The 65,830-nt window shown below is 44.2% G+C and overlaps 1 protein-coding gene, 1 long non-coding RNA gene and 2 pseudogenes across 2 annotated transcripts; 2 read left to right on the plus strand and 2 right to left on the minus strand.

Annotated features, from left to right (window-relative positions):
- Window positions 1-4,906: 4,906 nt before the first annotated feature.
- LOC119875937 lies at window positions 4,907-5,487 on the minus strand. Its single transcript, XR_005353074.1, has 2 exons — window positions 5,396-5,487; window positions 4,907-5,250 (listed from the first exon to the last, which is right to left on the minus strand). It is a non-coding gene; the product is annotated as an uncharacterized LOC119875937 (long non-coding RNA).
- Window positions 5,488-18,945: 13,458 nt separating this feature from the next.
- On the plus strand, window positions 18,946-19,625 carry LOC119875902 (UL16-binding protein 2-like). Its single transcript, XM_038525484.1, has 2 exons — window positions 18,946-19,294; window positions 19,531-19,625. The coding sequence occupies exons 1-2, from the start codon at window positions 18,961-18,963 to the stop codon at window positions 19,623-19,625; spliced, it is 429 nt and encodes a 142-aa protein (XP_038381412.1). The 5' UTR covers window positions 18,946-18,960.
- An 11,327-nt stretch (window positions 19,626-30,952) lies between these two features.
- Window positions 30,953-31,052, plus strand: LOC119876026 (annotated as a pseudogene).
- A 5,606-nt stretch (window positions 31,053-36,658) lies between these two features.
- LOC119875903 lies at window positions 36,659-38,269 on the minus strand (annotated as a pseudogene).
- Between the last annotated feature and the right edge of the window lie 27,561 nt (window positions 38,270-65,830).

Here is a 65,830-nt window from a genome sequence, read left to right on the forward strand (position 1 = left end):
TGGACCATCTAGAAGAAATGGATAAATTCTAGAAACACACTCTTCCAAGACTGAATCATGAAGCACTAGAAAATCTGAATAGACCAATTATGATCAAAGAGATTAAATAAATAATCAAAACACTTCCAACAAACAAAAGACCAGGACCAAATTGCTTTCAGTTGTGAATTCTACCAAACATTCAAAGATTTAATACCTATCTTTTTCAAAACTATTCCAAAAACTGAAAAGGAGAGAACACATGCAAATAATTTTATGAGGCAGGCATTACCCTGATACCAAAAAAAAATGTCTATTGCTACCCAGAGCAATCTATATATTCAATGCAATCCCTATCAAAATACCATCAACTTTTTTTCACAGAGCTGGAACAAATAATCCTAAAATTTGTATGGAACCAACAAAGATCCCAAATAGCCAAAACAATGTTGCCAGAGAAAACCAAAGCAGAAGGCATCACAATTCCAGACTTCAAGCTGGATCACAAAGTTGTAATCATCAAGACAGTATGGAACTGGCACGAAAACAGATGCATAGATCAATGAACCAGAATAGAGAACCCAGAACTAGACTCTCAACTCTATGGTCAACTAATTTTTGACGAAGTAGGAAAGAATATCCAATGGAAAAAAGACAGTCTCTTCAACAAATGGCTTTGGGAAAATAGGACAGCCACATGCAGAAGAATGAAACCGAGCCATTTTCTTATACCCTACACAAAAATAGACTCAAAATGGATGAAAGACCTAAATGTCAGGAATCCATCTAAATCCTAGAGGAGGAGGCAGCCCTGGTGGCTCAGTGGTTTAGCACCGCCTTCAGCCCAGGGCCTGATCCTGGAGACCTGGAATCGAGTCCCATGTTGGGCTCCCTGCGTGGAGCCTGCTTCTCCCTCTGCCTGTGTCTCTGCATCCCTCTCTCTTTCTTTATGTCTCTCATGAATAAATAAATACAATCTTTTAAACAAATAAATAAATAAATAAATAAATCCTAGAGGAGAATGCAGGCAGCAACTTCTATGACCTCGGCCACTCCTACTCCTTGCTCTACACATCTCCAAAGCCAAGGGAAACAGAGGCGTAAATGAACAATTGGGACTTGATCGGGATAAAAAACTTTTGCACAGCAAGGAAAACAGTCAACACAATTAAAAGGCTACCTATGGAATGGGAGAAGATATTTGCAAAGTCTTATCAGATAAAGGGCTAGCATCCAAAATCTCTAAGACACTTACCAAACGCAACACCCAAAGAACAAATAATCCAAACAAGAAATGGGCAGAAGACATGAACGGACATTTCTCCAAAGAAGACATACAAATGGCTAATAGACACATGAAAAAATTGTTGAACATCACTCAGCATCAGGGAACTACAAGTCAAAACCCCAATGAGATACTGCCTCACAGCAGTAGTCAGAATGGCTAAAATTAACAAGTCAGGAAATGACAGATGTTGGCAAGGATGCAGAGAGGGGAGCCCTCTTCCACTGTTGGTGGGAATGCAGGGTGGTGCAGCTACTCAGGAAAATAGTATGGAGGTTCCTCAAAAAGTTGAAAACAGAGCTACCCTATAACCTAGCAATTGCACTACTGAGTATTTACCCCAAAGATACAAATGTAGTGATCCGAAGGGGCACCTGCACCCTAATGGTTATGGCAGCCATGTCCACAATAGCCAAACTATGGACAGAGCTCAGATGTCCATCGACTGATGAGTGGCTAAAGAAGAGGTGGTATATATACACAATGGAATATTACTCAGCCATCAAAAAATGAATCCTGCCATTTGCAAGGATGTGGATGGAACTAGAGGGTATTATGCTAAGTGAAAGAAGTCAGTCAGAGAAGCCAATTATCACATGATTTCACTCAAATGTGGAATTTAAGAAAAAAAACCAGAGGATCATAGGGGAATGGAGGGAAAAATAAAACAAGATGAAATCAGAGAGGGAGGCAAACTATAAGACTTATGGTGTTTCTTAATTAGGAAATAAACTGAAGATTGCTGGAGGGGAGGGGTTGGAGGAATGAGGTAACTGGGTGATAGACATTAAGCAAGGCACTTGATATACTGATCACTGGGTGTTATGCAAGTGATGAATCACTGAACTCTACCTCTGAAACTAGTAATACACTATACTTTAATTAATTGAATTTAAGTAAAGGGGAAAAAAGACCCTGAGTTCCCTCCATCCTTCTACAATGTGAAGGCACAGTAGAAGATAGCTGACTAGGAACCATGTAGCAGCCCTCAGCAGACACCTGCCAGAGCCTTGATTTGGACTTCCCAGACTCCAGAACTGTGGGAAAAGTTTTCTGTTATTTATAAGCCACCCAGTCTGTGGTAGTTCCTCAGAGCAGTATCATCCAACTAAGACAGGGAAGAAGGGAGTTATCAGAATCCTAGAGCTTGTCATACCAGGTACCATTGTTCTGGAAGCCAGGACTGGGGAGGGTGAAGAGGAGGTGTCCTCTCTCCCAGTGTTTACTGATGTCTCCCTTGAACCATCTGATTTTTCTGTAAGTTACACGAAGGAGCATGCCTGGCCCCTACTGAGGACTTTCCCAGTGTACACACTGATTCTAGCACAGTCGATGTAAGAAATATTTGGGAAGCATCAACTATGTTGGGAGAATAGTGCAGGAAAGGGTACAACAATGTCTGATGCCAACCTAATCTTTAGCAGTTACTAAAAATTAAGCAGCAAAGTACACAAATATTATAAATGCTAAGGACCCGGGAGTTGCCTGGTTTCCGGCCAAGAAGAACATTTGGGAGACCTAGGAGGACAGCCCTGAGGTGCCCGGAGGGTGGACTGGAGTGGGGATGGGGTGCCCGTGGGGAGCCGCTCTGCGATTTCCTGGAGCGGGGCTGCGGCAGCGCTGGGTTTGTTTGTTTGTTTTCCTTAAAGATTTTATTATTCATGAGAGGCACACGGAGAGAGGCAGAAACAAGGCAGAGGGAGAAGCAGGCTGGCTGCGGGGAGCCGGATGGGGGACGGGATGCCGGGTCCCGGGATCACGCCCTGGGCCCGAGGCAGACGCCCAAGCACTGAGCCACCCCGGCGCCCCGAGGGCTGGGTAACGAGCCTCCGCAGCCCGTGCGCCCAGCACAGCCGCCAGCCAGCGGGGGCCCAGGGTCCGGAATCCTGTTCTCCGTCCACGCGGCCGCGGCTGCTGCTCCCCGACGGCGCCCCGCCAGGGTGGAGGGACCCCGGGTGGGGGCGTCCAAGGGGTGGGGGCGGCGGGTGGGCAGCCCGTCCCGCTCGGGTTTCTCCAGCCGCGGCGGCCCCGAGGACCGACGGGGGACGCGGAGGCGACCTGCGCAAATCTGGGGAGGAGGGGGAAAGTGGAGAGGGCGAGGGCTGGGGCTGGGGAGCAGGGCGAGCGGAATTGGAAGGAGATGCGGAGGGAGAACAAGACGTCTCCCCAGGAAAGTGGGGGAACAGCGGTGGGGAGACGGCCCTGGGGAGCGGCGAGGGGCTGGATGCTGCCCCCGCCCCCGCAGTGGAGGGCTCCCGCAGGCACCTCTGACCGCCCTCCTCCCTTCCAGCACCTGCTTTCTCCCGGCTCTTTCCTCCCCTGCCTCCCCACTTCCTGTCTACTGGCCTCCCCCAGCCCCTCTCCACCCCATTTCCGCACTCTCCTCTCCTCACACACTCTACTTTCTAGTGAGGGTGGAGGTGGGTTTCTTCTGCTCGTTTTAGGATGGAGACGATTGAAGGGACTGATCGCTCAGGTAACAGGCAAGACTCTCTGAGGAGCCGACGCTAGGAGGGAGGACAAACCCGTTCTCTCCCTGCGCTCCCTCGGATGGGACCTAATGCGTAAGATAAGAGCAAACGCTAGGAAACCATAGCAACTGCGACGTCAGTGGTTGGGTGAGGTTTCTTGAGTCAAGCCAAACCACAACCACCCTCCCTGCCACCCAAAACCTCACAGACACACAAAATGAAACCAAAAAGGAAAAAAGGAATGTCACCACACACCCAATTTCTTAGCTGTCCCCCCCCCCCCCAATTTTGGTTCCATTGCAATTTCATGGTAAAACCATTGTAGGTTGTTGACAATCAAGGCAGGACAAATCAGAGGGAGCAGACCACTGTCCATGCCTCTTTAGTAGCGTTCCTTATGCACTAATTGTCATACATAATGAGCCTACCTTTCCCACATTGACACCTCCATTGTCAGACATGCATGCACCCTGACATCACAGCATTTCACACTATTGCCCACCCTCCAACCTGTCCATCTCCATACAGTCTGCTCCCCAACACTCTTCAAATAAACTCATCCCCCCACATAGTCTTCCTGTTTGTTACTCATCCTCCTTCCACATACATACATACAAGTCACCCCTCACCATGCTTTCTGTACAGAAGGTCCTAACACCCCCTCCACCACTGGGCACACACATCCCCTCACCACATATCCTTTCTCCCCTACTCTCAAGCCTGCTTGCCTGACACACACATGCACTCTCTGCAAAGACACACTGGTTGCCCCCTCCACTCATACCTTTGCTTTCTCACACTCTACACACACTCCTTCTACACAAAGTCCTGCCCACCTTCTTTGAAATTCTTCCGCACAAAATATCCCAACTTACTTTTACGGCAATCTCCAGAAACATTCCTGTTATAGACATTTCCCTGACACTTCCTCTTACATACATGGTCTGGCCCAGTGCATCCCACTTCCTCATTCTACAGACACATACTACCCCTTCCCCTTCTTCCACCCCATGCTGACCTGTTCAGGGGAGATACAATTATCTCTGAAGACACCTCGGGGAAACACAAAACACACACACATACACACACACACACCAAAACTCGCCAAAGTTCTCTCACACAAGGTGTACTTGCCCCACTACACACCCATATCAACCTTATGAGAAACCAGTTGGTGAAACAAGTTTATTCAGGAATAGGAGAGGAATTGCAGTTTGGATAAGCATAGTATGGCAAAGCATAGGGAAGTTGAAAAAAAGCTGGGAAGGTCAGCTTTTATTAGGGTTTAGGAGGAATTTGGGGCGGGCTATTTTGAACAAAGCTTCATTGGAAAAGAGCAAGAGTTTGAGGGTGTGGAGATTTCTCATTGGCTGCAAGTGGTGGTTAGTGGGCTGTTGCTGAGACAGGGGGAGACCTCCCTTCTTTTTCTTCACAGCAGGAGATAAATCCATTGTGAAGGCGTCTTCCCTGGTTAGGGTGAGAATGATCTTCCTTGCCCCCTTCTGGTCCTGCAGCCTGCAAGGAATGATGTATGCATGAGAGTGCTCCCTTCAGGGCTTCTCACTCCATTTTAAGTGAGAGTCTTTTGTTTTGTTTTGTTTTACTCCTTTTCACACCCAAACCCTTCTCCCCAGTGTTCCCTCACTCTCCTCACACTCACCTTTCCTCTGCCACAAATAAATTTGTGTCACTGTCACAGGAGAGCAGCGCGGCCGGCCGGACTGCCTTAGGGTGGAGTCCGCAGGGCCCAGGAGGCGGGGGGAGGGCGGAGGGGGGGGAGGGGCAGGGGAGGGGCCCGGGAGCCAGAGGCCGGGGGGCCCTGGGCGCCTCGGGTCCGGGCCCAGCTCCGCCACAGACCTTCATCGGAAGGAAGTGCTCTCCTGCAGCTTCTCGGTTTCCGTGGTTCTTTCTTCCTCCTTGACAGTCTCGTGCAGGGCTCGAAAACGCGGCGTCCCCGGCGGGTCGCGGGAGCCCGAAGCAGCCTTCGAGGACACCTGGGAGGGCCCCGGGGGTGGGGGGCCCCTAGTGACGCGGGGGGCCGCGGGGCCCCTTGCTTCTGTCCGGCTCCGAGGGGGCCTGGCGCCCCGGACCGAGAGCCACCCCCCCACCCCCGCCCGTCGCCTCAAGCCACCTGCTCTGTGCAACACCCACCCTCCCTCCACACCCTGTAACCCCCTGCACAGTTCAAGCCCCAAGTTGGGCTTAGCCTAAGGTCCAAGTTTCCCCTGTAAACCTTTGGCTGCTGGAAACAGAGCAACTTGTTAGATGAATGGCTTCATTTCTAATACTCATAGTATTTGATGAGTAAAATGCTTCCAGGGGAAATATCATCCAGCATATCATATCTTTATATGATATCCATTTGTGTGTCTCAGGAGGCTAGGGCTTTTGATAAAAACACTGGCAAAACTCAGGCACTTTTATCTTCTTATAGGTTCATATATAATTGAGTAATTATTAGTCTTTCTTTTTTAAACATATATTTTATTTATTTAAAAATACATTTTTTAGGCAGGCTCCACAAATAAGGTGAGGCTTGAACTCACTACCCTAGACCAAGGGGCAGATGCTCTACCAACTGAGCCAGCCAGGTGCCCCAATTGCTGGTCTTTCAAAGTGGGACCAGTGGCTGTGGGAACTCCTGGATGTTGCACACAAAGGTCCAGAGCCACAGTATGCATTGCAATGTTTACATATCCTATGCTACCTGCTTGAAAATGTGGATACGGAAAGTGAACATGGTTTGGAAAGTATGGAGCTGAGCTTAGTCTAAGGGAAATTATTTTAATCATTAATTGATTCTAGTTGCACCTCTCCTCACAGCCTAAAGGTATGTGACTAGTGTTCTATTGCTGTGTGACAGATTACTACCATTCGTCTGTTTCAAGGGCACTCAGTCATTAGCTCAGAGATCTGTAGGTCAAAAGTCTGGCATGACTTCCTTGTTGGTTTTTCTGCTCAGGGTCCCAGAGGGTGTCATTAAAGGTATCAGTCAGGTATCAAGTAATTCCTAGAAAGAAGAGAGTTGAATAGGGGCACCTGGGGGCTCAGTCAGTTGAGTGTCTGCCTCTGGCTCAGATGATGATCCTGGGGTCCTGGTTTTGAGCCCCTCATCAGGCTCCCTGCTCAACAGAGAGCCTGCTTCTCTGTCTCCCTCTGCCCCTTCTCCCCTGCTCATGGTCTCTCTCTCTCTCTCTCTAAGAAATAAACAAAATCTAGGGCAGCCCGGGTGGCTCAGCAGTTTAGCGCTGCCTTCAGTCCTGGGTGTGATCCTGGAGACCTGGGATCGAGTCCCACATTCGGCTCCCTGCATGGAGCCTGCTTCTTTCTCCCTCTGCCTGTGTCTCTGCCTCTCTCTCTGTGCCTGTCATGAATAAATAAATAAAATCTTTAAAAAGAAATAAAATCTGAAAGAAAAGAGTTGAAAAGGAGAACCTTGCCAATTCAGATGCATCAAGAAGCCAAATTTTGTGGCTTTTTTCACAAACCCATGAAATGTATTCAGTGGGCATCCAGGGTTAGAAATGCTCCCAGTTAGATCATCCCCCAGCAGAAAGCTCTACCGTGGAGAAGTATAGTTCAGCAGGAACATGCAGTGGGCTCACATGGGTCTGTTTGTTTTGTTCAGGCCAATAAGGTTGCAAAGTGGGAGGCAAGTCACAGAAGAGCCTCAGGGGTGTTTTGGTGGCAACATCCACTGGCAGCTAAGGTCAGTGTTTTCACAGGCATCCTCCTGAAAGAGCTTAGAGTAGCCAGTTCTGGCTGCTGATTTGATGAGCACTTGGCAAGTCTTTGCCCTTGATTTCTTCACCTGTGAGGTAGAATCCTAGGAAGGACTGGCTTTTACTTTAGGAGAAGATCCTGCAAGTCCTGAAAATCTACACTACACCCAAGCTTTGTCCCAAACTCTCACGCCTCCCATCTGTCCTTCTAGGGCCCTGGTCATCTTTCCTAAAAATCATTTATTCACTCTCCTCTAAGAGGCCTATATCCCTGCTTCCCTTTCTCTCTGAAGATGGAATTTAAGGCAGTTCTAAACTGCCTTGGGAGTTATTTTTTCCCCCTGGGCCTCTCCCATCTGTATATGAGATACCTATATTAATAAATTTACATTTCTTTTTCTCTCATTAATCTGTCCTTATTTCAGGCATCTCAGCCTGTAACTCCAAAGGGTAGAGGGAAATTTTTTTTTCTCCCCTACAATACTAATATTTTAGAAAAATACATCATCCTTTCCCAAGCTGAGGGTTTATGTGGCTTGTGCTGTGCTGGCTGGAGAACTACAGAGTGCTCACTAGACCACGGGTCCCAGGCTATGCTCTCAAGTGCATTGCTGTGGAGGAGCCAAGGCCACTCTCCCTAGGGCTGCTCCCAGCCACTGACAGAGCCTACTAAGACAGGCCTCTTCCTGGGAGACCTGGGACTCCTCTGATGGCCCACTTTTATTTAAGGACTCTCCTGAGACCTTGTGGTACTTTCCCTAGACAGGTTGGAGGTGAATGATGCCACCATTCAAACTCTGCCTCTCCTTCACTTGGGGTCTGAACTACTTTGATGTGAAAGATCTCCTAGATGCCCCCAGGCTTCATTCTCTTTTCTCATGGGGGCTTCCTCCATTGAAATCACTGTAGGTTAATCCCATCCTGCTTTCTGCTTCTCAGGACTATCACATGGATTTATAGGTTGAAGTCCTATTTTGTGATATTTCATGTTCTGATAACAACTACCATTCTGCATTGCCTGCAATACAGCAAAAGTGGTAAGTGATGTTCCTTGGTCATTTGGGTCCTTCCCTTAAATTCTGTAAATTCAGATCTTTGAGTTTTTTTTTTCATTCCATATAGGCAATTTGGGCAATGCCCTAAAATGAGGCATTTTGTTCGGTCATAGCTCACTAAAATAGAGATTGCATCAAAATATTATTCACTTCTCAAATCTTGAAAAAATGTCACAACTTGAGGGTAATTCTGATGCTTTGTTTCAGTTGGCACAGTAATTCATAAAAAGGTATAAAGCACCAAGTCTGATTTGAAAGGTGGTAGGGAAGTAAAACTATCCAGAAGGCAAAGGTAAAGCTTCTTTTGTAGACCTGTTCTTATGTAAATTTGTCAGTGAACACAGAAGATAGTCCTGAGCTTCCTGCTTCTCCAGAGCTCCCTGAGGTCTTCCTAGTGGATGTGGTCTATCCCAAAGCAGCTGAATAGCTACTCACCATCTTTTGCCTCCAGGCCCCAGGTGCTCATGTGTACTAGGTCCCACCTGAAGGTCCAGCCCCAAATTTGATGTAATATACTGGGATACTTATTTCCAACACCAACTAAGAAGTAGATTTGCAGGGCAGCCCCGGTGGTCCAGTGGTTTAGCACCACCTTTGGCCTGGGGCATGACCCTGGAGACCCAGGATCCATCCCACTTCGGCTCCCTGCATGGAGCCTGCTTCTCTCTCTCTGTGTCTCTGCCTCTCTCTCTCTCTCTCTCCCTCTCTGTCTCTCACAAATAAGTAAATAAAATCTTACAAAAAAAAAAAAGTAGATTTGCAAAACCAAAATTGAACCTAAAACAAATCATAGGTCTCTGGACTTAACAGCTGGTTTATAGAAAATATTGTCAGCCAAACAACATAAACAGGCAGAAGGATGCAATTGGCCAAGTCCAAAATATGAAAATTCTATTGGAAAATTCTCTTTCTGTGAAGAAGGCAGGACTTAGCAACAGAAGGTGTGAAGAAGAATGGGAGGATTCGAAGGAGTCCTAAATCAAGGCCCTGTATTCCAGCACATCCAGAGTTGAGGGGAGCAGTGCAAGGAAGGATTGCCACCTTGGGGTGATAAGAGTCAAAAGTAGGGAGTAGGCTAGGCTCTCCAGGAACTGAGAGGGAATAGCATTCCTGGTCAGTGTCATGTTAATACACAAGCCTCACTAAAACACGTGTGGAAGACAGAGGACAGACAGACAGACAGACATGCCTGAACAAAGAAAGAGGCAAAACCCTAAGCTTCTGGCTCACAAGATTTAGGAAATGATGAAAAGGACCTGCCTTTCTGTTAGGTTTTTTCCAAAATGAACGGTGGAGAAATTAAAAAAAAAACAGCAGAGCCAGGCAGTAGGTTCGAGAGTGCTCTAATGGGCAAGGTTAGGTGACTCGGAGAGGTGGCCCGAGTCAGGGAAGTCGCGCTGGGAGAGAATTGGCAATGTTCTTTTATTGAGTTGGGGTGGAGTCTTGGCTTGTGCCCCCAAAAGGTGAGGTATATGGTGATAGGTGAGTATGTGCGGGAGAAGGTGTGTCGGATCACCTCAAGGCAGGAGTATGAGTTCATATACGGTGAGGTATGCGGTGTTCAGGGGGCACGGGGCGGCGAGTAGGTGATTGGCACTTCCCAACTGGGAGGTTCCCGGATGGAGAGTATGGGTCTTCTGGTGGTGACGTGGAGGTCCGTTGTGAGAGTGGCGGGAAAGTTCTCCATCTTGGTGCCCTAACTTCCCAGCTGGCCCATCACGTTCTTCCTTCTCCAATACAGAAACTTTCAGTCCGGGTCAGACAAGGAGCAGTGCTGCAGGACAATGATGGATTCAGTGAGAGAAAAGAGACTGCGCCTTCAAAGAAGCATCCCAAGGCGATGCTTGCAAGCTGAAGCAATAGCAAGAATGCTATCATCCGGGGGCACCAGGATGGCTCAGTGGGTTAAGCATGTGCCTCTAGATATCAGCTTGGGTCTTGATCTTAGAGTTGTGAGCTCAAGCCCTGCTGTAGGGACCTACTTAAACAAACCAACAAAAAAGGATTGTCATTTAGGTGTCAGAGGGAGGAGGCATTGTGTGAGGCTAGGCCTGAAGCCATTACCCTCTCTTGGACTTCAAGTTCTTGCTCCTCCTTGGGGACTTGGTGGGACCCCTAGAGCAGCAGAAGCAGGCAAAAAGAGGGATTCTGGGCTTGGGACTCAGCCCAGTTATGTTTTGGAGTAGCACAGGTTGTTTGGACTCAGCTGGTGACACTAGGGACTGGAAATGTAATGGCTCCTGATGGCAAAGGCACACCCCCCTGGAGTGGGCACATGAGGTCTGGTGAAATGTTTCTGGGTGGTTCGGTACTCCAGGATTGTAGTTTCTGTGTTGGCCTACAGGATGCAAGGGTCATGAACCTTTCTCTAAAGGATTCTCAACTGCCAAAAAGGTAAATGCCTATTGAAAAGTCAACAGGAGGGGTATCTGTGTGGCACAGTCTGTTGAGTGTCTGCCTTTCGACTTGGGCCATGGTCCTGGGATGGAGCCCCAGTGGTGGTCCCTGCTCAGCTGGGAGTATTCTCTCCCTCTCCATCTGCTGCTCCGGATTTGTGCTCTCTCTGTCGTAAATAAATTAAATCCTAAAAAAAAAAAGTCAATAGGAACACAAAGAAAGTTCATCCTTGCTCACCCATTGCTCTCTTCTCTCCCTCTCCAAGGGCCACCTCTTTACCCAATGTGGTGTATATCCCACAGAACTTTGTTTTCCATTTAATATGTGCATAGAGGGCTATCCTGCTATTCAACACTTTGGTTCACTCATCGCTGAATCAAGGATATCCTTCCCTGTCCCACACATGTCTATTTTGTCTCTTTAATGGTTGTGTAGAACATCCTATGGTCTGCACTCAACACTTTGGAAATGCTTCCTTAAGGAGATGGATACCCTTTCTACCTGAATTTATCAATTAAATTAATTGGCAAAAAAGCCTGGTTCGTAGGCAGTAGGTGCTGAAGATAGCATGTCCTTGGTGTTAGGGACTTGACAAAAGCATTCACTGTATGTCTTTCAGGCCTATAATGCACAGCCCTAACCCTGTTCTGTTCTCCTGAGCCTTCCCCTTGCCCTTCCTTACTGAATTTCCTCTTGATCTATGAATAACAAGGTATATAAGAGCTCCTGCTCTTTCTTATGAATTTCCATGTCTTGGACCCCCTTGGCTCTGAGGTGGGTAGAAGAGCCCTAGTATTTCACTTTTCCTTGGAGCCCTTCCTGGCAGCGTCCTCAGATGCCATGAGGCTCCTCTGGCAGTTTCTCTAAAGTTCTGCAGGCTTTCTCCTACTCTTATGTCAATGTCCTCCCAGCTTCCACCTACTGCTCCTTCCAAAACCATCCACACTGTTTATAAATTAATTTTTTGATTTTGAGATAACTGTACATTATGTGGACAAATTCATATATAGTTATTAGAAATAGTATTGAGAAGTCCCAGTATTCTTTTTCAAGTTTCTTCCAAAGGTAAAAAATTACAAACACTATGGTGCAATATCACAACCAGGATATTGACATTGCTACCATGCACATGTTATTCCAATTCAACATGGTATTTGGAGGCTCTGGCAGCCTCCCTAGGTAGGTCACAGCGTTGGCCCTTTAGGATTTGGAGCAAGGCCCTGCCATTAACCACACATAACTAACTACTCTCCTTTGAAAAACAAATCTTGGTCTTCAGGAAGCCTTATTGGGCCTGAAAGCTTGACAGTGGGCCACCTAGTCACCATGAGACCTGAGCCGCCCATCATGAGGTGGGTGTTTTCTGAGTCATAGAGCCATGGAGTTGGTCAAGCACAGCAGTACGTACATGGTCTGGCCTGATCAGGCCTTCAGGTACAAGCCAAGTTACACGATGAAGTTGCCTAAATGCTCACGGTCCCTCCTCCTGCCTCACTGCCTCCTCTCTCCCAGCCTGTACCTCTGGCCTCATGGGAAGTTCCCTACTATCAGTTGACAGAGGAAGAGAAGACTCAGGCCTGGTTTTCAGATGTTTCTGTAAGATACTCGGGGTTGGGCCTCAGCATTATAACCCTTTTCTGGATTATTCCTGAGTGTCAGTGGGTAAGGGAAATTTCATCAACGAGTACAACTTTAGGCAGTACACCTGGTTGTACACTTTACTGGGAAGGAGAAATGGACAGATGTGCAATTATATACCAATTTCATTTGGGTGGATGGCCAGGGTCTTGGAAAATCCAATTGGAAATTTGGTGAAATTGGAAATCCAAAAGGAAATCTGGGGGAGAGTTTTGTGGATAGTATTCTCTGAAAACATGAAGATATGTATGTTCCATTTGAATGCTCACCAAAGTGTGGCCTCAGAAGAGAACGATTTTAAGAATGAAGTGGGTAGGATGACCTGTTCTGGGGGTGTCGGTCAGCCTGTTTCCCCGGGCACCTCAAACTGCCCAGTGTGCTCATGAACAGAGTGGTTGTGGTGGCAGGAATGGATGTTATACATGGGCTTAGATGCATGGAGTTCCATTCACTAAGGCTGATGTGGCTGTGCCCACTGCTCAGGACCCAGTCTGCCAGCAGCCAAGACTCACGCTGAGCCCCGATATGGCACCACTGCCCAGGGTGATCTGCCAGCTGGCATGGTGATTATACCCAACCACCTCCAGCCTAGTAGGCACAGCATTCATCTTTTTTGAAATAGATACTTATTGTGGATATTGATTTGCCTTCTTTGCATGCAGTGCTTTTGCCAAAAGTCACATCCACGGACTTACATAGTTCCTATCCACCGTCACTGCATTCTATACCCTGTTGCTCCTGATAAAGGAACTCACTTGACAAGAAAAGAAATGTGGCGATGGGCCCATGCTCATGGAACGTACTGGCCTTAGCATGTTCCCCACCATTCTGAAGCAGCTGGCTTGATAGAATGGTACAACGGCCTTAAGAAAAAAAAAAAAAAAACAAAAACACTTCACTTACAGTGCCAGCTAGGTGGTAATACCTTTAAGGTTGGGGCAAGCTCCTCCAGAAGGCTATGTATGCTATGAGTCTTGCTCCTCTCCTTGGGATGCCATTTCTGTCCTTGCTGCCAGAGGTTGCCAGTTACCAAACAAAGGACTCCAGACAGTGGAGGAGCCTGGGGAGGAGAACTAAGGAGGAGGGGTGGGGCTCCCCCCAAGGAAGAATTCTGTAAATATGTCATATCCATAACTGTACCCCTCTTAATCTCACCCTCTCCCATGTCCCTGAAGAGTTTTGTCAGCAAAATCTGGCAGACTCTCCCCAGAGGTTTTCAGAGGGGACCTAATCAGAATGGATATTTGTAAGGTGTTGAAACTAGAGTTCAGATTAATGATTATAAATAGATTATCTGGGCTTGAAAAGAGCATAGAAGACAGTAGAGAATTCCTTTCTGGGGGAAATAAAAGAACCAAAATCAAATCAAGTTGTACTCAAAAAGACTTTCAATGAGATGGAATATAAAATGAAGGCTCCAGGGTCGCCTGGGTGGCTCAGCAGTTGCGCGCCTGACTTTGGCCCAGGGCCTGATCCTGGAGTCCTGGGATCCAGTGCTGGGATGGACTCCAGCATCTAGCTCCTGCATGGAGCCTACTTCTCTCTCAGCCTGTGTCTCTACCTCTCTCTCACTGTGTCTCTCATGAACAAATAAGTAAAATCTTAAAAAAACACCCAAAAAACAAAACTCAGTACAGTAAAAGGAATGCAGACATGGAGCGGGAATCTTTAAAGCATGTTACATGAAAACTATGATGGCTGAGATAACTCCTACTTTATTAGTGATCACAATAAAGATAAAGTACTAAAAAACCCTCCAATTAAAGGACTGAAAGTCACAAGTTAGATTTAAAAAATAATCCAGTGCACATACAATCACTTCCAAGAGCCCACCCTGAAAATGAAACGTAAAGATCAAAAATAAAAGGCCAGAGAATCAGGGTATTTCTAGGTTCACTGCAAGAACAACATTAAAAGTTGAGATAGGAGGGTGAGTCATTCCTCTAAGCCCCCCCCCCTTTTTTTCATTTTTCCTTTGTCTTTTTAATTAAAAAAATTTTTTTATTGGTGTTCTATTTGCCAACATATAGAATAACACCCAGTGCTCATCCCATCAAGTGCCCCTCTCAGTGCCCATCACCACAGTCACCCCATCCCCTGCCCACCTCCCTTTCCACCACCCCTTGTTCCTTTCCCAGAGTCTAGGAGTCTCTCATGTTCTGTCTCCCTTTCTGATATTTCCCACTCATTTTTTTCTCCTTTCCCCTTTACTCCCTTTCACTATTTTTTATTTTCCCCAAATGAATGAGACCATATGTTTGTCCTTCTCCGATTGGCTTAACTTCACTCAGCATAATACACTCCAGTTCCACCCACGTCGAAGCAAATGGTATTTGTCGTTTCTAATGCTGAGTAATTTTTTTTCTTTTGGCTGAGTAATATTGTAAGCCTTTTTTTTAGAGAGCGGCGGACTCCGTGCCCTGGTCACCTGACTGAGGCCCCGCCCATTTCCCCTGTGTGCTGCACGGACTTGGCACCGCGGCGCTCGCTGTACGTGTAGCACGTCCCGCGGCAGCGGATCGATGGGCTCCTGCAGCAACGCGCCAGTCCGCGCTCAAATCTGCCCTGGCAGCTGGCCTCCGCGCGCAGGGCAGAGGACCGCTGGAAGAAGTCATTAGCACTGAGCACGAGTCGTCCGGTGGAGCCTGCACGGAGCAGGACCTGTGCTCCGGCGCAAAGCCCTGGGGCGCCCGCGGGCAGCCCGGCCCCGCTCGGCCCCCGAGCCCCGCGCAGCCCCGGCTGGGGAGTGCGCCGGCCCGGGAATGCCGCTCCCTGCGTCCCCAGCATCCGGCGGCGCTTTGTGCCCTTCGGGCTCCTGGTCCGCTGTACTGGCCCCGCGGGGGGGGCGTCAGGCCACGGCGACACAGGTGAGTCCGGGGTTTCGGGAACCTTGGGCGGGGGGTGGGGGGAGGAGGGATGGGGAGGAGGGTGGGGGAGGGGAGGGGGTGCTGCCGCGCGTCCGATGGACCCCGCGCAGGCTCCCCGGGCTCGGCGGCGGCCGCGGGCGCTCGTCGCCCTCCGGGACCTGAAAGAGGCGACTTTGGCGGCCAAGTCCGGCCAGGCTCTGGGCGCCCGGGGCCCGGGGGAGGGAGCAGGGCCGGCCCTGAGGGTCCGCGCTCGCCCCGGGCCCCCTCCTGCGCCTCGGGGAGCCGAGCCCGAGCCCCGAGCCGCCAGCTGGGGGCAGGACCGGGCGGTGGCGCAGGGCGCGGTCCCCACTCAGCCCCCCGACTCTGCGCCACCCCGGCGAGGGCTCGGGAGTCCCCATCCCCACTTCTGGCCGCCCTTAGACTTCCCGGAGACTCTGGCAGAGGGTCCAGGGATATGCCGCGCCTGGCGCTCCTTCACCAGCCGCTCGCCAGCCTGCACGTCCCAGCTCAGGACCGCGGACCTCCTCGCTGCAGGTCCCTGGGCTGTACCTGCCAACTTGTATTTTTCACTTTTTAAAGATTTTACTTAGTTTTTCATGTGAAGCGCAGAGAGTCAGGGGGCAGAGCACAGCAGAGAGAAGCAGGCTCCATGCAGGGAGCCCGATGTGGGACTCGACTCCGGGTCTCCAGGATCCCGCTCTGAGCCGAAAGCGGACCCTCAACCGCTGAGCAGCCCAGGCGTTCCAGCTGCAAACTTTTGTATTTTAATTTTTTTAATTGGAGTTTGATTTTTCAACATATCTATAACACCCAGTGCTCTTCCCATCAGGTGCCCCCCTCAAGTGCCTGACACCCAGTCACCCCACCCCCCGCCCACCTCCCCTTCCACTACCCCTTGTTCATTTACCAGAGTTAGGAGTCTCTCATGTTTTGTCACCCTCTCTGATATTTCCCCACTCATTTTCTCTCCTTTCCCCTTTCACTATTTTTTATATTCCCTGAACGAGTGAGACCATATAGTGTTTCTCCTCCGATTGACTTCACTCAGCATAATACCCTCCAGTTCCATCCACGTCGAAGCAAATGGTGGGTATTTGTTGTTTCTAACGGCTGAGGAATATTCCATTGTATACATAGACCACATCTTCTTTATCCATTCATCTGTCGATGAACACCGAGGCTCCTTCCACAGTTTGGCTATTTTGGACATTGCTGCTAGAAACATCGGGGTGCAGGTGTCTTTCACTGCATCTATATCTTTGGGGTAAGTCCCCAGCAGTGCAATTGCTGGGTCGTAGTGGTAGCTCTATTTTTAACTCTTTGAGGAACCTCCACACAGTTTTCCAGAGTGGCTGCACCAGTTCACATTCTCATCAACAGTGGGAGAGTTCCCCTTTCTCCACATCCTCTCCAACATTTGTGGTTTCCTGTCTTGTTGATTTTCCCCATTCTCACTGGGGTGAGGTGGTATCTCATGGTGGTTTTGATTTGTATTTCCCTGATGGCAAGTGATGCAGAGCATTTTCTCATGTGCATGTTGGCCATGTCTATGTCTTCCTCTGTGAGATTTCTGTTCGTCTTTTGCCCATTTCATGATTGGATTGTTCCTTTGCTGTTGAGTTTAATAAGTTCTTTATAGATCTTGGAAACTAGCCCTTTATCTGATACGTCATTTGCAAATATCTTCTCCCATTCTGTAGGTTGTCTTTTAGTTTTGTTGACTGTTTCTTTTGCTGTGCAGAAGATTTTTATCTTAAGTCCCAATAGTTCATTTTTGCTTTTGTTTCCCTTGCCTTCATAGATGTATCTTGCAAGAAGTCACTGTGGCCATACATACACAGAGATAAACTCAAAATGGATGAAAGATCTAAATGTGAGACAATCCATCAAAATCCTAGAGGAGAAAACACAGGCAACAAACTTTTTGAACTTGGCCACCTGCAAACTTTTAAATGTCATTCCCAGCTGCCATCACTAGGGGTCTCTGCCTGACCTTGCATCAAGATGTAAATAAAACTGCACTTAGCATGTTTGCTACTACAATACCTCTGTGTCACAGGGTCTACAGGGTCCTGTGGCCCAAGAAGCAGGTCCAGGCCACACACTCACCCGTGTATGCCTATGGCTGCTTCCCTGCTGGCAGCAGACATGAGTAGTTACAACAGGCCTATGCCCTATTTAATATCTGCAGAGAATCTGTGCACCAGGTTCACACCCTTGAATCCTCAGCTTTTAAGGTCAATATTCAACTCTGTCATTTGATCCAGGAAAGGGCCCTCTTTTACATTGTACTTGGAGAAAAGAGAAGACACCATAAGAATATTGTACTTGAAATTCCCTACTGCACAGCCCTCAACCCAACAACTGCAAAGATTTCTCATTACTGCTACAAATAATAATCACTGTGGGTACTTGAATCAAATGACATCAAGCGAAGAGTACCTGGGACACCTGTGTTTTCATGACCTGACCCTCACCCCTCACCATGTACAACACACACATTACCCTGCACTACATCAGTTACACGAGGCCATATTGACACTTGGATCCCCGACGATGATGTCAGCTCACACACTAGGTCGCACTCTGAATGTCCGGATGGCCTCTGCTCCCCACTGTGTACCTAGACCTGTAATGAGCACGTGGCTTTTTGGGGAAGGTGAGCAGGAAGCATTGCTCTAGCTGCAGACCTGAAGGGTCCCTACTCATCGACGTTGGCTTCTGCTTCTACTAAAGGGTTCCAGCTCTGAGAAGCGGCTCAGCTCTGAAACCTGGGCAAAAGACCCAGACTTGCTATTGGGTAGCTGCCTTCAGCCTCATCCTCATGACCTCTGGGGCTTGGTCTTTGTTTTTATTAAATCTAGCGGCCCCTGGGTTGGCTGTCCAGCTATTTTGCCTCTCCAATCATGGTGTTCTGTGAGTCAAAGGGATGGAGAGCAGTTTGTGGGGCAGGGCCAGGGCTGGCATACCACCCTCTAGGGTCATTTCAATCATTGCTGTCTCCCTGCTCTGACACTTGAGCACCTGTATCCCAAATCTCTTATTTCAGGATTTATCTCCCCAAATACATGCTACTGGGCATCTATCTCTGCAAAACCGTCTCCTACTGCCAAGCTTGGCCATCAACTACAACCATAACTGAGCTCCTTGACAATGCTGGTGCCTGTCTCACCATGCATTCTTTATGAGTTTAATATAGAAAGTCTTTCAGACCTGTCCGTGAGTATAGTTGGTGGATATATTTTTAGTTTTGTTTTTGGTATCTCTTACCATATGTTATCTGTCATATGCATGTCTCTGAACCTTTTAATCCCTTCTTCTGCTGTCTTCCTTGGCAATTCCTGATATTCGAGACTGTGCAGTGAGGACAACCTTTTTTTAAAGCTTCCAGGTCAATCGTAATGGCAGATGGTCACTATCTCCACAGCTATAGTAAATCCTGTGACCCATCATCGTGACCTCTCACTTATCAAAGAAGATGCGGTTTTGCAGGGGCAGGCCATGTCTTGACAGCCCAGCGCTACAGAGATGATGCTATGCTGACGCATGGATGGGACAGAGGTCCTGCCACTCTCCTCTTCCAACTCCAACCACTACCTGCGTTTTTACTTCACAGGTGCTACTTCTCTTTTTTGTGAATTCTCCGTCAAACCTCAGTCCAGTGCTGGACGACCATGGTGTGAGGTTCGAGGCTATGTCAAAAGAAACCTGTTTCTTTCCTACAACTGTCAGAGCAAGGAGCTCACACTTGTTGGTCCTATGAGGACGAGGATGAATGATACAGGGTTTAGGGAGACACAGAAAGAAACTCTGAATGACCTGATGGAAGAGCTCCAAAAGAAAGTGCGTGACATCAAAGCAGAGATTTACCCTAAGAATGGTAAGTGTGAAAGGCCCAGGATGGAAGCGGAGCAGTTTGGTAGGCCCAGGGAGCTATGGTGTTCATGGAAACCTTGGAAGTCGGGCCTACACGAGCAGCCCAACAGCCAGGCAGACAAGGAGAACAGAATAGGACTGGGAGGATTGGAGGGGAACTGAGGAGAGGAAAGCACAGGTGCAAAGAAAAGATTGTTTAAGACCAGAGGCTGACTTCTTTCCTGTGGCGGGGCGGGGTAGGTTCTCTCGACCTGCATGGTGAGATGAAGTGTGTTCGTGGGGCCAGCAGATACACCAGTGCATCCTGGTGGAGTTTGCCTTCAATGGGCAGATAACCCACCTCTTTGACTCAGAGAATGGAAAGTGGACAGTGCTTCAACCTGCAGGCCGACAGTTTCAGGGAACATTGGACAGTGACAGAGATGTGACCAACTTCCTCACGAAGGTCTCCAATGGAGATTGTAAGAGCTGGATGGAATACATAATGAACCACTGGGATGAGAAGCTGGAGACAACAGGTAACTCAGAAGATTGGATGGAATGGTGTTCTCTTGAAACGGGTTTGACCTACCCCACTCAGTGTGCCTGTCTGTGAGTGTGTGTGTGTGTGTGTGTGTGTGAGAGAGAGAGAGAGAGAGAGAGAGGAAGAGAGAGAGATTAATCCATCCATGGTGACTTTTCTTGGTGGAATAATGGCCCCAGGTCTGTTCTAGCATCCTTCCTTTCCCTTCTCCTCTCCTGGAATCACCTCCTGGCTGTACCCACCTGTAGTCCTCTGGTATTTCTTAGATTTCCTGCTGACCTCAAACAGGGGGGGGTGTCAGTATGGCTCCAGAGATTGTCTTCTTACTGTTCCCTTTTCTGAGAATCGCTGATCTTTTCTCGTCACCTGGGGCATTGCTGGAAGTCTGTTAGTGCCACCTGTGGTCGCTGTCAGCATCCTCATCCTCCAGCACTTCTGGTCCTGTCACAATGGAACAACTTATATGGCCACCCCTGCTTCCCCTAAGGCTATAGGAGCCCCTAGGGGACAGGATGTGTCCCTTCCCTCCCTCCAGACATCAGGACTTATCACCCCAGCTGCCACAATGGGATGATAGACACTGTCTGCCTGGTAGGATGGCCTTGGGGCTGTGGGCACTGAGGAAGCTTCTTGGGAGAAGTTGGGTACCGGACTGGGGCTCTCACTCTTGTGTTTTCATTTCAGTGCCACAAAGCAGGCCTCAAGACATGGCCCCATCCGGGGCCTCGGGCAGCGCACCCAGCACCTGGATCTTCCTCCTGTTCCTCTACTGTGCCATCCTCCTTGGCATCCATGTCGGGGTCCTTTAAAGGGACAGGTACCGGCAGCACAATGGGAGGGAAGGGAGGGACCCATGGCCTGGGGCGAGGACAGGGACAGGGGAATCCCCAGGCTGCACCTGCTCACTCGCCGAACCTTCTCACAGAGCAACGAGACCAAGTGAAAGAGGTCTCACATCACTTGTTAGCAATAATCTGGATATGCTCAGCCCTGAGTGCTGACACACGCTCATGGTTCAGGTACCTGGCAAGAGAGAGGGCCCCCCCAAAATTTAAGGCCTGGGGATACTAAGAGGATTGACCAAGCCGGGCCTGGGCAGACCTGAGTCTCTATGGAGAGTCAATCTGGGCCCAGAGAGGGTGGTGTGGGACAGGAAGGACCCAACCCAGCGGTATTCACCTTTGAATGACAGCAGCCTGCAGGCTCCTTGTGATGTCTCAAGGGGAGAGGACTCCATTCAGGGGCTTCCAAAGAGAGGGTCCAGAGTCTAAGCCCAGCAAGAGGGAGTGGGAAGGCCTCTGCAGAGCAGCTCTAAGTGCCAGAGAGTAGTGCTATGTCCCCCCCAGAATGGGGCTCAGGTTTTTGCATGGAAAGCAAGGGTGAGCTGTAGAGACTGAGGAGGACAAGACTAGAAGGGGGCCAGTTCTGCGTGCACGGGTAGGAATTCTGGCTCAGGTTGGTGTAGTGCCTGGCAGCCGGCTTCCCGAGGACCTCAGATCCGGAGCCACTGAGCAGCCCCTGCTTTGAGCAGAGCTGACCTGGGAGATGGGGGAACTGAGGCCCTGCATGTGCTCACAGTTGAGCAGCACCAGGAATGGATGGGGTGGGGGAAGGGATCATCATGCCCAGCACTCCGTGTGCTGCTGGCCAGGAGGTGGGAGGGCAGGAAAGGAAGGATCTGTGCCTGCAGCATTCCCCAAGGTTACAGTTGTCAAGTGTAGGTCCTTGCCTTCTGTCAGATGCCCGCAGCAGGTCCCTGAAGGCCTGCCAGGAGAGGGAGAATTAGAACCTGAGTCAAGGGAGCAGATCGATCTATGCCTCACTTTAGCCTTGAGCTCAGACCATTGGTAACACGGCCTGGGCTGACTCAGTGATTTGCTTCAGGAGGGAGGAGGTTTGTGAAGGTGGCCGGGCCCAGGGCTGGGGAGATGACTGGGTTCAAGTGCCTGCCGCTTGGCGAGGGCTGGGCTCGGGTAGGAGTGCTGGCAGAGGGCAGCCCCGGGATCACCAACTGAGGATTTCCTCAGCCACTGAGACAAACCTGTTCTTTCTCCAGGCTGGCGAAGCTACCAAGGAGCCCAGGAGAGTAGGGTCCAGCTGCGTAACCCTGCCTTTGTGCAGGCTGCCTTTGGATGAGCTGCTGTTCAATTTTAGACCACTAGAACTCGTGGCCTTACATTCCAGAGACCTCGAACCAGACCACATGGTGCAGCACTTGGACATTCTGTGTCCTTTCCTACATTCAGTGCCTCTCCTGTTCAGCACTCTGCCTTGGCAAATTCTTGTTCGAGGTTTTTTCTAGACCCTGAATTTCTTCTAAATCAACCACAAATTTGGGAACATTGCGAATGAAGTCCACTCTTTGATGAGAAAGTTCAGTTCCAACTGGGGAAAGTTACCTGAGTCCCAGATTATAGCCTAACATTACACCTCACTTGGAAAAATAAACCAAACATCCAAGTGCCCATCTTGGTCAAAGGAAAAATGTTATGTTTTTAGAAAACTGGAGCTACAGAATATAAAATGCCATAAAGTCAGAAGGAGCTGCATAAGGCATTTTTGCTTCTTTTTCTCTGGTAACCCCCCCCCAAACACACACACCCATTCTTCCATGCCCAAAGTTGAAGGCAGGTCATACTAGAGGATCTGCCATATTTTCTGGGCAAAAAACCACTTAAGCCACCTTTGTTCCTGTCTTCGCAGCATGGAAAACCCAAGTCTCAAGTATATGTAAGAGTCTAAAAACAGAATGAAGTTATAATGAAGTTGCAATATAGCAGCCTCTCTCATCTGAAGGAGGTGAACAGGGTTCCAACTGGACTTGAAGCTAGCTGTTTTGTTTCCCTTTTCCAACCTTTCAAAAACCCAAGCATGCATTCATAGAATTAGCAAATGTACAATGTGATCCTTCCTTAGAAGAATGAAAAATCATTTAAAAATCTCCAAAGACTTCTGAGATAGAAGCCAACAACAGCTTTCTTTTCTAGGAGAAAAATCCCTCTTCTTGTCCAAAATGTAGATTTACACATGTAAAGATGTGTATTTTACAGAGATTCTGTTAACCTCACATTATCTTGTCTTTATGCTTCTTTGTCACATCAAAGGTTTTACTGCAAAATTGGACCTTTGTTCTTTTCCAGCAAATGTACTTCACAGGATGAGTCAAGATTTAGATATTTAATATCTGTAGTTTTTAACCATCTCTTTCATTTCATATTAGAATGCACATGTGGAATTTACTCCTTGTAGACTCAACTGTGCTTATGACAGTAGCTGAAACTAGAAGACAGTAAAAAAAAAAAAAAAACCTGATGTCATCCATACTTGCTATTTATTTAGTCTTCTTGTTTGGAACAAAAGGTAAAGAATTCACAAATACCAACATCTAAAAGCACCTGTTTCAAATTTAACATCAGCTTCAGCTTCCAAAATAATTTCTTTATAATTAGGCAAAAAAAAAAAAAGCAGAACAAGCAGGTCAGTTGCTTCTTTCTTCTTGGAGAACTCAGCAAGACAATTGCATCCTAGGAGCTTCTCAAGGTTGAATCTGAGAAGTGGAATAAAAGAAAAGCAGCCTTTTCTGATCCAAATCATGGAGGTAAAATGTATAGAGAAGAGAGATCCACATTTAAGAATAGGGAAAGTGGCTGGATAAAAGGAGGACTACCTACTCCAGGAGACAACAGAGAATCCTTGCCAAATCCTGAGTTCAGAATTTTGTTTTCTTCTCAAGATGAATACCATAGCACCTGGAAGCCAAAGAAAATGCTCTTCCTCAAACCCACCAGAAGCCCTGCACCTTCCGGGGGCTTTATCGCCCCGTGCCCAACGGCCGGCTGGCAGTGGAACATCTCACTCTGCCATCCTTGCTCCTTTCCAAGTCCGCCAACCCTCTTCTCTTGTACATAGTATTACCAGAAAGACACTGAAGGTAAGAACAACTTACCTCAAAAAAGAGAACAAGAGGCAGTACTGACTGGTAGGGACCTAATTGGTATGTATATAAATAAGATATTAGAACTAGAGTTCAGATTAATGATTGTAAACAGACTAGCTGGGCTTCAAAAGAGCATAGAAAATACTAGAGAATCCTTTTCTGGAGAAATAAAAGAACTAAAATCTAATCATAGATCCTCTATATGACAAATAATCCCTCCAGGGTGACAAAAATAGAAAGATGAAATCAGAAAGGGAGACAAACCACGAGAGACTCTGAATCATAGGAAACTTATAAATATAGGGGGGGGGGGGGTTCCTGGAAGGGAAGGGCGTGGTGGATGGGGTAACTGAGTGGTGGGCATAAAGATGGGTCCATGGGGTGATGGGCACTAGGTATTTTTTTTTAAAGATTTATTTATTTATTCATGATAGAGAGAGAGAGAGAGAGAGGCAGAGATACAGGAGGAGGGAGAGCAGGCTCCATGCTGGGAGCCCAACGTGGGACTCGATCCCGGGACTCCAGGATCGCGCCCATGGGCCAAAGGCAGGCGCTAAAACCGCTGAGCCACCCAGGGATCCCCGGCACTGGGTATTATGTCATGATGAATCACTGAACTCTACCTCTGAAACTTCCTGCAGACTGTATTTAATAATTGCATTTAATTTAAAAATGAGGGCAGCCCGGGTGGCTCAGTGGTTTGGAGAAGTGTTTTCCCTGTGCAGTCGCCTGTGGTGCTCCTTCTCCCTCTGTCTTTACTCTCTCTCTTCCACTTCTCTCCATGGCCAGATCTTCCTCTTCCCTGCCACAGTTGCAGTCCTCTTCTCCCCCCAAACCACACCTCACAACTGCTACCTTCCACCATGTGGCCTCTTCTCTCCCTCTAGTTGTGTAGGTCGTTCCTTCAGTTCTCAGATCGCTTTCTTGGGTGTTCAGAATGATTTGATATTATCTAGTTGTGTTTGAGGGATTGAGGCAAGCCTAGGGTCCTCCTGCTACTCTGCCACCTTAGCTCCACTCTCTAATCTTGTTTTATTAAAAGACTTGAGGTTGTATCTCAAAAGAGAGAAAGAATCTTTTTTTTTTTTAAAGGTTTTATTTATTTATCATGAGAGAGAGGCAGAGACACAGGCAGAGAGAAGCAGGGCCTCCCCATGGGAAGCCCTGAAGCAGGACTCAATCCCAGGACCCCAGGGTTACCACCCGAGCTCAACAATGCTCAACCGCTGAGCCACCTAAGTGCCCCAAGAAAGAATCCTTGAGGTTCTCTCTTATATACTGTACCTATAGTAATTTTTTAAGCAAAAACAGGATCATGATACTAACAAGGATCTGATTTCTGATCAAATGAGACCTTGGACAATAATCTCTTAGTACAGAATTCTTGTTTAAACAGTTAAGGCAAATGTAGGAATCCCAACAATTAGCTCCAAGAGGAAAATAGTATTATTGTTAAGAAAGGTGCAGAGAAAGATCATCATGTCCCGAAATGAAGCCAATGAGATGCTCCATTCCTGCCATAATCAGGATGATCTGGAGGATTCTGTGTTTGCCATAGGGATTGATATGAAGGTAGAAAGATCACCCACCAGGAGGGAGAGTGGATGTTGGAGAGTATATCGTCAGGGCCTCCTTGGTAGCAATTTCAGCCTCTACAAGAGAAATAGGTGTTTGTTTAAACTTTTCCCTCATTAGCATAACACAGAGTCAGCTCCAGGCCACCCACTGGACAATGGGGTTCAGGACTAGAGCCAGGACTAGTTCCCTTTACTTAGATCCTCCTGGCCCACCCTACAGCTGGAAGCCCTACCCAAAGACAGGGACATGGATCCTGGTTCTTGTAGCCCTGGAGAAGGTTGGAGCCACAGATCATTCTTCCCTTTTCTTTGGCCTCTCCTCATCCCAGTAGCTGTCCTTGCCCTGCCACATTCTTTCCTGGCTGGGTCAGGATACAGCATCCAACTCCAAAGCAGCTCAATCCCATCTACCTCCTGAGTCTGCTCAAGGGGGGCAGTTCAATAAGCTTGAGATCTGGGCTCTATAGGAGGCCGGCTGAAGGCAAGAGCACCGGGGCTGAGCCAGGAATCCCAGGGCTCCATGGAGATCTGGCCTCCTAAAGCCTAAAGGGAGAGGTCTCCCCATTGGCCTTTCTTCCCTGCCACCTCCCAAGCAGAGTTGTGTGGGATGTAGCCCTAAAAGCCAGCCCTTTGTTGGGTCTGCAAAGGCCTTCCCCCTCCTCTTCTTGGGGTCAGACTCTGGACTCTCCTGTATGCACCATGGAGAGGTCCTTTATCTCTAGGACATATCAAGTGCAGCCAGCAGGCTGCTCTCCCCCCAACCAGAGTGTTGTCTATGCCTTGTGTTCCCACTGCCTCTACAAATGCCCTCACGTGGGTCCCTCCCCAATTGAAAAGCTGGTCTGAGCTAAGCCTGAATTTTGCTAAATCCATTTAGCATCAATAGGACCTAAACCTTGGTGAGGGCCCCTGTGCTTTCCCACTGGCCTTTGACAGTGAAGAGCTATCAGAACTCAAGGCTGAGCTTGCCTAGGACATTACTATCAAGCAATGTAAGGTCTTGGTCCCTGCTTCCTTTTATATATTAACTTGATTGTGCTAAGGAATGCCCCAATAGCTGGGAAAAACATTCTTTCTGGGTTTGTCTATGAGAGTGTTTCTGGAAGAGATTAGCATCTGAATTAGTTGACTGAGTAAAGAAGACTGTCCTCACCCAATCCACGAGGGCCTGAGCAGAACAGAAGGCAGAGGAAAGGTGAATTTGCTCTGTTTGCCTGGGGCATCCTACCCACCCCCTCCTCAGACGTTGGTCATTAGGACTCCTGGTATTTGGTTCTTTGGACCAGGACCTAGATTTACAACAGTGATACCCTGTTCTCAGGCCTTCATGTTTGCACTGGAACCCCAACACCAGCTTTCCTGTTTCTCCAGCTCACAGACAGTGAATAATGAGACTTCATATACCTCCATAATCGTGAGCCAATCGCCTGTAATAATTATCTACGTCAACATCTACAGCAGCAGCTCCTGATGATTCTCTTTCTTGGAGAACCTAATACGGTCGTATGCACAAGGTCTCATTTTCAGAGTGAGAAGGTTCAGACGATAGGCCAAGGAGAGGCCTGGCTATTCACCTTTCTCTGTGCTTGCCTCAGGCTATCTGCCTTTCACTTCCCATTCAATTCTGTCCATATTACCTGTTGCATAAAGGACACTGCCTTAGATTCCAAAGAGGATTGAGCCAGTGAGGAGCACAGGGAGGATTGAGGTGATTGGTCTGATGGCTGTGGCTTGACTTGGGCTAATATGGGAGTTGTGGCTGATGCTCCTGACATGGAAACACAATAATGAAAGCCCTTGTAGACAAGGCTCCAAAACTGAGGGGATGAGTCCTTAGCTCCTGCTCCTTCAGGTAATGCTATGATACAGGGCCTCCTGTAGCCAACTTTGTGGTAGCTACTGTAACAGGTGCTGGGAAAGGAAAGAAGACAGAGGTGGGCTCATACAGATCAAACAGCTAATGGGAGAAGCAAGGGTTTCCATATAAACAATAACTCCTGCCAGGACAGAAGAGGAGGTGACAATATGGATGGTGATGGATATCTTGTTCAGAAGCTAACATTTCAGTTGGCATTGAAGGATTTCAAGAAATAGACCAGGTGAGATGAAAAACAATCATGATGATGATTGCTCAGAAAAGAATAAGATAAGAAGAAAATCTCTGGAAACAGAATGATCCCTTTAGGATAGGGGCCAATAAGAAATCCACAGTGAGAAAACCAAAGGTGTGTGCAGTGGAGAGAGATGCCAGGAGGGGAGAAGGGAAAGGAAGGATGCTAGAACAGACCTGTGGCCATTATTCGGCCAAGAAGAATTCACGATGGATGGATCAATATCCCTCTCTCTCTAGCTCTCTATCACTTACAAAAACACACAATCACACACACACACACACACACACACACACACAGACACAGACACACACACACTGAGTGGGGTAGGTCAAGCCCATTTCAAGAGAACACCACTCTAATCCAATCTTCCAATCTGAGTTGCCTGTTGTCTCCAGCTTCTCATCCCAGTGCATCAATGGGTGTTCCATCCAGCTCTTATAGTCTCCATTGGAGACCTTCATGAGGGAGTTGGTCACTGTCCAATGTGCCCTGAAACTGTTGGCCTGCAGGCTGAACCACTGTCCACTCTCCATTCTCTGAGTCAAAGAGGTGGGTTATCTGCCCATTGAAGGCAAACTGCCAGGATACGCTGGTTATCTGCTGGCCTCACGCTCACACTTCATCTTGTCCAGCAGATTGAGAGAACTTACCTAGCCCCGCCACAGGAAAAAAGTCAGCCTCTGGTCTTGAGCAATCCTTTGCCCCATATGCTGTGCCCTCCTCAGCAACCCTTGGCCCCTCCTGGTCCTGCTCTGTTCTCCTTGGCGGCTAGCCCCTCCTGTAGGCCCCAACTTCCAAGGTCTCCATGACTCAGGTGGTTAGGGAAGGGGCCTTCAAACAGGAAGTACCTCAAACTTCTATGTATTGGCCTGGAGGGTCTAGGAGCCCTACTGATCCCCCCGCCCATTCCTCCACCTGGAGCCACGCCCTGGACTCTTTTTTTGCTCTCTTTTCACTATATGGGGTAAATATAAGTGGTAATTCTGCTAGATTTCTGTGGACACCGAATTTAAGGATTGCTTTTAGAAATCAACTTTCAAGCATTCATCGGTCAGGATCCTGACACGCCAGATGCAACAAATATATCTGGGAATGAAGCATGTGAGAATCTTGCATGATTTCCCCAGGCCCCCCATGCCTGACTGAACTCTTCTGTATCCTTCTTCAGTGCATATAGAGTCTTACATCAAGAAACAAATCTGCTTCTTACAGTTGATTTATTTCCCCTTAACAATGATCGGTATTGGGACGACTGGGCGGCTCAGCGGTTGAGCGCCTGCCCTTGGCCCAGGACATGATCCTGGAATCCTGGAATCAAAGTACCTGCATTGGGCCCCCTGCACGAAGCCTACTTCTCTCTCTGCCTATGTCTCTGCCTTTCTCTCTCTTGCCTCTCATGAATAAATAAATGAAATCTTAAAAAAAAAAAAAAAAACCAAAACAAGGATCGGTATACCAGAATATACAAGGAGCTCCAACACATAAAAATATAGTTCTCCTAAGAGTTGGGCAAATTTGTATCACAGTCACAGTTGTATATAAATCTTGGAAATCATGAGTATATGCAAAGTAATCAAAATAACATAAAGCACAATAGGATCCTTACACACACGTCAAAACTCACAAAACGGGAAAGATACCTATAGCAAGTGGTGGACAGGAAATGGACTCATAGGATTTCTCTTAAATATTTGTAAGAGTAGAAATGGAATCACTCCTTGCCTGTATTTCACCCTATCCAGACAGTGGTTGATGTGTTCATCCTACTGCATGATAATAGCAGTGTTAGTTTCTGGCTGGAAAACATGGCCATCAAAAAGCATGGAGCTGTATGGTTGTTTGCTGTCATCTTGTGTGTCATAGTAAAAAATGAGCAATATGCTATCCAACTGAAGTACAATATATACAAGATGTTAAGAGATTTCTGCTTCTCTCAACTTGAGACTACATAGCCTGAACTAACACCAAGAAATGACACAAGGATGGACGAGTACATGGGAGGAACAAAGCTTACAAATATATTTGAGGACTTCTGGATACATACACTCACCGTGGCCTTGTAAATCTAAATCTCTTTACCTACATTTAAAAATTAAAGCAATTAACCAAAAGGTAAATAAAACACTCTGACCCTCATCTTCCGCACATCCAGGAATGAAAAATGCCTAAGTCCACCAATCTGTGATCATAACAGACATTGCTGAAAGAAATGGGGCAGAGGCTGAGGACGAGGTGGCACTCAGGTACCATGAGACCTACAGTGAGATGATCCTGTGGTGGACCCAGGAAAATGTCCTGGTCTGTGGGAAATACATTCTAAAGTGTGTGGGCTCAGGGGACATCAGGAAACCTGGAAGCACATCAGTGTGGCCACTTGCTGTCATGTGGTTCTGGAAGAAAAGGGTTTGATACAGGCCTCACGATGTCCTTAGACGTTTAGTTTGTTTCAAAAATGTGTATGGTTATGAAATATGGGAACATAAATATTTACCACCTCAGAATGTGATGTAACAAGGTAAATGCCTCAAAACAGCTCCTGGTCATTGTTTAAAGGCAAGTCCTCCCTCTCTGTTCCCTTCTGCCTCTGCGTGTTCCAGCCTTGCACAGCTTCTCCCCCCTGCTACCCTCACCAGCAGGGTCAGCCCAGGCCCTCCTAGAGAGGAGAGCAGCTGAGGTCTGGAATCGGGAGGCTTCACACGTACCTCTACAGACCTCAATCCTCCCTGTGGTGCAGGAAATGGCAGGCAGCTGAATCAGCGCCTTTGGGATGCGATCACCCTGTGTGTGCATGTGTGAATGTGTGTCTATGTGTGTATGTGTTCCAAGTGATTTTTCTGTTTGACACTCATGACTTCTAAGGGATTTCCACAGAACTCCCATTTCACTTCCTGAAATCTCTTCCTTTTCAATATTCTAAGGTTCTCGCCATAATGCCTCCAGGCTTTCTGTTCTGGCACCTTCTTCTGTCAGGTATTGTGGATCACACAGGCCGATAGCCTGTGGCCCAAGAAAGATGGGTAGAAAATTACCTGCCATGAAGTCTTCCTTACCATCCTGTTTTAGTCAGAATTCTCCAGAGAAATACAACCAGTATGATGTGGAGACAGAGAGATAATAAGGGATTATTTACTCATGTGCCTGTGGAGCACATCAACTCCACAACTCCATCAACTCCACATCTGCAGCAGGGGCCAGCCTACTAAAGGCCAGGAGAAGAATGGTGCAGATGAAATCTGAAGGCAATCAGCAGGAGAGTTCCCTCTACTGGGGGGAGGTCAGTCTCTTGTTCTTTTCAGGCCTTCAACCGATTTGACAAGCCTACCAACGTGAGGGAGGGCATTCTCCTTTACTTGAAGTTCACCAATTGAAATGTTAATTGCATCCAAATATTGTCCACTTGGACAGGTAAAATTCACCATCCCATTTCCCAAAAATAAATGGATCATCTCTTTCCCCTTCTCTGGGTCCTCACAACCTGAATCCAGAGTCACAATATCAACCTGGTGCTTGCTTTGGCACCTCCTAAAGTCAAGAAACTGGATGATACAGAGAAGATTAGCATACCCCTGTGCAAGGACAACATGCAAATTCATGAAGCACTCGATATTTATGGGTGATTGTTGCCACTCAGCATTTTGTTCTCTTGTTCATCTATTCTTCTCTGGACAGAACAACAAGGCAAAGACTCACCTCAAAAAGAGAATAAGAAGCATTACTGACTGGTAGGGACCTAATAAGAATGGATATTAGTAAGATTGGTACTAGAGTTCAGATTAATGATTATAAACAGATTAGCTGGGCTTGATAACAGCATAGAAGACACTAGAGATCCCTCTCTAGGGGAAAAAAAAGAGCCAAAATCTAATCAAGTTGAAATTAAAAGGCTATTAATGAGCTGCAATAAAAATGGAGGCTACAACTGCTAGGATAAATGAGGTAGAAGAGAGAATCTATGACAGAAAAGACAAAATGATGGAGAATAATGAAGCTGAGAAAAAGATAGACAACTACAAGAGCATGATGAGAGAATCAAGATAATAAATCATATCCTAAAGCAAAACAATGTCGGAATAATTGGGATCCCAAAAGAAGAGGAATGTGGGGACAGGGGATAGAGGAAGGTATCTTTGAGCACATGATAGCTGAGAAGTTCCCTAATCTGGGGAAGGAAACAGGTATTTAAGTCCAGGAGGCACAGAGATCCCCTCCCAAAGTCAAGAAAATAGGTCAACATCTCAACATATAACACAGAAACTTGCACCTCTAGAGAAAAGGGAGAATCACAAAAGCACCTCGGGACAAGAGGTTCATAAACTACAAGGGTAGAAACATTAGTCTGGCAGGAGTCCTATACTCAAGTCCTGGCAGGAGAAAAAGGACTGGCATCCTGGCAGCCCTGGCCCTGCCCCACATATATATGATGTGATAAATTAGAAAAATATGCATCCAAGAATACTTTCTCCAGCAAGGCAGTTGTTGAAATAGGACTAGAGATAAAAATCTTTCAAGAGAAACAGAAATTCAAGGAATTTGTTTAATAACCAAGCCCTGGAAGAAATATTAAGGAGGATCCTTTAAGTGACAAGAGATCTTAAACGTAACACACACCAGGAGGAAACAGACAATATAGAGAAATAGTGACTCTACAGCTAATAAAATGGCCCTAAATTTATATCTTTCAATATTTCTTGTAAGTGTAAATGGTCTAAATGCCCCAATCAAAAGACACAGTGTATCATATTGGATATAAAACAGCAAGACCCATTGATATGTTGTCTACAAGAGACTCATTTTAGACCAAAAGACACCTGCACATTGAAAGTGAGGGAGTAGAGAGCCCTGTATCATGCCAATGGACATCAAAGTAAGGTGGGTAGCAATCCTAATGGAAGACAAATTAGATTTTATTTACTTTTTATTTTTTAAAAATATTTTATTTATTTATTCATGAGAGACACATACACACACAGAGGCAGAGACACAGGCAGAGAAAGAAGCAGGTTCCATGCAGGGAGCCTGATGTGGGACTCAATCCTGGGACTCCAGGATCATACTCTGGGCTGAAGGCAGGCTTTATTTTATTTTATTTTTTTAAAGATTTATTTATTTATTTATTTATTTATTTATTTATTTATTTATTTATTTATTTATTTATTTATGAGAGAGAGAGAGAGAGAGGCAGAGACACAGGAGGAGGGAGAAGCAGGCTCCATGCCAGGAGCCTGACGTGGGATTCGATCCTGGGACTCCAGGATCGCGGCCTGGGCCAAAGGCAGGCGCTAAACCACTGAGCCACCCAGGGATCCCCAGCCACCCAGGGATCCCCTGAAGGCAGGCTTTAAACCACTGAGCCACCCAGGGATCCCCGACAAATTAGATTTTAAACCAAAAACTAATAATAGATGAGAAGAACACTGTATCATAACAAAAGTGTCTATCCAACAAGAAGATCTAACAATTGTAAATATTGATGGCCCTCAGGTGGGAGCAGCCAATTATATAAACCAATTTATACCCAATATAAAGAAACATACTGATAATAATACAGTCATAGTCGGAAACATACACACCCCACTACTGCAATGGATAGATCATCTAAGCAGAAGATCAACAAGGAAACAAGGGCTTTGAATGACACACTGGACCTGATCATCTTCACAGAAACAGGTTTCCATTGATGTGGCCTCAAATCTCATACCACGGTCATCCAACCGTGGGCTGAGGTGTGATGGAGAATTCAAAGGAAAGAAAGAGAGCCTCTGTGAAGGAAAGACACAGGTAGTGTTTGGAGTTGGAAGAGGAGAGTGGCAGGACCTCTGTCCCATCCATGTGTCAGCACAGCGTTATCTCTGTAGCGCTGGGCTGTCAGGGCACGGCCTGCCCCTTCTTCAGGTAAAGGCTGGTGCTCTTCCTGTGTTGGAATAAGGTCAGGAGGCCTCTGCCTGGCAAGAAACTGCTCAGCCTTTGCTAAGTCCCCTGTGTCTACCAGGCTGATACCCAGCATCCCTCAGTCCTTAACCAATCTGGGGAAATGGCAGGCTTGCTGCAGGAAGGAGAGGTCTACATGCCAGAGGACTGTCAGGATGTAGCCCAGTGTCCTGTCGGAAGATGAGGGACTGCTCCTGGGGAACTGCAGTACGGTGGGGGCAGGGTGAGGGTAGGCTCCAAAGTCACAGAACGGAGGGGTCACGATTGTGGGTCACAAAATTTACTATGACCATGGAAGATGTTGCTGATCTGCTACAAAGATGGGTCTTGGAAAGTTGAAGAAAGGGATGGCCTGTGTTGTGCGGACTAGAATATCTGGAACTTCCAAGCCGATAGTCAAAGAAGGGATTTACAAGGCTCAGAAAACTATATCAGAATGATATAGTAAGCAAAGCAAAGCTAACAATCCCGATCAAAAAGGAAAAAAAAACCGGAAATGGTCCACAAAATAAATCCATTGGGGAGGTCTGGGGATTTCTCCCTTCCTTCCCTTCCTTCCTTCCTTCCTTCCTTCCTTCTTTCTTCTTTCTTTCTTCTTTCTTTCTTTCTTTCTCTTCTTTCTTTTCTTTCTTTCTTTCTTTTCTTTTCTTTCTTCTTTCCTTTCTTCCTTCTTTCTTCCTTTCTTTATTAAAGATTTTATTCATTTACTCATGAGAGACAGAGAGAGAGAGAGAGAGAGAGGCAGAGAGAGAAGCAGAACCCATGCAGGGAGCCCCATGCAGGAGTCAATCCCGGGTTCCCAGGATCACACCACCTAGGCCGAAGGCGGTGCTAAACTGCTGAGCCACCCAGGCTGCCCCAGGGATCTCTTTCTTTAACAAACCCATAAAGAATGCCTGATGAAAAGGGCACCAGCATTGTCAAGAAGCTCAGTGATGTCCCTGTTTGATGGCCACGCTTGGCAGCAGGAGATGGTATTGCAGAAATAGGTACCCAGTAGCACGTATTTGGGGTGAAAAATCCTGAAATAAGAGGTTTGAGATACAGGTGCTCAAGTATCAGAACAGAGAGGCGGCGATGATTGAATTGACGCTAGAGGCTGGAATGCCAGCCCTGGCCCTGCCCCACAGACAGCTCTCCATCCCTTGGTCTCAAAGAACACCGTGATTGGAGAGGCAAAATAGCTGGACTACCCAGCTATTTTGGGGCTGCTAGATTTAAACAATAAAAACAAAGACCAAGCCCCAGGATGCATGAGGAGAAAGCTGAAAGAGGCAGCCAGAGAGCAAGTCTGGATCTTTCGTTCAGCTTCCACAGCTGAGTTACTTCTCAGAGCGGGAACCCTTTAGTAGAAGCAGAAGCCAGCTTCTAATCAGGAGGGACCCTTCAGGTCTGCAGCTAGAGCAATGTTTCCTGCTGGCCTTCCCCTCAGGGCCACGTGGTCATTTACAGGGGTACATACACACTGGGGAGCAGGGGCCATCCTGTAACTGCTGTGGTGCAGGGTAGTGTGTATGTTGTACATGATGAGGGGTGAGGGTCAGGTCATGAAAACACAGGTGTCCCAGGTACTCTTCGCTTGATGACATTTGGTTCAAGTACCCACAGAGTGATTATTTCACATTCCCTGGATTTGTAGCAGTAATGAGAAATCTTTGCAGTTGTTGGGTTGAGGGCTGTGCAGTAGGGAATTTCAAGTACTTACGGCGTCTTCTCTTTTCTCCAAGTACAATGTAAAAGAGGGCCCTTTCCTGGATCAAATGACAGAGTTGAGTATTGACCCTAAAAGCTGAGGATTCAGGGGTGTGAACCTGGTGCACAGATTCTCTGCAGATATTAAATAGGGCATAGGCCTCTGTTGTAACTACTCATGTCTGCTGCCAGCAGGGAAGCAGCCATAGGCATACACGGGTGAGTGTGTGGCCTGGACCTGCTTCTTGGGCCACAGGACCCTGTAGACCCTGTGACACAGAGGTATTATGGTAGCAAACATGCTAAGTGCAGTTTTTACATCTTGATGCAAGGTCAGGCAGAGATTCTTAATGTTCTAGCAACATTAGATCCATCTGGTTGATCTTGTGCTAGGCTATTGTTAACAGTTATAGTTCATGGAGTTCGAGGAAAATTTTAAACACTTTTTCAAACGATAGATGTGCTTATGGGTATGAGGAGTTTGTTCGTTTTCTTTTGTTCAGGTACTGCTAGTTTTCCTTCCCTCCACCTTTTATAAAAATCAAAGTTGTTGCGATATAATTTATAGGCGATCCTCCCCTTCTTTTTGAATGCAAGTAATTTCAAGTCCCTTATTGATGGAAGTGTATAAGAAGCACCTGGGCATTTGGCAAATTATAAGGCGTGTTCCCAGGCTATGGAAGTAAAAACAGATGAATGATTTTGCTGCAGCTATGTATCCTCTTAGCAACCTGTAAATTCTATAGAGAATCATATTTCTAAGCAGCACTACCTTCAGGTTTCAGAGCGGACAAAATGGAGTGATTTTTTTTTTTTTTTTTTCAGCCACCACACTTTAGCTATGAGAGACTAAGTGAGGGTTGGAGCTGGATTACATCACTTTCACGTAGGATCATTTTTATCTTTTATAAATTTTATAAAATCAGCCGACATAATGGTCAATTTATTATAAGTCTGATAGTTAATCAAGTATCCAATTCCCTTTAGTCATTGGAAACACTAATGTTAATTCTAGGCTTTGAGAAATAAATAGCCACATTGTAGAGCAACAGCACCTGGAAAAACAAACTGAGCTGACTTAATCAGGTATAACCAGATATTTTTAGGACTCTAACAGAAACTTAGTGAATTGTTCCATCTTAAAATTTTTATATATTTGTATGTATATTTATTTACTTACCAAACCTAGATTTATCTCCTTTTGGCTTCCTTTAACAGAGGAACTCATGATATTTGGGTCAGTTGGTAAGTGTGCCCTGTGCCACACCTAAAACTTTACTATGAGGAAGCATGTATTTCTAAAAATTGTAAAGAATATTTATAAATCTGCCAGTCCATTAGGAATGCTAGGATAAGATACAGTCCACTACTGTTTACTTCTTTTTTTCCCCCAGAGACATTATATTTTATTGTATGAATGTCAAATTTTTGCGTACTTATTTGCTACATCTTACGTGTTCCATAAAATAAACGCTATTTAAAGTACGCTGGAATTCATAGCAGAAGTGATGCATAGAATAGATGCTTTAAATACACCCAGTAGGAAACTTACCCCCAAATTGACACCTGATCTCTGGGATAAGAAATGCTTCTAGTGTTATGGACAGACTTGATCTTCTTTGAAATGTGTTGTCCACTACTTCTCTGTTTCAGTTACAGTAGCTATAAACTGTTGTCTCAGGATCCCTGGACAATTGCCTGTTTTGATTTGTCTTTGATACCAGCCTCTTTAGCCCCATAGGACCTCAATGCAGTCGTCGTCCTTGTTTCTCACATTCTTCTCCCATGGAAGATTCTAAATAAACACATTCAGATTTTCTTCCTTTGGATTTCCTGGTACTTCAAATGTCACCGTAATGATGCTCTGATCAAGGTGAGGCTGTGTTGTTGGCACGTGCTGAATTTTTTTCTGCAAACTTGTTCTAGAAAGACTGTCAAAGGCATGAAGATCTAATGTGTTCAAGAGATCAACTCTATCTTTGTGTTTCTAAAATATTTCCTAGTCTATTTATTGATCTAATGGCTATTCTTTTTTTTTAATTTTTATTTATTTATGATAGTCACACAGATTGAGAGAGAGAGAGAGAGAGGCAGAGGGAGAAGCAGGCTCCATGCACTGGGAGCCCGACGTGGGATTCGATCCTGGGTCTCCAGGATCGCACCCTGGGCCAAAGGTAGGCGCTAAACCGCTACACCACCCAGGGATCCCTCTAATGGCTATTCTTAATTTGCTTAAATCCTTTTCTGAAACCGTTTTATTAATGATGATGATATCTGCCAAAGCAATTTGCCTAGAAGCTCCATTGATAAGGCCATCAGGTTTTTCTTCTTCTAATTGTTTTATTTATTTATTTATTTATTTATTTATTTATTTATTTATTTATAAAGATTTTATTCAACCAGTCATGAGAGACAGAGAGAGAGAGAGAGAGAGAGAGAGAGAGGCAGAGACATAGGCAGAGGGAGAAGCAGGCCCCATACAGGGAGCCTAATGTGGGACTCGATCCTGGGTCCCCACGATCATCCCCTAGGTCAAAGGCAGACGCTCAACCGTTGAGCCACCCAGGCGTCCCTTCTAATTGTTTTAATCCATATTTTGAAATCACAACAGTTATGATGCCATCAAGATAAATATCAACTCCTAATTCAGCATCAACCCACACATAGAAGCTCCAGCACCTATAGCTGTTAACCCAATGGTCTCTAGTAGTATGTACTCAAATTTCTCCTTCTGCATCAAATTCTCAGTAGTCCTAAGGCCATTGTCCTTTACTGAACAGCAGGGGCAACTGTTTCTAAGGTCCAACCATTTTCCATAGAACTCTCCGCCTTGGCTGTTAGCTAAAGATTTCTCTACTGCACTTCCTTCCCCAAATTCATTTAAAATAACTGCTACTCTTTTACTGTGTTCCTCTGTCAAAATATAGTTCAGAAGTGTTGTCTTCCTAGTACCTCAGAGATATTTGCTGTCTGCCAGAAGACCCCGGTGCCTAAGGTGAAGAGGCACCGGCAGCTCCCAAATTCGCAGGATGCCAGCATTTATGGCATTTTCTGATCAGGTTAGTTACCTAAATAGCCGGTGATAAGTGTGACGGGATCATAGTGCCGGGACCAGACTTTTCCTCCTCCTCTCTTAGCTTCGTCTCAATAGGAACCAATTCAGGACAGTCCTCCTCCCCTGTTCCTCTTCCTCATCTGCAGCACCCATACTTTCCTTCTTAATTTCACAAGAAATTAAGGTTTTTAAGAATGAGAAAGTCTAATATAGAAATGTAACAAATATTTTTTAAATAGTTTAAAATACATTTAAAAATATACATAACTGTGTAAATTGTAGTAAAACTTTGCCTTTAAGGAGAAATCATTAATTTTGGCTTTACCATGCAGGGTGGCGCTATAGGAAAACATGTAAGAGCAGGAGAATTGTATGTACCTTTACGAGTTCAAATGAACAATGAAAATACATATTACCAGAGTTACCATGGGATGCTTAGACACTTCCGTGCAATGTGAGCATTTTTCTGCCTAGAAACTGCATAATTGACTGTTCAGCTACAGTGGGCAGACACCATGTGGCATAGCAACAATGGAGCAAGAAAACTAGGAAAATTTTCTGTTAGAAATCAAATGATTTCAAATTTTTTTTTGCAAAGCATTCTTGGTAAGGTTCCTGCTCCTCCTAACAAACTAACAAGCAAAGAACAGCAGCAACAATGACAAACAACAGTTAAGTCTCTGATTTCTGCAGTAATGGATGAAAATTATTAATTAAGGGAATTAATATTTATCTGTAAAGAAAGATGTATGGGCATAATATTAATAGCTAGTAATATACATTTTCATGAAAATGTTTTGCTTTAGTAGCAGAAATGTGCTAAACATTTAATTACATCTGTATTTACTAATCCGATAATTTTATTTTCCAGTTTTTCTGATTTTTTGTGTATATTACATTTTCCCCACAATATTGAATACTTAAAAAAATTGCTTTTGTCAGAGAATGTCATCCGTTTTAACTATTGTCAAAATATTTCTTAACTAAAAAAAATATTTCTTAACTCTTTGTAACAGTAAACCTTATTTCAAAGCAGTGTGCTTGCTTTCTGTTCGGTTTCTGCTGAAAGAATATTCTTACCCGATGTTATTTGAATTCTCTCTTACTTTTCTTTTTTTTTTGGTAAGGACCCTTCTTGGTCTCCATTTTGAGCCAAAAAAAGATTAATCTCTGCTATCTCTCTATCTATCTATCTATCTATCTATCATCTATCTATCTATCTATCTATCTATCTATCTATCTATCTATTTATTTTACAGGGAAATCATGTGAATGGGATGGGGGCGGGAGAGACAGAAAGAGAATCTTAAGCAGGCTCCATGCTCAGTGTGGAGGCCAACATGAGGCTTGATCTCATGACCTTGAGATCATGACCCCACTCAAGATCAAGAGTCAGATGCCCAGCCAACTGAGCAACCCAGGACCCCGCATCTTCACCATCTTAATAGCCTCTCTGCTTCCCTCCTAGAAAACATTTAACCAGTCACCGGTACTCCACGAGTGAGTCAAAGTTACTGAAGGTGATGCTCATTTTCTCTCAAAGGCAGGGCTAATCACTTGTTTGGTAGCCATTGGCAGAAGAGAGAATTGATTGGGCCATAGCATGAGTAGTCAGGGACATGCCCTGGAGAAGAAGGAGGAGGTGGAGGAGGGGAGGAAAAAGAGAAGAAACCTGTGGGAGAAATACATGAATTGTAAACAGGGGTGTCAGATGGTGGTGCACTGCTGCTCTTCATATAATGAACATTTGTCTAAGAGTTCTTTGACTCATTTGTCACCATCCCCTTGGGTTCCCTCTAGTATGGGGGAAATCTCCTCTTGATGTTTCTTGAAGACACTGTCTAGGCCTTTCTCTCAGAGCTTAGGATTTTAGAAAAAAGAAAGGAGTCTTTTCTATTTTTCTACTCTGCTGTGAATCTCTCCTGAAGAAAGGAGCCCCAAAACCTACTTGCTTATATGGGGAGAAGGGAAGGGGGAAATATTGAGAAAAATGTAATGTTTATCTTTATGTTGCTATAAATAAATTCCACTCAGCTGACATAGGTCAGGTTAGATTTTATTCCCTTCAAGTTTAACCTGGATAAGACCACATGAGAATCATTCATTGATGCTATTCCTATGTGTTTTAACTGGTTAAGATTCAGGATAAATTTATCCGTCTTTAACTGAGAGGTATGGCATTTTAGGTTTAGAGTTTTGGCTCCCCATCTCCAAGGTGGGAGGAATATATAAATCCTTTTTAAAAAGTACAACTAACTGGGGATCCTTGGGTGGCTCAGCAGTTAAGTGCCTGCCTTCCGCCCAGGGTGTGATTCTGGAGTCCCGGGATCAAGTCCCACGTCAGGCTCTCTGCATGGAGCCTGCTTCTCCCTCTGCCTGTGTCTCTGCCTCTCCCTCTCCCTCTCTGTGTCTCTCATGAATAAATAAATAAAGTCTTAAAAAAAAAGTACAACTAACTGAGTTTGCATGAGAGGGAAATTTATAGGGGCCAAACATGAAAAAAAATGCTAAAAAGCAGAATGGTAAGCTAAGGGTGGACACTGAGTTTTCCAAAGGTTGGTGGGAAGGTAGGGAAGGTGGAGGTTGTTGGCCTCGGTATGCCAGGGTTTTAGATTTTATTCCTAGTTAGGGACAGGGATTAGGCTATGGGCTTTATCAAGGTGAGGAGTTGGAACTGAGACCACATATAAAGCTGAGGTATAGTAAAAAGGTGGGTTAGGAAAAAAAATCTGCTCAGGTGCACAAGGAGATACTACAAAAGAACACAGCAGGCACATTTCTCTGTCTTGGCCTGGGTTCTGTGTGTAAAAAGAAAATAAACAAAAGACTATCCTAAGAATGAATAACTATAAGCTGTCCTTATTTGGCTTTCAGTTTAGAATTTACTCTGCCTGACTGACCGATCCAGGTATCTCAAGCCACAAAATAACCTAAAAAAATTTCTGGCTGGTAGAGATCCAGCGCATCTAGCAGAATCAAACATAATATCCCTCTAGAGCACAACCTCAAATAGGCTGCAGAGATACCCTATAGATGATGCTCTGCCAAAGGAAACTCCTGACTTAATTGACATTAATCCTCAATTTCTGGAAACACAAGAAATACCAAGTAGGATATAGAAAAATAAATTCACTTGAAGGTACAATATGGTGAAATTGCAGAAAATCTTTGAGATCCTCAAAGAGAGAAAGGGGAAAAAATCTAAAAGCAACGATTAATACAGTTACCTTTAGTGGGAAGACAATCAAATTGACAATAGACTTGTAAACAGTTTTGAAAAATTCTCAGCTATTATCTTTCCAAATATGACCTTGTCCCTCTTTTCTTTTACCTCTCCCTTTAGGATGACAGTTAAATGTGGGGTGAACCATTTCATGGTGTTTGCTCTGTCTCTCACTCTTCTATATTTTTCTACTCTTTGGTCTTTCTGTGCCTTATTCTGGATAATTTCTTCTGATTCACCTTCCAGTTGACAATTCTCTCTTGAGCCATGTATAATCTGCTATTAAAGGCATTTGCTGAGTTCTTAATTTCAGCTATTCAATTTTAAAATGATAGATTATTCCATATTTCAAATATCTTATTTTACTTTTATATAATTTCCAGATCTAAATCTATTTTTAAAAAATTTTTTTAATTTATTTTTGATAGTCACAGAGAGAGAGAGAGAGAGGCAGAGACACAGACAGAGGGAGAAGCAGACTCCATGCAGGGAACCCAATGTGGGACTCGATCTGGGGACTCCAGGATCATGCCCTGAGCCAAAGGCAGAGGCTTAACCGCTGAGCCATCCAGGTATCCCTCAACCTCACTTTTTAAAAGTTCATTAAGCATAGGTATTTCAACACTCCTGCCTGATATTCTAAAACCTAAAGCTACAAGATCCAATATACAAGTTACTAGCCACATTCAGCTAATGAACACTTGAAACATGGCTAGTCTGAATTGGGATGTACTACAAGTGTAACATGCACACTAGATTTTTGAATAGTATAAAAATGTCAACTATCTCATTATTAATTTTTATGTTGATTACATGTTGAAATAAAAGTTCAGGTTAAATAAAAATTTGAGTTAAAATAAACTGATTTAAATAAAACAGTTTTAAGAACTGATTTCATTTGTTTCTTTTTACTCTTTATATGTGGTTACTAGAAAATTTAAAGTTGCATATGTGACCCACATTTGTGGCTTGCATTATACTTCCATTTAAGCACTGATCTAGATCTTTGGTGTGTTTTCTGTTTCTGTTGTATGTTTCTGCTGGTTCTCATTCTTGTTATTTTATTTCCCCCTGTGCTTGGCTATCTTTGTCAGTGTGCTGGGCATTATATTTTGAAAACTATTGCTGAAAGAATTAGAAGTCTAGGATGATTATTTCCTTCCTCCATAAATGACTTCTTTCAGGTACTTGGTAGCTCTGAATCCAGAATTGCTTTCATTACATTTTAGGAATTAAGATATTTTTGGCTATATAGACTCTTTGAAGCTGGACTGTAGTCTGTTGGAGGACAGGTTTACTGTAGTTCATCTTAACCTAGGGTTTAGTCTCTCAGGACTCCCACCCAAAGAAGAGGGGGTTTATCAGTGTCCCTGCCTTTGGCAAGTTCTGGACTTCAATGTTTGTTTGCTTTGCCCCATGAGTCTGTCCAGAGCCTGCATAAACCACAAAGAAGGCTACTCCTTCTATGATGAAAAAGCTGCTGGTTCCATTACCATCCTGCTACTGCTACAATTAGGAAGCCACCAAGACAAGGATAAGAAACTACTATAAGCAGGAGGTCACCACAATCAGAAGCCACAGCTGCTGGTGCTGTCTCCAGAGCCACACCGAGCCTGCGATGATCTGCACAAATGGATGCCATGTGCCACGTGCCCTGCTCTCAATACGTCAAAGCCAGTGATCAGAGCCCAGGACCTCTGCTAATGCTCCTACAGAAATACCACATGTCTCCACAACCAGGCTTGCCAGAAGGAACAACAGAAGCCTGGCCTCTGCTCCAACTTTGCCACATTTGATTGACAGAATCAAAATCACATCCAGGACTCTGGTTATGAAGGAGTCTGGGAAATACAGTTTTTGGTTTTTATGTCTCTATAGTATAGAAAGGCACACTGGAAAGAAGATGGGATGGTTGTTAGGAACTGCTTCCTCCCATCGGCCCCAGGTACATGCCATTATGATGTTATTTATTTTCTGGTATGGCTTAGTGAGTTAAATGACATGTTGTAAGGCAAACACCCATGTATCCACCATCCAGGTTAAGAAGCAGAATTTTGCGAGCCACCTCAGCAGCTCTCCATCACCCCATCCCAACCTAACCTTACCTAAGTAACCGCTTCCTTATGTTTGTGCGTGAGTGCAAAACATCCTCAGGCAGTATAGTGTAGAGTTGCCTACTCAAAAAAACTGTGTCCACTAAATCCATCTCAATCCATGAATTTCTTCCTTCATCTGTTTCTCTGTATCTTGCCCTTCGGTATATCATACATACATAAGTACGTGCAGATCCATTATTTGTGTCTATATAGCTACATACCTCCAACTATGCATACATTTCTATGAAGGCTTCAAGCATAGTAGTGGTTTCAAGCATAGGTTCTGGAATCATGCTACCTAATTCAAAACCTATATTTGTGTGACCCTGAGCATATAAGTTTCCTCAACCCCTCTTCCATAGCTTATTTTTCTCTTTCTGTAAAATATGTATAATGATAGTACCTATTTCAGAACATTTGCTGTGAGGTTCAGATAAGAGAATGTATATAAAAGACTTAGCATAGTATCTGGCTCGTGAAAAGTAGTTCGGAAATTTTAGCACTTTTTATTATATGGTAGCAGAGGATCTGCATGATAAACCTACTCATTATATTACCTTGGCAAGTCATTTGATTTCTCTGGGTCCTGATATTTTTATTTTTATTTTATTTTATTTTTTTTTTGAGGGAGTTGTCCTACCTCCAAGTCCACTACTGGAGAGTGTGAGGCACTGGAAGAAGATATTTATCAGCATTTTATTAAGTAAGTGGGTTAGAGAGTCTGGCTTCTAGGCATTTTTCTTTCTTTCTTTCTTTCTTTCTTTCTTTCTTTCTTTCTTTCTTTCTTTCTTTCTTTCTTTCTTCTTTCTTTCTTTCTTTCTTCTTTCTTCTTTCTTCTTCATTTTCTTCTCTCTTTTCAAGTCTTATACTTTTAATGTATCTCTGGATGCTACTTAAGTATAAAACTCCTGCTATTAAGCACTTTGGAACAGGACACAGAAACCAATGATTTTCGTTGCTAAAATCAAGAGTAACACCAGAGGGCACTTCCATTAAATGGTGAAGTGGAAGACAGTAAGGTTGAATGTAGCCAGTCTTTTTAGAGGGTGAGAAAAAAGTGTGAGCAGAGGCCTGCAGGTGAAAGTAGTTAGTCTTTCATGACAACCAAGTGAAAAAATGTTCTTTAGTCTTCAGCTAGGTGAATGGGCATGGTTTGGGAAAGTGGTTGTAGATGGTTTTGTTACCCTCATCTGGATTGTTCTTATAAAGCTTAATGAGTCACATTAATAAAACAAAACAAACAAAAACAGAGACAAAAAACTTTATTTTTTTGCTGTGGATTCTCAAACAATAAGAAGTGCTTCCAGGATTTTCGTATTTGGTGAATGAAAAACTGTTCTTATTTACAGTGTCTGTCAACACTACAGTCTTTCACAATACTTAGGGGAAATGACCCCTGGAAATGAATTAACCTTGGGGCACGATACACACAGTGACTTCAGTGCCCAAGGAAAATGTAGTTTCAGAGAAATGTACATTTGACTATAATAAATATTGGAGATGGGTAAAGATGAATGAGTAATAATTGAAATATAATTAATTAAAATTATATGATTTAATTAAACCATTTTTAACTCTCACAGAGATGATACTTTTTAAAAACTGTGGTTGAGCGTCTGCCTTTGGCTCAGGGCATGATCCTGGGGTCTTGAGATTAAGTCCCACATCGGCCTCCCTGCATGGAGCCTGCTTCTCCCTCTGCCTGTGTCTCTGCCTCTCTCTCTTTGTGTCTCTCACGAATAAATAAATAAAATCTTTAAAAAAAAACCAAAACCCTGGAAATATAAGCAACTTCATAGATGCCAGGATCTCATGAATGTTCAATGCTACACAGGGCCCATAGATTACCTTTCAGTATCTGTTTCTGTGATAAGGGTTTATATACTGTCCTATACTCTTTTTTCTTAGTTAACGTAATTTCAAGGGAACAAATAAATGTCTTTATGACCTTTTGTAATACACTAAACTACCCTACAGTTCAGAAATAATGAAAATCTAGGCAAATGAAACATCTCTTAGGTTAAAAAAAGATTTCATTAACTATCACCCTCCATCTTAATCTAAGTGCTGCCCGTCTAGAAAATTGAAAAACTGGAAAGTCTCAGCAGCTATAACTGTAGCTTTGACATATGAAAATTGACCAAACTGAGCAGATGCCTATCCATGCACGAGGGACTTCCATGAAAGGAAGAGCTTAAAGACAGTTTTAGGATTCCTTTCGGTTACTCAGAGCTATCAAAAGAAGCCTAGATGTTTTTCATAAGAAGTTCACAATAGACTAGCTTAGTGCTTAGTAAGTGATAGAGTAGTGATTCACATCTAATCTGAAGTCCTAGTTGTTGCACTCTACACTGAAAATCAATAGGATAGTCGTTCATTCGGCATGGAGCAAGTATGACTTTCAGGTAGACAACTCTTTACCTGGTATCTGACTGATCCTTTCTCAGGAGATACTTGGGTCCTGGGCCAGGCTGGTGTGGGTAGGGGGGGTGGGGCAGGTTCTGCTCATTGTGGAGCTTATGTAAATGTAAGAATCATTACTTTAATTGTTCACTCCTCAATACTCATTATCAAATGTGAGTATGATTTCATACCTTTTTTTTTTGAAGCCCAAGTACAGGATGATAAGATGTGGGGATGGAGATTTAAGAGATTTATAATTGCCTGCATCTCACACTGAGGTGTGTGCAGCTGCTGAGTGACAGGGAGTACAAAAAAAAAAAAAAAAAAGCCACAGGAAAAGGCCACATATTGCCCTGGAGAATCTATTTTAGCCAGAAATTTGTATGGGATAAGCTTACTAATATTAAAAACAAATCCAAGTATATTATGGAGCAAAATGCAGACCTGCACATGATTTTTTTTTTTTTTCAGTGAAAACAAGGGATTTTAAAGAAGCTTCTGTCTTGCAGAGCCGTGCCTGGGTTGGATGTCTTGGCCTTTAGATGTAAAGCAAATGCTTGTTCACATTTTTCTCCCATTAGTGATACTTTAAGGGAAACATTTGGAATTCTTGCCTAACAATCTCATTTGACATCCAAGGAAACTGAAGCACAAAGAGAAAACTTCTAATTAATGAATGTGGTTTGGGCTTTATATACTTTCCTTCTTGATTTAACCTTGGCTATTCCTTCCTACTCCCCATCCTAGCAATAGCCAATTAAAAAGTTCAGAAAAACATGATCTAATGGGAATGAAGAACATTGTGCTGTCCATAATATTAGTTCCTGTTCTCCCGCTAATGAACTGTATGATTTAGACAAGGGATTTAATTTCTCAGTCCCTCAGCAATAAAGATATGCACTTAAAAGTAAAGAAATAAAAATACTCATTGTATTTGCCTGGCATGATTGTTAGATCAAACCAGGTAACATGTGAAGTTCAAAGTGGTAATAAAAAGAGACACCTGCTTTTCAACAAATGGTACCAAGAAAACTGGGTATCCATATGCAAAAGAATGAAGCTGGATCCTTACCTCACACCATGCACAAAAATTAACTCAATATAAGACCTAAAACAACAGAACCCTGGGAAAAAAATAGGACAAATACTTCTTGACATTGGATTTGCAATGATTTTTTGGATATGACACCAAAGGCATAGGTAATGAAAGAAAAAATAGACAAATTTGACTTCATAAAAATTTTAAAAATTGTGCATCAAAAGAGGAAAAAGGCAACCCCCAAAATGGGAGAACATATTTGCAAATCTATAAATGATAATTAAAATCTAGAATATATAGGAAACTCCTAAAACTCAACAACAAAAAGACAAACAACCCAATTTAAAAATGGGCAAAGGACTTGGACATACATTTCTCCAAAGAAGATACAGAAATGGCCAGTAAACATTAAAAGATGTTCAACGTCACAAATCAAAATTATGATGAGATACCACATCACACCCATTAGAATGTCTACTATCAAAAGAACAAAAAAAGGGGCACCTGGCTGGCTCAACTGGAAGAGCATGAGACTCTTGATCTCAGGGTTGAGAATTCGAGCCTCTGGGTGTAGAGATTACTTAAAAATAAAATATTAGAAAAGGAAAGCAGGGGTGCCCCGGTGGCTCAGAGGTTCAGCATCTGCCTTCGGCTCAGATCATGATTCCAGAGTCCCAGGATCGAACCCTGCATTAGTCTCCCTGCTCAGTGAGGAGTCTGATTCTCCATCTCCACCTGCCCCTCACCTCATTTCTGCTCTCTCTCTCTCAAGTAAATAAATAAAAAATCTTTAAAAAAAAGAAAAAAGAAAGCAAAAGAACCAAAATCAAGTGTTGGCGAGAACGTGGAGAAATTGGAACCCTTGTGCACTGTTGGTTGGAATGTAAAAATGGTATATCTGCTGTGGAAACCAGTATGGCATTTTCTCAAAAAATTAAAAATTAGAGTTATTATATGATCTGGCAACTCCACTTCTGAATATATACGCACAAGAACTGAAAGCAGGGTCTCAAAGAAGTATTTGTATACCACGTTCATTGCACCATTACTCACAATAACTAAAACATGGAGGCAACTTATGTCCATTGGTGGATGAAAGGATAAGCAAAATGTGGTATACATACACACCCTGGAATATTATTCAGCCTTAAAAAAGAAGGAAACACATGAATCTTGAGGACATTATGCTAAGTAAAATAAACCAGTCACATACACAAACATGCACACAGAATATTGTGTAATTCCACCTATATGAGGAAGTTTAGAGTAGTCAAAATCATAAAGACAGGAAGTGTAATGGCAGTTGCCAGGAGCTGGAGGTAGGAGAGAATGGAGAGCTGTTATTCAATAGGTGTAGAATTTCAGTTTTAGAAGACAAAGAATTATGAGGATGGATGGTGGTAATGACTGCACAGTAAGTGAAGATACTTAATACCACTGAACTGTATACTTAAAAATTAAGATGGCAAATTTTATGTGTATTTTACCACACTTAAACCAAAAGAGAGAAGTGGAGTCCAGTGCTTGAAGGCACTTTGTTAAGGGGTGGATGTGGGCTTACAACAAACAATTCTAGTTTCAAGACTGCTGCTTTGTGGGGCACCTGGGTGGCTCAGTGGGTGAAGGGTGTGCCTTTGGTTCAGGTCATGATCTTGGAGTCTTGGGATGGAGCCTTACATCAGTCTCCCTGCTCAGTGGGGAGTCCGCTTCTCCCTCTGCTCCCCCCCTCCTGACTCATGTTCTTTCTCTGTATCTCTCAAATAAATAAATAAAATCTTTAAAAAACAACAGACAAAGCCTGCTGCTTTGTCTGCATGGTCTATGACTTAATGATTCATCACTTTGCTTCCACTGCTAAGCTTTGTTCTATTCCTTGGCTACCGGCTAATTCTGAGCCATGCATGCTAGAAACACACACTCAGACCACCAACAGCAATGGATAAGAATAAGAAAGAACCTCCATCAATCCACCCCCCACTGTTGGGAACCAGGATCCTCTGAAGCCTGAGCCCTGGGAGTGCTGTATGATTGTCAGGCGTTGTGTTCACTATAGCTCTCTAATTCCCTCAGGAATGTCATTAGGTTGGGGGTATGTCTTCTCTCACTTTATACCTAAAGAAATTGAAGATTACACAAGGTTAAGTGTTTTACTCGTGTGTCCTTCTATCTGCAATGCCTCTCCTTATTTTGGCGGGTGAATTTCTGTCCTCCATTTACTATCCAGCTCCTTGTCACCTCTCTGAGGAACCTCTCCTAGGTGCTTCTGTGAGGTGGCACACATGGATTCCTCATTTTTCTCCCAAGTGTTTGAATCTCTTTCTCCTGAGATGCATTGAGAGCTGTGCATATAGGACTCTGTGTCCCTGTCACCTAGCAGTGTCTGGCATGGGGAATGTTGTAAAATCCATGAATAAGTGAGTAAAAGGATGCATGAACAAATAAATAAGTATTTTAAAATAGTAGGTCCTCAAACGAGAAATTTATTCTGGTCTTGATTTTCTAGAACTTCTTATCAAGTCATCCTCTTTTTGGCTATTAATAGTTTGGCCCCATCCCAGCTGGTAGGAGTTCAAATGTCACTGAGACTATATTTAGAAAGGGGAATTTGTTCAGATCCTGCTGGCTCCGGCCCCATCAACACTTTCGAAGTCATTGTTAAGCCTGATGCTGGAGAGAGTTCCTTGATGGAGCAGTGTCTCATGAAGAACACACAATTTGAGTATGAACAAGCCAGTTTAAAGCAGCTTATCTGTTGGCAATTGTTTTCAGCCCTCCATAATTAATTTCATACTAATTAATTCTGTGTGCTCTTTAGAAAGACAGCAAATTCTCTGGAGATTGTGCTGGTCTCAGAGAAGATTCGATGGCCCCCAGGAGTTCTCTCCTTGTGTGGGATAAAATAACTGAGATAAGAAGGCGACTGCTCTAGAAAGGCCAAGAAACACTCTTGCACACGGGACTTAGTTTACAAGGCTGATAAGGGTACTGACTTGACTTCTCACCCCCTGCAGTCACACTAGGGAGAGAACAACACAGCTCTGCATCTGGGACCTTAGCTGCTGGCAATGAGTGGGAGAGGGACATGCTAGGGGCAGGGAGGCTCTTTAGTATTTTTTAAGTGTGGGTTCCTTCTAATCTCAAAGTTGGACCACTCAAATTGAAGGCATTGTTTTATGGCTGTTCCTCTGTCAGGACCAGAGGCTGATGACCCAAGAGCTAAGTAACACCCCTGGCCTGCTGGTGGGTTGCACAGAGCCATTTCTAAGTATCCCCCCCAAAACTCACCTCACCCATGACATGTATTTGATATCAGTTGGGATATCACAGATGTTTGTCTTTCCCAGGTGACTGTGGTCTACTTGTGATGCAGGGCAGGGGCCAGGGCTGGGTCATACATCTCTTAATGGAGACTGCCATGCACCAGGCTTTGTGGTTAGTATGTTATTGACATGTGTCCCTATCTTTGATGCACAGTTAGATTGGGTCCCTAGTCTCCAAACTCTGTGATGACTGCTATGGCAGGCAAGCACAATACAGAAAACGTGGAAAACACTGCTTCCTCAAAGAAGCCCTCTCCGATTTCCCATAAGGTTGAATCTCACTGTCATAAGCCTCTATGTCACCTTGTACTAGACGTGAAATTCACAGAGGAGGAGCCATTTCCATCCTGCTCAGCGCTGTACTTCCAACACAAAGCATGGCGATTAGCATATCACAGGTGCTTAATGAATGTCTGTTGAATGAATGAGAAGTCCTGAAAAGCCTCGCAGAGGTGGTGGTATCTGAGGTAGGTTTTGACAAATCAGAAGAGTTTACCAAGAGAAGAGAATGAATAATTTTGTAAAATAATTGCACATGATTCAGTGAATGGCCCTCCTAGTTAGCATAGGGAAAATCCCTATGCCCCTTACAAGTACTCTTGATGACAGGATGAAGAATAGGCAGATGAAGTGTTTTCAAGGTACTCCTAGGAGCAAAAAGTATTTGTGATTGTTCCTCTCGATGTACTTGGGAAACTGATCTGTGATGCGAATAGGGCTTGGTGAGCTGGAGGGTCCCAATCAGGTTGGGAAAGCAGAGCTTGCCATTCCTTCATTCTTGCTCTCTCCTCCTAGGAAAGAGAGCTGACACCCCTTCTCTTCACCCCGTGAGACCATGAAGAATTAAACTTGAAAGAAATCTTTGAAAGACTGCTGTTCTTTGGTGAGTACTATTTATTTATTTATTAAGGATTTTATTTATTTTTTTTGAGAGAGAGATAATGAGAGAGAGCACAAGTAGAGGGGAGGGGCAGAGGGAAAGGGAGAAGCAGGCTCCCCTGCTGAGCAGGGAGTCTGATGCAGGGCTCAATCCCAGGACCCTGAGCTCATGACTTGAGTGGAAGACAGATGCTTAACTGACTGAGCCACCCAGGTGCCCCTGGTGAGTACTTTTAAAAAAGTCTTCCTCTACCTTCTAATTGGGATGAACATATTGGTGACAGGGCATTTACCAGTTGCAATGTAAATTAGGAGTTTTGTTCCTTAAATTCCACATACGAATGAGATCATAACTGTGTTTCTCTGATTGACTTATTTTTGCTTAGCGTAATATCCTCTAGTTTCATCCATGTCATTGCAAATGGCAAGATTTCATTTTTTTGAGAATTAAGTAGTATTCTATTATATATAGAATGTGGTATATATATTACATATATACATTATATATAATATATATTATCTTAGTATAATTATAATAATTCTATATTAATATTATTATATATTAATATTATATATATGTATATATACCACATCTTCTTTATCCATTTATTTAACTTTATTATTAATTGGTTTATATAATTGGCTGCTCCCATGTTAGGGGCATCAATATTTACAATTGTTAGACCTTCTTATTGGATAGACCCTTTAATTATGATATAGTGTCCTTCCTTATCTCTTATTACTGTCTTTGGTTTAAAATCTAATTTGTCTGATATAAAGATTGCCACCCTAGCTTTCGTTTGATGTCCATTAGCATGATAAGTGGTTTTTTACTCTCTTACTTTCAATCTGGAGGTGTCTTTGGGTCTAAGTGAGTCTCTTGCAGACAGCATATCGTTGGGTCTTGCTTTTTTATCCAATCTGATATAGGGCAGGGATTTAAACTCATGTTTGGTCTGACTCTGAAGCCGCTATATGCCTGTATATACCTGTATACACTGTGGCATAAATAAGCTATTTAACTAAATATCTTGGAGTGAGGAGAAAAGTGGTGGAATTTTCAGGAAACTTCTTTGTCTACCAGATTTGTAATACAAAATTTTCCTCAATTTCTAAAGCACAAGGTCCACTGCCCATTGATCTGAGGAGAATGAGAGTTTGGGAGAGGTTCTTCTCACTTAGCAGTAGGAGGAATCCGAATGAAAAAAAAATTGGTTCATGAACACTATAGAATTGGTTCTTGTTTTGATCAGACAGTTGGAATTTCATATCTGGTTTCCATTTTTAATTAAAAAACTTTTTTTAAAGTGAGGGCTGGAAGAAGGAAAGGAAGAGAATAGTGTTGTCCTCCATAGGAAAGAGGGTGCAGGAAGGAGAGGACCTCTTAATCATAAGCACAGTGGGCTCAGTGAGCTTGTGGAGCTGCTGTAGTGCAATATGGATCGAGAGCCCTGGGAAGAATGAGCTGGGAATCCAGTTCCCACGTGTAGGATGGTTTCTGATAGAGGGCAAGTTCCCAGTTCTAAAACTGGCAGTCAGGGGCTCCTGCCTGGCTCAGTGGATAGGCCATGTGATTCTTGGTCTTGGGCTTGTGAATTCAAGCCCCAGGTTTGGTGTAGAGATGACTTAAAAATAAAAATCCTTAAAAAATAAAAATAGTGGGCAAATGAAAGTTTGACTGCAACCTGGTTATAAGTTGAGGTCATAATAATATTAATGATTTTAGATTCAAAACAAATTTTAAAAACTTGATGAAATATTTATAAACACAAATTAGGGTTGACCAGAACACTAAACAAATGGGTATGTCTGACAATGAAAAGCTAATGGTCTTACAGAGTGGAGATTAAAGATAAATCCATGTATCTTTGTCACTCTAATACAAATTAAACTAAAATCTATCACTGCCAGAAATAGCTGTCTCCCAGCCAAACAATTTCTGACCTGTCTCTATTAGGTAACCTTTGTTTGTCCTGGCTTGGTGCCTTTGATGGATCTCCCCTACCATGTAGCAAGTTGAGTGGTAATATATTAATTCTTGCTGTACACAGCTGGTGCAGTGGAAGGACACCAGTGTCAGAGGTGGATGGGTCCCTTTTCTTCCTTGGTCACTATTGCTAAGGGACCTGTTTTAACAGCAATCTGTCTGGTCGTAAGGGTTGACTTGCTTCAAGGTAACACACTCCTTGCTTGCTGACTTATGGTTCCTGATGTGGAAAAGAACTAATTTACTTTCTTTGAGATTTGCAGACCACTGGCCTCAGGGAATAAAGGACCAGAATGTACCTAGGCCACAGAAGCCAGCAAGTCTGTTTGAGGCCCCCTTACTTTTCTGATTAGCCCAGCAGTCTGTTCACAAAATGTTTTTCTTTTTTATGGTCACAGAAATGACTTTATTGACCTCCCTCTGTGCATCTGTAGACTGCGCTGTCCTTTGCAGAAAGGACAGAGGACTCTTGCACAACCCCTGGGTATCAAGGAACCAATCCTTCTTGCATAATGTCCCCCCTATCCCTTTCCCGGAGCCACGAAACCAGCACTTCTCATACAACCTCCAAGCACCCAGATAACTCATCAGTCTGCCCATAATGGGGGAATGTCACAGACCACTGCACTCCCTTAACTGATTAAACCCCTTTAAAAATCCCTGGGTTAGGCAGAAAGCACAGAGTAAGGTGGTCTTTGGATAAGAGTTTGCTTTCTCCCCAGGTGGCTGGCCTCCTGTATAAACCGCACATTCCTTCAGAGTCAAAACTCCTCTCTTGAGTGTTGGCCTCTTGAGCCCGGGCAGCTGAACATGGGTTTTGATAAGCGCTGGGACAGACCATTTGACTGGCACAGATCAATTTGCTCATCCAGGTATGAGATGAGGCTTCATTCGGCTCTGAAAGTCTCTGATCCTATGTATAGAGCAAAGTTCTATAGTACAGCTTCTCTGAAGATGATTTATAAAATTATTGCTCAATGAATGATTTTTTCCACAACTCTCTACATACTGTCTTGCCAGAAACAGGTCATTGTTTATTCTTAAAGTCTGGGTTTTGAAAAGATCCATAGTTTGTGTTTTTAAAAACCTACCTGAGTGGCAATGGATATCCAGTAATAACTGTGGATCTTTTGTTTTTTTCTCTCTTTCCTTTCTGACATTGCAGCTGGCAAGTTATCTGATTCCAGTAGACAATATGGAGTAAATGCAACTAGGAAACTTGCATCTTGGAATTAAGAATGTTGCTGGCTATACAAATTATAACTATTTTTTTTTAAATTTTATTTATTTATGATAGTCACATAGAGAGAGAGAGAGAGAGAGAGAGGCAGAGACATAGGCAGAGGGAGAAGCAGGCTCCATGCACCGGGAGCCTGACGTGGGATTCGATCCGGGGTCTCCAGGATCGCGCCCTGGGCCAAATGCAGGCGCCAAACCGCTGCGCCACCCAGGGATCCCAAATTATAACTATTTTTTAATTCAAGAATTGGACTTCTGAGAAAAGAGGTGGCCTGAAGTATCTTAAAAGGGGAAGAAGTATCATTTCATTCCACTGTGGTGCATACTTAGGAACAACTAAGCTATTTCTCCATTGCAAATTCGAGCTGTCATTCATTCATTTTTTTTTTTTTGTCATTCATTTTGATCAAGCTACTTTCAGCTTCAGAAAGAAGCAGAACCTTGTGCTGTGAGTTTTCTTCTGTAAACACGATTGCTTCATTCCAGGATGGGGTGGGCAAAGCAGAAGTTCATTCTTGCAAGACGATCCCTCTATTTATGTGCTAACGGATGAGAATATTTGTGGTCATCTGGGATGAAGTGTGATTTCTCTTATAGTGTGTCCACCACATTAGCTATCCCACAGTGAGACCCAGGATGATATATATCCGGAGTGAAAGGAAAAGAAATAGCAAGAGGAAACATTTTTTTTTGTTTAAGCTTATGAATCAGGACCAGCTCTGCAGGAAAGCTCTGCAGAGAGAGGGAACCTAGCTTTAAGAAGGCAGAATTCTGCACAGCACTCCGTTTATAGGGAGAAAGAAGCCTGTACACGCAGGCATGCTGGGGGCACAGGGCCGGGGAGACCAATATCAGATCTGCCTTTGGCCAGAGCAGAGAAAGGTGGGGTGGAAGCTTCGGTGCCTTCCACCTCTCTGCCCTTCCCTTATGCAACCATATTTCTACCCTTGCCACGCCAGACTCCTGTTTGGGCAGCATTATCCATGGCAACCACTTGGCTCCTGAGTCTTGCAGGTTGGTCAGGAAAATTACTTCCTCCTTTTCTCCGTTTTCTCCATAGAAAGGTGAATTGAAAAGTAGATACCTGCGTTAGAGACCTTGGGTTTGAACTCGCTTGACTTGAAACCAAATGCAATGCTCTCTTTGCATTCCTTGTTACTTCTGAAAGAAATTCTCAGAATACTTCCTGCACTGATTTGCTGCCTTTCTGTTATTAAACTTCTAGCAGAGTGCTAATAACATCCTTTGTGATGGGTGGTTTAACACTGTTCAGAGGCTGTACAAATCTTACATCCTGCCACCCCGGGAAAGCAACCCCCCCCCCCCCCCCCCCCCCCCCCCCCGCCCCATCCAGCAAAGAGAGGGCAAGGGTCAAGAGGGGATGGCTCTCTGTCAACCAGCTTGTTCTTTGCAGAGGCTGGCTGGTGGCTGGGCTCTTTGCCAGTCTGGTAGACTCAGTGAGCTTCATTAATCCTCAGGGATGGGGCTGGGAGGAGAAAGGTGGGAAGGGAGCTAATGTTTATGGGACACCGGCGACCTATCTAGCTCCATAGTGGGAAGTGTGAGGGCAGAGTATTTGTCTTTCAGTTCCCTGGCAGCGAGGTGGCAGGCTTCAGACCTGAGCCAGGTGACTAATGCTTCGGTCTTAGAAATAGAGGCCCCACGTGCATTATTCACAGCAGCAGCGTTGGAGCGAGTCCCCAGTGGGGGCGAGTGTGGTTTTCCAAGCAGAATGTTCTATGGGGGATCCCCGGCTGGGACTTGCTCGCTCTGGTCTCTGCGGTGGCAAGCCTGGATCTCCAGTTCTCCCATCCGTCCTGAGGGACCCCCTTTCAACAGGCTTTTCCTGCTAGAGATAGTTTCTATTATGTGCAGCTGGAAAACCCACTGATGTGGCCAGGAGGTGGAATCAGAATTCAAACAAGTCTTCCAGATACTGTAAACCATTGTTTATTCTTCTATGCCCAAAAAGTGATTGGAATCTGAGTGACTCAGATTGTCTAGTTTGTGCCTTTGTGAGAAAAAGGATTTCCAAGTACATCAGTGGTCTGAGAGATCAGTAGTGATCACACACACGTATATATTTGTACACACACATATTCATACACACACACTCAAATTGACTGGCAAGTTTTCATGAAAGAAGGTGATTAAGCTTTCCCTTGCTGGCAGTTCTGTGGGGAGAGAGCAGGCATGACATGTACTGAGTGGTTGTAAGTGTAAGAAGCTATGGGTGGGCCACAGAGTCGGGGGTATTGGTTAAGAACAGATTTGAGAGTCAGATTTGATTTCATTCCTAGGTCTGTTATTTAATACACCTTTCTTACCTTGGACAAATTATTTATCTTTGAATCTCTGTTTCCTTATTTGTAGAATGGGGATAATAATATCTATTTCACAGAAATTGCATCAGCACACATAAAGCACCTCACACGCGCTTGGCACATGGCAAGTGCTTAATAAATGAGAGTTATTATTATTATTATTATTTTAAAGATTTTATTTATTTGTTCATGAGAGACACAGGCAGAGGGAGAGCAGGCTCCCCATGGGGAGCCTGATGTGGGACTTGATCCCGGGACCCAGGGATCAGGACCTGAGCCAAAGGTAGATGCTCAACCACTGCACCAACCAGGCACTCCGAAAGTTATTGTTTTTATCTAAATATATTGTCTAGTTTAGTTCCTACAGCATTTCTGGGAGGTGGATGGTTGTCCTTTCTTGAATAAATCTAGGTATCTTACTTGCTAGCACATACTTTTGCCATCTTCTAGAAGGGGAATGCGGGAGTGGTTGAAAAACAGGTAAGATGAGGAGGAAGACTAACAGATTTTTATAGAAGTTCTGTTTGAGCCTTAAAGGTAAATTGGCTTATCTTTTTCAGGTTCATTATCGAACTATTTGTTCACAGCTCGTTCGACTTGTTCATTTTACCTGCCAAGGCAAACTTAGATTTAAAAGAGGCTGTCAGAAACCAAAAGCCCTCCGAATTTTATGAGAGACCATGATATAATTCCCCTGAATTGAGTTACCCACGTTTCCCCTGGCTTCCCAGCATTTCGGGTGCTTGTTGCACCCCGAGGTGCACCCCGAGCTCCTAGCATCCCCATCGTAGGATGTGGCTTATCCCATGAAGTGGGAGCCACAGGCAGGATTTGAGCAGTTCTAGTCTAGGAGCAGGCCACTTCACCAGCAAAGGGATGATGGATTCAGGGAAAAGAACTGAATCCACTTAGAAAATAAGTCTATCTGGCAAATTGAACACCAATAAAAAATAAATTTACAAAAATATAAAAATAAAGAACAACTTAAATCTAGTACTTCTCAGAGGAAAAAAAAAGAAAATAAGTCAATCAACACATATTCACTAATGAATACTTAGTAGTAATTCACATTGTTATTCTATTACACAAGGTAACCTATAGGAAAAGTCTTTGTTAGTATGCTTGCAAGTAACAGGCATTAAGAGAATGTTAATTTCCCTTCTTTCTTCTCCTTTCTTCTCCTTCTTCAAACTATTTGTAGCTTGTAAAATTTTTTTATCTGAATTAGCTTATTATAATTCTTATAATGATTTTAAGAGATGTGTGTTGTTTTAGTTCCTATTTGATAGAGGTGGATATTTGGAATTTGGGAGGGTTTTTCTAGGATTGTGCTGTCTGGCAGAGGTAGAGGAGGGACTCAAACCCTAATCTTTTACTCCAATCTTGTTTTCATTCACTCCTCATTTGTGGATCATCTTCCATGTGCCTGGAGCTGGGTTGGGCACCAGCCATAGCCCCTGCCGCCAAGGACCTCCTGCTTGTTAGGAAAAGTCTTTGCTTTTTGCCATAGTGTCTGAGACAGCACCATTTTGTTTCTGGCCCTAATTAATGATCTATTCATATCCCAAGGCCCACAGATGAATAGCTATATTCAGATTTCCAATTTATGGTAATTTTCTTTGGAACCCAACCAGTTTTGAGTCTCCATTTCAATCTGCCCACACATTTCATAGTTAAACTGTCAAAAATGACATGGAACATGGAAATATTTTTTATAAGACCTCAAAGAGGGGCATTTTAGGAGTCTGACACCCTGACTCTCTTCAGTAGGGGAAACAGGGATGCCTTAGAGTTAATGCACACCCAACTGTTGTGCTTTCTGTTTTGTGTTAAGTCTGTTTTATTTTTCTTATAAGATAAAACTGGGTTTATTGCTTACCCTGGAAGGGAGATAGCTACTCCAACCAAGGCTTGTTAGCATCTCAGATGGGTAGATGTAAAGTTAAGTTATTTATTGAGACTCTGAGGTCTAGTTTAATGCAAGGCTTTTAATGTGGTGCTCGAATAAAATTGTGTTATTTTAAAACTTGAGAGTTAGCACCTTGAGAAGAAAAGGCTCAGAGAATTCTTTAAAGGTTTGGGGCTATTGTCCAAGTCAGTCTTCCTCTTGTCATACTGTAAGATAATTAGTCCTGAGAAGTCCAGCTGTGGAATGTAGGGACTGTGATACCAGTGGCTGGTATATGTGCATGTGTGGCCACTTTGATTTAAAAAAAAATATTTATTTATTGAGGTGCCTGGGTGGCTCAGTCAGTTAAGCATCTGCCTTTGGCTCAGGTCATGATCCTAGGGTCCTGGGATCAAGTCTACCTGGAGCCCTGCCGGGAGCCATTCCTCCAAGGACTTAAGCTTGCCTTCCCCTGCCTCTGGGCAGCCTTAGCCTCTCACCTGGCCTTGGCCCTGCCTTGGGCTCTGTGCTCAGGGAAGAGCCTGCCCTCCTTCTTCCTCCCCACCCCCACTCTTACTCTCTCTCTCAATAAGATCTTAAAAAATATATCTATTCTGGAGAGAGAAAGTAAGCACACATGCATGTGCATGCAAGCTCAGGGAAAGAGGCAGAAGGGAAGGGAGAAAGAGTCTTAAGCAGACTCCATGATGAGTGCAGAGCCCCACAAGGGGCTGAATCCCAGAATCCTAAGATCCTAAGATCAGACCTGAGCTGAAACCAAGAGTCAGACGCTTAATCAACAGTGCCACCCAGGTGCCCCTGATTTTTCTTAATTCACTGCTACTTCCCAGTTTAGTCCAAAGACAAATCCTCCCTCTTTTATTTTTTTTTAAAGATTTTATTTGTATTATTTATGAGAGAGAGAGAGAGAGAGAGAGAGGCAGAGGACACAGGCAGAGGGAGAAGCAGGCTCCATGCTGGGAGCCCGATGCGGAACTCGATCCCGGGACTCCAGTATTGGGCCCTGGGCCGAAGGCGGGTGCCAAACCGCTGAGCCACCCAGGGATCCCCTCCTCCCTCTTTTCAACCTGCCACCCTCCCCTCCAAGGCTGGAACTTCCAGGGAACATCATATTCAGGACAAAATAATAACCATAGCAAACATGACAATACTAACAGCCAACATTTGTTTACCTTGGACTTTGTGCAGGCAACTCTGGGCTAAGTACTTCGCATGGATTCCTTGCCTTAAAACCTCATGACAATGCTGTCAGGTGGGTACTATTTTATTCTTATTTATAAACTGGGATAATGAAGCTTCCTGAGGTTTTATAACTGGGACGAGTTGTAAAGTAGTGCTGGAGCCGGATTCAAGCCACGGCTGTATGAGCTCTTGTGCTACAGAAGCTCTCTTCCCTTTTAAATTTATTGTTCCTATAACGGATTTCTCTAGAACAATGCCAAAATGTTTGCTCACCAGGAAGAAGACTGATTCTCTGGGTACAGAACTCCTCCGTTCTTTCAGCCTGGTGGGGAGTTGAACATTTCGTCCATGTTTGAGTGATTGAATGATCCTCCCCTTCTTGGGGGCAGAGTCTCCCCCCCTTTTGAGCCATTCTGCCCAATTCCCTGGGAACCCATCCAGGTAAAAACAGCTTCCTTAGTAACTGCCAGCCCACCCACTGGCCTCTCTGACAGAGTGAATCCGTTGCTTTGTGACTCTTGGTTTCCTAAAGGTGTTTCTGTTGGGATATTCCCAACTGCTTTGACGTGTGTTATGACAAATCAGTGATGGAGGAGGACACTTTGTTGGGCTGGATGGAATGGTTATTCAAATAAATAAGAGAAAACTGTCAAATAAAAGGTGGCTGCTAAGAAGTAGGAGGACTCTGCACAACTGGTTCCTTTATTTCCCTGGCTTTGGGCAGACATAGCTAATTGTTCCAGAGACATGAATTCTCCCCATTTAAAAAGCTCCAGGTGGGGTGCCAGGGTGGCCTCAGTTAAGCATCCAACTCTTGACTTCCACTTAGGATCTCAGGGTTGTGAGATTGAGCCCCACATTGAGCTCTGCACTGAGTGTGGAACCTGCTTAAAATTCTCTCTCCTTCTGCCCCTGCCCCTCCTTAAGAAAAAAAAAAAAAAAGCTCTCCTAGGGAAGGAGATTCTACTCTTCCCTGTAACCAGCGATCATGGTAGCAGTTGAGTGATTATTTCTAATAAGAAATCGAATTCTCCCACCTGGCAACTGTGACGTCATTTCTAATTATTTTTTCTTAAGTAGAAATGGACAAAGGATTGTCCACTTGATAGAAGGGGTCATGGCTGTTCCACTTTACTGTCTTAGAAACAGGGCAGATGGTGAGGCAAGGGCTTGTGGGCCTTCATGGAAGAGAGGAGGATGAGGGGAGAGGTGAGCCCCAAGCTCAAGCTCAGAAGTGGAGGGCTATGTCCCAGAGACTCAGGAACCATGGCCATAAGAACTTCTGGAATCTTGTGATTGTTCTGTGTTTGCTTAGCTAGCACCTGTTTTCTCACTGAGAAACACTTTGTAAAGAAAGGCTGTCTATCTATGCTTGCTTCCTGGGGCAGCAAAAAAAGGTGATGATGAGGAGGTGGCAGGGTGATGCTTGACTCTTAGGCACCTGGGGGAGAACAGCCCTAATGACAGGTGAGAAGGGTCACTCTGCCAGGGGAGGAGGCAGCTTGAGTCTCAGCCACCTGAACTAATAAAGAGATAGCAGCATGCTGACTGAGTTAGGGTCTCAAGAAGGACCCTGATAGTCAGCAGTGGGAAGACCAGATTAGAGGTGACATGAATCCCACCATGGTCTTCAACCACACTTGTCAATTCTTAGTAAAGTTCACAGCATCTTGACAATGATGTAAAATCCCACCTCCTCCTGAACTGTGGCTTTTAAATTTCTTGTATTTTCATCTGTTCTTCTGTCCAAGATTGTTATTTATAGAAACTAAGATGGAGAGAAGAATGAGACAGATTCTTGGAAAAGGTGGACTTTAAAGATGGAGCTTTGGGAATGGAGGCTATTTTAGTTTAGAAGGACGACACCACAAGTAAATAAGCAGAACAAAGGAAGAAAAACAGTAAGAGGAAGAACACAGATATGTTATTCCAGTGCTATGTGTCTTTTTCATATGCAATGACTTCACAGTCTTCCACTTGTTCAATAAGTATTTGTTAAATACTCCACCATGCCTAGTTACTGCACTGTTTGCTCTGGAGGAAAGCATATAGGAATTAGACCTTGGAGAAGCCGAGTCCTTCAGTGTGAACTGAATTACCTAATGGGGGCAAGTTGTGACAAGTGAAAGATGGAGGTCCAGAGCTGGTGCCTTGAGGCTCAGAGAAGGCAGGATACATCTTGGCGGGGACAGTATGAGAAAGGCATGAGGGAAAGGAAGCCTGAGAACTAGGCCTTGAAGCATGGCAGATGGAATTTGGTCATATCAACCTGGTGGGATGTCCTTGGGGGGGAGAATAGCAAGGACTAAGGTGCAGAATGAGACAGTGCAGGGCTCAATAAGAGGAGAAAGCCTGGGGTACCTGGGTGGCTCAGTGATTGAGCACCTGATTTTGGCTCAGGTTGTGATCCCCGGGGTCCTGGGATTGAGTCTTGCATTAGGCTCCCCACGGGGAGCCTGCTTCTCTCTCTGCCTATGTCTCTGCCTCTCTCTCTGTGTCTTTCATGAATAAATAAATTAAAAGAAAAAAAAAAGAAAAGAAAAGAAAGCCTAGCCCAAAGGGGGCCTGATACAGACTGGAAGAAAATTATGTTGGAATGGAGTTCCAATGATTATAAGGAGGTCTTGTTTTGTCTTGATCCATCCTGGTCACACAATTGCTTTTTCTGGTATCGATGTACTGTGAAATTATTTATGTCCAACAGAAGAACATCAGAGCCTAGCTGTGCATGTCAGGCCAGCTTCTGAAGGCCAAGAGTGTCTCTCTTTCTCACCAACAAATCATACAGAACTGAGGGGAGGTCTCCACCATGATTTGGATGACCTACAGGACCCAGGTGAATATTTGAGAAGCACATAGAAAAGTCTCCCCTCAAAACTCTCAATACTAAAGTGTAGGCTCCATTTTTAAAACATAAATATTCTTTTGTGAAGGTGAAATTTGCATTTAACGTTTTAGTTGGTACTGCCTCTATGGAAACATAGAACAATTTTTCTCTAGTTTTGTACAAAAAATAGGTTTACTTAAATGTTGACAAGAATGATGACTTTTCAAGTTCTCTGCTGCTTCCAACCACATCAATATCTTTGTTGTGCATCAAGAGAGATTTCTTTTCTTGGGATCCAAACACCAGAGTTATTCTAGGTGACAGTTATATCCATAGGCTGCAGACCTGGAGGTCAATAAACAGGCTTGAGATGGAATACAGTTGCATGCATTTAAGGAAAATTGCTTCGTGTTAAAACTCAGCAGAGGAAGCAGAAGTGTCCTAACAGAGGCAGGAGCATTACTGTTTAAACTCAGAACTTGAAGTTGGGCAGAACCCTATTTGAGGCCTCCCAGTCCTCCCATTGACCTGCTGTGTGACCTTGGGCAGGTTATCCAGTCTCTGTAACTCTCAGTTACTTCCATTATAAAGTGGTGATAAATATACCCATCAGTTTGTTGAGAGGAGTAAACCAATCATGACCATGGGAAACACATTACTTGCATATAATATGTGTGTAACACGTGGTAGCTTTATTTAGTGTCAGCCTTAAGAATAAATAGCCTGTTAATTTTTCAGCAAAATGCATTTATTCAGGAATTGCAGAGGAATTGCAGATCAGGTTGGCAAACTGTAGTGACCCATAGGGAAGTCCGGAGAACAAAAGAGAGGGACTTGCCTTTATAGGGGAAAGGAGATAGGTAGGAAGCGCTGGTTGGAAGAAAAGTCCATTGAAGAAGAGCAAGAGTTTGGAGTTTTGGAGACTTCTCACTGGCTGAATTATGGCAGTTTTAATTGGCTGGGTTGTTGCGGGGTCAGGAGAAACTCTCCCTTCTTCTCAGTAAGAAATGCAAGGTAGGTTTCTTCCTGTTGGGTTCTGGGCAAGTGCATTAAAGCTCCCCTTCAGGGCTTTAAATGAGGTTTCACTTTATTCATTTTTAGAGTAGTTACCAGATAATTGCCAGTCATCAATCATTCCTTTAAGTAAGAGTCCAGGGAGAATCAGGGGGAGATGACAATGAAAGCTTTCCTAGGGTCCTTGCATTCTTGGATGAAGGAGACATGGCTGATGGTTGTGGAAGGATTGTTTGATTTGGGTTCAGGTGACCAACGTGTAGTTCTAGTTGGTCATGAGGAGTTGTGTCATTTGAATAAGTCTTTTCATCTCTTTGAACCTCAGTTTATTTATTTATATAATCAGAATGAGAATGCCTGACTCTTTGCACCATGCAGAGATAAGGTGAGGATGGAATGAGCCAGTAATAAGCCATGCATATTTATGTGAGGGGACCACAGGCAAAGCATGCTGCAAAGGTACATGGCATTATGAAGCATGAGATGCTGTTAATGAAACTTAAGACTGATCATATACTTGCTCCTAAAAAGTTGCCTTTAAAGTGAATTCCTTTAGAGCATATTCCTTGTGTTTTTAATTTTGGGGGGGATATAACGTATAAAAGCACACAATTTTATATACATTCATCTCCATGTAACTGCTACCAGATTAAAACCAATGTTTGCAGCACTTGGAAAATTTCATCATGCCCCTTCTGAGTTCTTACCTCTCTCTAAACAGAGGTCACCACTGATTTATTTTTGCCTATTCCGTAACTTCATATAAATAGGATCATACAGTGTGTTCTCATTCGTGTCTCGTTTACTTTGTTTTCATAATGATTATGAGAGTCATCCTGGCTGTGGGTGCCAGTAGGTTTTTTCTGTTTGTTTTTGAAATGATGAGGAGTATTCCTTTGTTTATCACAATGCTTCTGTCCATACCAACCATTCTTTTTTTTTTTTTTTAAGATTTTATTTATTTATTCCTGAGAGACACAGAGAGAGAGAGAGAGAGAGGCAGAGACACAGGCAGAGGGACGAGCAGGCTCCATGCAGGGAGCCCGACATGGGACTCCATCCCGGGCCTCCAGGATCATGCCCTGGGCTGAAGGTGGCACTAAACTGCTGAGCCACCCAAGCTACCCTACGCCAATCATTCTAATGTTGATGGACATTTAGGCTATTTCCAGTTTTCAGCCATTGTAAGTAAAGCTGCTGTGAACTTTCTTATCTTTTAATATTGGCTTCTATTATATAATTTCAGATGTGTTTCCTGGGAGACATTTTGGCCATGGCAAGTAATGGGAAACATCAAACATTTAAGTGAAGGCTTCCACATTTCAAGGACAACAATGATTTCAAATGCCATCATTCTTGTAAGTAAATCACAATATTGTAAAGTAAGTGCCTGGCATTATTTTTCCCTTTGGCTCACAAGCAGAATAGTTCTCAGCAGCATTTTGCATCCTGCAAATTGGGAACCACCAGTGTGTTGTAAAGTAAGAAAAAAATTTTTTTTTTTAGGAAATTGAAAATAAGAGGAAAACTCAAACTCTTTTTGCATGGTAAGGGCAAGAATCATTATCTTTAGACTTCTGTTTCAATGATGCATGCAAGAATTTTCTGGGTTGTAACTATAAAGAGAAAATTGTTCGGGATCCCAAAGTGATGGAGTCTATGATTTTTTTCTGGGAAGAAACTAGCATTCCTGATAAAGCTTAAAGCATGGAAGATTTTCTGAAGTTAACAGTATTAAGACTTGTTCAAGGAAACTGGTTACCTATCCACTCAAGTTACTGTCAGGGAGTGTCGTTAAGAATCTAGTGACCTTTATCCAAACATTCCTTTTCTTCTAGTTGTTGGTCTAACAATAACCATTTTCTTTTTCCATAAAATGTCCCCACCACAAATACACCTTTGAATGGCTTACTATAGTGGTTTTTGAACAGCAAGATTGTAAAAATAACTTTGAAATGTGTTTGTAATTGGATTGGTAAGAAGTTTCCTTAATACTATGTAAAATATTTTTCTTTCTGTGAGTCGAGATTTAGACGAAAAATTCTGGAAGTTACTGATTCCAGGGGACAGGACAGGGGCAGACTGGTGGGACAGAAAACATAGAAGTTGGTGGTTTCCCAGATTGGGACCCTAGGTTTCTGCTGGGTGACAGAGGCTCTCATCCCCAGACAATACTTTCTAGAGAGGAGACCCAGTGTGGACTCACCAAGGGATCTCCGAAAACAGGATCTATGCCTGACATTGCTCTGGGCCAGTCCTGCCTCTGTGGGTG

The sequence above is a fragment of the Canis lupus genome, chromosome 1, assembly GCF_011100685.1.
Source record: "Canis lupus familiaris isolate Mischka breed German Shepherd chromosome 1, alternate assembly UU_Cfam_GSD_1.0, whole genome shotgun sequence".
Taxonomy (NCBI): Eukaryota; Metazoa; Chordata; class Mammalia; order Carnivora; family Canidae; genus Canis; species Canis lupus.

Coding starts and splice junctions, on each gene's coding strand:
- LOC119875902 (XM_038525484.1), top strand. CDS start 18,961: ATGGATGGGACAGAGGTCCTGCCACTCTCCTCTTCCAACTCCAACCAC. Junction 19,295..19,530: donor AGAGATTTACCCTAAGAATG/GTAAGTGTGAAA, acceptor GGGGCGGGGTAG/GTTCTCTCGACCTGCATGGT.